Source organism: Phoenix dactylifera, chromosome 7 (assembly GCF_051530095.1).
Source record: "Phoenix dactylifera cultivar Ajwa chromosome 7, Ajwa_hap1_PhDact_Kaust_v1.1, whole genome shotgun sequence".
Lineage (NCBI taxonomy): Eukaryota > Viridiplantae > Streptophyta > Magnoliopsida > Arecales > Arecaceae > Phoenix > Phoenix dactylifera.
Window position 1 is genome coordinate 2,360,892 of NC_143196.1, and position 60,948 is coordinate 2,421,839.

General features: G+C 38.4%; 6 protein-coding genes and 1 pseudogene across 16 annotated transcripts in view; 2 read left to right on the forward strand and 5 right to left on the reverse strand.

Moving 5' to 3' along the window:
- The window catches only part of LOC120111107 (pentatricopeptide repeat-containing protein At4g16390, chloroplastic-like), a 6,958-nt gene extending 2,521 nt beyond the window's left edge, over nt 1-4,437 (forward strand). Inside the window, exons 1-2 of one of the 3 annotated variants that reach the window (XM_088700934.2) lie at nt 1-119; nt 2,008-4,437. The exon at nt 1-119 is cut by the window's left edge and continues 2,521 nt beyond it. In XM_088700934.2, the coding sequence (XP_088557060.2) occupies nt 1-89 (89 nt within the window). In that variant the 3' untranslated portion in view covers nt 90-119; nt 2,008-4,437. The remainder of the gene's footprint in view (nt 120-2,007) is intronic. The other 2 variants (XM_039127585.3, XM_039127584.3) reach the window with 2 other exon arrangements.
- A 255-nt stretch (nt 4,438-4,692) lies between these two features.
- LOC103707570 (microtubule-associated protein 70-4-like) lies at nt 4,693-12,014 on the reverse strand. 4 transcript variants are annotated; one of them, XM_088700936.2, is made up of 11 exons: nt 11,785-12,014; nt 11,394-11,687; nt 9,081-9,166; nt 8,925-8,990; nt 8,662-8,832; nt 8,404-8,574; nt 8,159-8,314; nt 7,921-8,067; nt 7,548-7,619; nt 6,768-7,454; nt 4,693-6,672 (listed from the first exon to the last, which is right to left on the reverse strand). In XM_088700936.2, exons 2-11 carry the CDS (start codon nt 11,488-11,490, stop codon nt 6,457-6,459), a joined length of 1,869 nt encoding a protein of 622 aa, XP_088557062.2. In that variant the 5' UTR covers nt 11,491-11,687; nt 11,785-12,014; the 3' UTR covers nt 4,693-6,456. The 4 variants fall into 4 exon arrangements, with proteins under 4 accessions (XP_088557062.2, XP_038983562.3, XP_038983561.3 ...); XM_039127634.3 differs by having other exon boundaries at nt 4,693-5,073; nt 6,533-6,672; nt 11,394-12,013; XM_039127633.3 differs by having other exon boundaries at nt 4,693-5,904; nt 6,533-6,672; nt 11,394-12,013.
- A 2,766-nt stretch (nt 12,015-14,780) lies between these two features.
- LOC120111124 (protein transport protein Sec61 subunit alpha-like) lies at nt 14,781-22,833 on the reverse strand. 4 transcript variants are annotated; one of them, XM_088700939.2, is made up of 9 exons: nt 22,521-22,833; nt 22,031-22,108; nt 21,271-21,334; nt 20,987-21,187; nt 19,390-19,617; nt 18,945-19,299; nt 18,754-18,870; nt 18,426-18,561; nt 14,781-15,378 (listed from the first exon to the last, which is right to left on the reverse strand). In XM_088700939.2, the coding sequence occupies exons 4-8, from the start codon at nt 21,130-21,132 to the stop codon at nt 18,436-18,438; spliced, it is 972 nt and encodes a 323-aa protein (XP_088557065.1). In that variant the 5' UTR covers nt 21,133-21,187; nt 21,271-21,334; nt 22,031-22,108; nt 22,521-22,833; the 3' UTR covers nt 14,781-15,378; nt 18,426-18,435. The 4 variants fall into 4 exon arrangements, with proteins under 4 accessions (XP_088557065.1, XP_088557064.1, XP_088557063.1 ...); XM_088700938.2 differs by having other exon boundaries at nt 18,754-18,881; nt 22,521-22,677; XM_088700937.2 differs by having other exon boundaries at nt 20,987-21,334; nt 22,521-22,678.
- A 15,894-nt stretch (nt 22,834-38,727) lies between these two features.
- On the reverse strand, nt 38,728-39,576 carry LOC148702848 (uncharacterized). The gene has a single exon (XM_088700940.2). It carries the CDS (start codon nt 39,509-39,511, stop codon nt 38,879-38,881), a length of 633 nt encoding a protein of 210 aa, XP_088557066.2. The 5' UTR covers nt 39,512-39,576; the 3' UTR covers nt 38,728-38,878.
- Nucleotides 39,577-44,064: 4,488 nt separating this feature from the next.
- Nucleotides 44,065-45,197, forward strand: LOC103707568 (tapetum determinant protein). Its single transcript, XM_017842939.4, has 3 exons — nt 44,065-44,290; nt 44,560-44,646; nt 44,734-45,197. Exons 1-3 carry the CDS (start codon nt 44,206-44,208, stop codon nt 45,060-45,062), a joined length of 501 nt encoding a protein of 166 aa, XP_017698428.4. The 5' UTR covers nt 44,065-44,205; the 3' UTR covers nt 45,063-45,197.
- Nucleotides 45,198-46,857: 1,660 nt separating this feature from the next.
- LOC148702849 (omega-hydroxypalmitate O-feruloyl transferase-like) lies at nt 46,858-48,596 on the reverse strand (annotated as a pseudogene).
- Nucleotides 48,597-51,239: 2,643 nt separating this feature from the next.
- Nucleotides 51,240-59,850, reverse strand: LOC103707567 (SNF1-related protein kinase regulatory subunit beta-2-like). 3 transcript variants are annotated; one of them, XM_008792102.6, is made up of 5 exons: nt 59,598-59,841; nt 59,252-59,511; nt 53,891-54,069; nt 53,607-53,769; nt 51,240-51,921 (listed from the first exon to the last, which is right to left on the reverse strand). In XM_008792102.6, exons 2-5 carry the CDS (start codon nt 59,420-59,422, stop codon nt 51,598-51,600), a joined length of 837 nt encoding a protein of 278 aa, XP_008790324.2. In that variant the 5' UTR covers nt 59,423-59,511; nt 59,598-59,841; the 3' UTR covers nt 51,240-51,597. The 3 variants fall into 3 exon arrangements, with proteins under 3 accessions (XP_008790324.2, XP_089780280.1, XP_089780281.1); XM_089924154.1 differs by having other exon boundaries at nt 59,252-59,850; XM_089924155.1 differs by lacking the exon at nt 51,240-51,921 and adding an exon at nt 53,077-53,404 and having other exon boundaries at nt 59,252-59,848.
- Between the last annotated feature and the right edge of the window lie 1,098 nt (nt 59,851-60,948).

Consider the following 60,948-nt stretch of genomic DNA (forward strand, 5'->3'; position numbering starts at 1 on the left):
CAGATAAGGTTGGATGGTTTCTGACCACAAAAGTTGCTGCTAAATCATGGTTGGAGTCGAGGAATTTGTCAGAGTCGGTTGCTGCTTAGTTTGCATCATTAGATACAAGAATCTTGTCTGTAAGCAACATTTTTCTCTATTGCAATTGAAATATCATTTTGATTTTCTGGCATATATTCAGAATATCATTTTAGTGCTTTAAATGTTTGCTTTAGCACATGTTGCTTGCTTACAATCAGAGGTGCATATCGCTTGATTCTTGTTCTTTTCTTCTGTTCATCCCTTATCTGTTCCTTTGTTTTCTGTGTCTCAGCATTTCCATAACATTTCATTTTTGTAATCATGAACTCTGGTTATTAATATTTTCAATATATATGGTGTGATGTGACAATGAAAAAGTTGACCCCCTCCACCCACTGTGCCCCTCTGGAAGAATATGTTTCAGATCGTCTGACTATATGCAGAGTTTTCTTTGTAATAAATTTGCCATTCTATTGCAGTAAGCTCAATCTTTGCAGCTCCATCTAGAAACTAGTAAATTTTGTTTTCAATTTTCATGGATTTGTCATTGATTATTCATTAACTGTTTCTATTCCTCCTTGTTGTAGAAGTTGAAAGTCAGGAAGCACACATTGTAACATGCATGAAGTTGGGGACGGATGTGTTTATCTTCATTTGATTAAGAAAATTCATAATACTTACATTACATCCTTGGAAATAAAAAATAATAAATTGAGTTACCCCACACGTCATAAATTTTCTTGCAATTACCAGGTTGACAGATAAATACCACTGTTACTAGTAAGAAACATTGCCAGTGATCACATTACTGCAAATGCTTCAATAAAAAATGTGTGCGTGTATATGCTTGTTTTGTCCTGTCAAACAAAGTAATAAACAAAAAAAAATAATAAAGGACATTTTCATTATAAATCAATTAGTATTGAAGTAACCATATCAATATGTTTTTGACCTGTTGTCTGACAGCTGGAGCCTGGAGTCATTGAATGTGCTTATCAAATCAAATAAACGCACTTATCTGTAGGATTTTTTCTTTGTTTGCCAAAATTTCATTTTGGCCGGTATGACTTGTCTTATAGGTAACAACTGATAAGTTGGCTGGTATTAATTGACACTCTCCAAGCAACAAGTAAAAAACATTCTTGTCTCTTATTCATGCATCACATATGCATTTATATAGCTTGATATTATACACTTGATTATACATAGAACAATTACACAAGTAACATTAACAGATTCCAAGGATTAAGCCTCTTAAACTACTATTTTTAGATAATGTGTTGAGTAAAGTTTTTATGGGGGTGAATGCTAACCTAGAATCATGATGGAACACCTTGGAAAATGGAAGCAGGAAAAAATGTATTTCGTGTATGGATTTTAATTTAGTAGTTTTATTGAGACTATGGTCAAATTTAGTAGCAAGAAGATGAATAGAATAACATTAGTGGTCCAACTTTATAAGGCTAATGGATGAGGTTGATCATAGCAATGTTATTGCATGATGCCTTTTGCAGAAACATTTTGCCTGAATCTCCTTCACGTACTAATTATGCCCGATCAAAAAAATTCAAAATATAAGAGGGATGATTTTGTACAGCTAAACTGAGTTGTACAAATAATGAGCTCGTTATAGATGCAAAATTCAGATGGAGATTGAAATAAGACATTCTAGGGTGACATCAGAAACCAGAGTGGTGTGTGCTATTTGTGACCGTAGATGTCTAGTGCTGCAAAGGCATAATTAGCCTTATTCTAGAGGAACTTGATGCTGTTTAGAGGCTGAAAAAGTGATGAGAAATTTTAATGAAACTTATGAGAAACAATTTGGAGATGCATTTAGTATGACATCATTTTATTTTAGATAGGAGCAGATCATAGTATGTGTATCATGAAGCCTGCAAAATACTGTTTCTAGGTTTTAAGCTACGGTTAGCACTTTACCATGTGTATCAAGTTTCCTCAGTCCTGTTAACCCTTTCTTCGTAGGGCCAGTTTTTGCCGTGGCTGAAAGCAATGTTGCATGGAGATAAACATGAGAACCAGATCCGAACAAGTGTCCAAGCGTCTGACTTGGCAAGAGGAGAAAAGAAAAGGGACATATTGGAATACATAGAAAAAGATTATTTTAAATTAAAATATATATATCTTTTAATCATACAAAAGTATTAAAAGTTGATATATCTCAAGTTTTTCTAATATACATGTTTCTCATCTAAACTTTGTAATTAGTATAAGGATTTTTGAGAAATAGTATTTTACAAAGTTATTTTGAAATATATATTTTTGACCAATTTCTAGAAAGAATGAAAGTGTAATTAATTTTTTTTTATAAGTATCCAAATGTCTAATGTGTATGTGATTTAAATATGTATTCGACATAGATTCTAGGACATGGACATGAGTGACTAGGTAACACAAGTTGAAAGCTATCATAATCATCTTACTACAGCTTTGCTATGCAAACTTTTCGTTAAAACTTTATTAACAACTGATATTTAGGCATATTATTATCAGAAAAAAGTTCTATAGATTTATTGTCACCATTTTCCATGTAGATTTAGTTTTAGTCTCTTTGTATGAGCTATGGTTTTGTTCACCTTCATCTGAAACTCTTATACTGTGCTTGACTGAATCATCAACAAGTCACAATTCAAATTCATCAAAATAAATAGTTTATTTAGCAAAAAGCTGTCTAGAAGAAAGAAGTAGAGTACATTATATTGCAGAACATCTTGGAAAAAAATTTGAATGATTTTTGAAATTTTCATGATAGTTGTGAATTCCTTGCACTAGTTGTTAATGTCTCATTAAGATACATTTGTAAAAAAATCTTCTAGTGAGATAAACTGACAAGAACTTTATAATGGATTAGGGAATTCTCTCTGAGTCATTTTACAGTTGTTCCAGGTACATGTATATGTTCAATGTAGTTTCAGAACTTCTTACAATGTTTGGCTTGGCATATCATCGATGTAGTCGTTGTCTGCTCCCTCCCTCCTCCCCCTGCCTCTCTCTCTCTCTCTCTCTCTCTCTCTCTCTCTCTCTCTCTCTCTCTCTCTCTCTCTGTGTCTGTGTGCGTGTGTGCTGTGCGCGAATGTGCATGTGTGCATGTCTTTTTTTCTTTCCTTTCCTTTTCTTTCCCCTTTTTGGTTCCAGGGGACAGGGAGTGGGTGTGAGTGAGGTGGATGGGTAGCGGGGTTACCATAATTTGGACCGTCACAAATACTGGAAAGGTCGAGTTTAATCACCTGCTGTGTATTGTGCTGTGGTATCTGATTGGACAGGGTCAGGACTGCCTTGTGTAACACATGGGCATGGGTAAGGTGGAATTGGGGCTCTCCAGTTCAACCGTGAACTAGAAAGGGGCTCTCCAATTCATGCAGCACCAATTCCATTATGCCATATAGCAAGGCAGCTGTGTAGGGAAAATTTTCTATAGATTGGGATACCTTGGCATTTCTCTAAACAAAGTGAGGATATGAAACTTGATTTTGATGAGTAAGTAGAATTATGCTATGTTATTAATGTAATCTTATTTGTAAATAATGTATCTATCGGCTCCAAGCTTTGTGCTGGATCAACAAGGCTGAAATATTATGTACTGTAAGAGGAATGCAGGGAATTACAATAATGAATCCCAAAAATAAACTAGAAAATGTAGCTTCTACATGGAATTTGTCCTCCTATTCCTTGTGTTCTGAGTGCTTTAGAACCATAGGATTCAACTTTCTTGGTCAAAAGGTATCTGATTGTAAAGACAAAGTATCCACATATGGTTGCATTGTTTGGTACAGTCTCTTAGAACTAAAGCATTCTGTATCTTTTGAATTTTCATCATATTGGAATTCTTTTTTCTCAGCGCATTTACGCGATGTTCATTTCAATCTAGTGAAAGCCATTTGCAGGATTGTCTCATTCGACTCAGAAGTCTACAATGACTTGGTTTTAGAAGATGTTCCAGCACGGTCGAGGTTTTTGGAGGACACATTATCATTAGGCAGAGATTGTCTTTTGGTGCTCTCTTTGAGCTTCCCTTGGTCCACGAGCTTGCTGCTTCAGTTCCCCTTGGTCATGTGTAGTTGTGCACAAGAGGCTTTCCATAGCTTATCTAGGCTAATTTATCCATCATAAAATGCTACACGCATCCGGGCATGGTCAAAAGCCAGTGATGCATCTGAATGTGAAATTAAATCCAGACATCTTTAGCCAGGTGGATTGCAAGTATAGAAATGTTTGGCACTTGGAGGTCGGGGAGTAGCAGTATGATCCGAAGTTGGCTTTTTAGTGTATCTTAATACCAAACGTGTGCGTTGTTTTATCTCTAATAAACAATAGAAGGGCGTATGATTGTACACTTTCATTCTCAAATTCCATGATTAGTGAACTTGCTGAATGTAGCAACACCTTTTTCCATTATGATCTTATTGCAGTGGTAGTACGTACCTAAGAGTCGGCCAAACATGTGCCATTTCTAATTATCTGATATCCAGCAGCTCTATTAGCTCGATTTATCCAGAGAATGCAATAGAGAAGAGCAGTATGACTGTTAGTTTTTTTTTTTCTTTTTTCTTTTTTCTTTTGACAGAATAGTATGACTGCTAGATGAGTTCCAAGACAACTGCTTTTTAAAGTACTAGGGGGGGCCAGGAGAACACTCACAAACACATGATATGGACAAGAATCAGGAATCTTTAATGATTTAATCATGACAATAACACTTTCACAATATCTCTCATGCTCACATTTTACAAAGTTGAGGGCTCTATATACATGCCCAAGATCCTGTAGAAGACTGGCTCTGTCTTTTTTTTTCACATAGTAGTATAATAATCAGAAGCCTACCTGTGGAACCATTCATACCATACATGCATGATAAAGAAGTTGTATCCTCCTTCCATTTTTCGCAGCACCTGTTGTTGGATTCTCTATATGCCAAAAACTGCGAGACGACCTCTATCCCAGTGCACATGCTTTTTTTCTGGGAAAACCATATACCTTTACATCTTCATATATCATATACTTTATGCTTGTCTGAAACATCAAGCCATGCACCTGCAAGTTGGATAAATTCAGACTATGAAATGCAAATAGCTCCGGATGCCGATAAGAGAAATCTATCAAATGTAAGCATTCGTTGGTAGAGGTTATAGAGGCTGACAAGAATTAGTACTAAAAACCCCAGGAAGCTGTGCTGAAGCACCAATACGCAGTACTGAGAAGTGAGAGCAAGGAGCATCTGACCTCCAATGGTGCATCTAATTGGTTTCAGCACCCTTCTTTAACTTTTTGCTATGAAGAGACACAGTTTTGATCGGCCTTCTGTAAGTACACTCTTCAAAATGCATTGAACAAAGAAATTTGATACTAAACTTTATTCTCTCTTTTTTTTGTTCTTGGTTTGCTTCTAGCATTCCCCCAAGCAAGATATGTCTCAGTTTGAACAAGATCAAGAAAGGCATATTCAAACTGTTCGCTTCTAACCAGAATACAGAAGAACTACTCGGTTAGTGAAGACAAAGGATATTCTTTCTCAAACAAGAAAAATAGTGCTTTGCAGGCGCGACATAAAAGTCCTAACCATTTCACCAAGCAATCAGCAGCATTTGCAGCTTGCAGTGCTTTTGGACACCAACTCAAAAGGTTATTTATAGAAAACTGAATTTACTTTCATTGCATAATGTGAATATAATTTACGATATGCATGTTTAAGGTTTTACATAATTGCACCCTACCTCCCTCTATAAACACAAATTTCTTTAACTAGGAACAATCATGTTCTCCCAAGCTGTACATAAGCACCTCACTGGATGCAAATGATGAGACGAGGATTGAAGCAAATTTTAAGCTCTTGAGCTTTTCGAGGCTTCCTGATGATTCACAGCTCTGTAAAACCAAATGGCCATATCATAATTAAAGGAAGCAAAGAGACATCTAAATGTAAAGTTCGGTTGCTTAGTAGTATTATGAAGTCATAAGAATTCAATAAAAGTAAACAGTTCAGGAAACTGGAATAATGAAGGGCAGAGTTTCTGCAACTTTGTGTGGTTTTCAAAAGACTAATTTAAAACTGTGAATATAAAGGAACACCAACTTATCCCTATGCAGAAACGAAGAGGAGTTGCCTTAATTTCTGATCTTAGAAGCAAACATAGTAGATTCAATTACACTAAAATTACAAAAAAAGGATTAAGAACTGCAAAAAAAAAAAAAAAAAAAAAAAAAAAAAAAAAAAACAGAGCTTGAAGATAGGAGAGGTTGACTACTCCTAATTCCAGATTGATATTTCTGCCATTTTATGAAAACAGAATGTGAACTTACTGTTTAGAGGGACCCTACATATATTTCCTCTATGAAACACTTAAGACAGTCTCTCTCTCTATCTCTCTTTTGAGGGGAACTTAAGACACTCTTTCTCCAGTACAGGTAACATTTTAGTCAAAAGGAGAAGCAAATCATGATAAAATTTAGTTTAACACACTCCAAGAGGCAAAATGGCGAAACAAGTATATACCTTCTTGAGATGATTGGGGTTTTGCTTCTTGGTTTAGTATCCTCTGACTTCACCAACACTTCCTTTTCTCTAGACGCCGCTACTCTCCTCATCTTCTTTTCTCTAGACGCCGCTACTGCATCAACTTTTTTCTGGAGCAACTGCATAGGAATACAGGCATATGTCACAAAAAACATAAAGGAAGAATTAAAGAAACTGAGGAATGCTTTTAATTATCTAAAAGTTCGTTGTTCACATTGATTTCATCATCCTTAGCACTCAACATATGATCCTTCTCCTCATGTGATTTTCTTAAGTTGATGACTTCCTTTTGCAGTCTGTCATACAGAAAACCTGATACCATATCTTCATAGGCATCTTCTGAACCACGCTTATTTTTTGACTTGATGTCACCAACTCCTTTGACTGTAACTTCTTGTGGAACCACTTTTTTTCTTTGCACAGTAACATCACAGTCATCTTCTGAACCACCCTTGTTTTGCAACTCAATGTCACCACAACCTTTGGCTTTAACTTCTTGTGAAGGCTCCGTATTTCCTTCAATAGAATCACTTATATTACCATTAGCGTTAGCAATTCTTTCTGCATTATCCTTCCCATCATCATCAAAAACTTTGCTTTTTGGAGCCCAGAAATTCTTTCTAACCAGATTTTCTCCAATAGCAAACTTGTTTTTCAAGCTATTTGTTGGCTTGATATTTCTGTTGGTGATAACACCTTCTGATGCGGAATTAGGCTGTTGTAAAACTGAGAGTCTAGAGGCAGAAACAGAAGCCCTTGAATGAAATGTTGGTCTCTTTTCTGGTTCCTCATTTGAAGAGCACCCAAATTTTTTCTTGGAGTTCTCAACTTGCTTTGGTGATAAGCTTGGTGCTTGCTTTAGACCTTCTTCCAATGTCTTCAGCCTCAAATTTAGTTTATCCTGTACGTTAAATTCACATGAAAAGCCAAGGAATAAATGTAAAATATAGTACAAAAAGACTTACCCAAAAAAGTGAGCTGTAAGATTTCATACCTTAAGCTGGGCTTCTGCCTTGGCAGTCCTTTCTGCTACAGCTACCTTATCCCGCAACCGTTGCATCTCTCCCTACAAATGCATCACCATTTAAGTCAAGACATTAAATGTAACTAATGTTATCCATCAGTTTATCAAGACAGACAGAATTTAAAATGATAATGCATGTATGATCTATGGCTATGCTATTTGCTATCTTTTCAGACCATGTTTAAATAGCATCAGTAATTTCTTATGCTTTTGGAAAATAGAAAGGCTTCCTCTTTCCCTTCAAATAACATCAAGAGCATTGGAATTTCATGAAAATGAGGTAAAATACAAACAGTCAGGAAAACCATTGAAAATTCTTGCATTTTGTTCAAATCAAAAGTACCTGCAAAAATCTTCGCTCTTCCAGCCATTGCTTGACAGGCATGACTTTGCCATTGCCATCCTTCCACTCATTTGCGACCACAGTTGCCACCCGATTTGCTGAAACTTTAGCTCTTGCTAGCTCTCTCTCAAGAGTTTTTTTCTCTTCCTAGAAAATAGATGATGATAAATTAATGCCCCAAATTAACCTCTGGAGAAAGAATCATAGAGGAACAGATGATGACAAACTAAAACCTTACATATAATTCAGCAACCTGCCGCTGATAGTCACGCACAGCATTAGCAGCTGCACCGCCTGCAAGAATATATTCTTCAAGTTCATGAATAGTTTGAGTAAGCTTTTCCACTTCTACAATCTTCTGACGATTTGTTTTCTCCAAAAGCTTATTTTCTTCCTGCACCATGATAAAGGAATCCAGAAAGGTTAGTGATCTAACTTCCCACAGCTTGTGCACAAACAAAAAGGATACATCTATGGTTATGCCTGGCATATCTCTATTTGCCTCCTCAATTCAATGTTCTTGTTTTGCACAGTCTCTACTATCAGTGCCCGTTCAAGAGCAATACACAATATATTTTTTGCTTCAATCAAAGCCGCCTCTTTAGACTTTATGAGCCGTTCCAGAGCCTTTTTATCCTCTTGAAGTTTCGTAATCTGCAGTATAAGTCCACAAAATCAAAAAACACCAACACTACAGATGTTTTTTGTTATAATGGTATCAGAAGAACCTATGCCTCATACCTTATTCTTGTACTTTTTTATATCAGACTCAAGTGGGGCAATCACAGCCTCAACTGGAAGGTATTCCTCATCCTTTTGACATGCATGAACTCTTCTCAAAGCTGCCTCTGCAGCAAACAGTGCAGCCAAGGCTTCTTTTTTCTCATTGATTAGCCTCTTGATCTCAAGATTCTGTTTAGCAATATATCTAAGTTGTAAAAAGGCTATCCATCTAAAGTGAACTATATTCACAGATTCCAAATCTAAAGAAACAAACAGAACACCTTCTGTTCTAGTTGCTTCTCGGCAGCTCTGAGTTTGTCATCAACTTTCTTCAATTCATTATTAAGCTGGAAAGAATAGGACATAGAATGACTTTAAAATAAACACCCACGATATCCAAATAATTACATTTCAGAGGAATTCAGTACATTCATTACCTCCACTACAGCTTTATCTTTCATAAGTTCCGTCGCTTTCAAAGCCTTGATTTCATAGTTGGCAAGTCCCAACTCCCTCTCCTTGTCTGCAGATCAAAATAAGGACTTAAGCAAGCAAATGAATTGGAGGTGTGTATTGCTACATTTAACTAAGAACTCACTCCAATTAAATAGGCAAATTAGTAGTCTAACTCATAATTCATAATTCAAATAACTATTGGCTCTCTTGACGGGTAACCAACAACTCTTACTAATATTCATAGTAAGAAGGAGGTGTTCTTAAACTGCAAGACATAAACACAACCAATAAGCTTTATTGGGAAATCCGGATCTCTAATTGCCTCTTGCACTAATCTGAACATGAACTCACATCGGTCATGTTATCCCCTCAGTGATTAAAGCCAGTACCACATTATAAAAGGATGACTAGTGCCTCTGTCTCAATATTAACCTTGCTTTTAAATACCACTCATCCTACATCCACACATTTCATATTAAGATCATTTGACATATAAAGCAGCTCATAAATTAGAAATTTTACTAAATGATATTTAGCTTTCAAGTGGTTCTAAAAATTGTATCAGAATCAGGCCACATGGATATATGGGAGAAAAAAAGCAGGCAAGTCATGAGATTTGTGAATATTAGGTATCATTACTAATAAATTTATATTTAGGTCTTGGTATAAACACAGTATAGACACCTCTGACATTCAAAAGTTTCATATGCACAAATCGCATATCTAATTCACAACAAAAACTCGGACCGAAAAAAAAAAACCACTTTTTTTTACAAAAAAGGTGGAGACAAAGCGTATCCATTTCTTCATCTCAGATATTAAATGAAAATTCTGTAGAGTCAATAGGATATATTAGATGAAGAATCTCAAACTCATATGTGCTAATCTAGAACTAATCCAATATATCGTCTCTCTACTGATTAGGCTGCCCATCTCCAATGATATCCCATAAAATGGCAAAGGAGCAAAACCCTATGGTAAAATTATAGAAACAAAGAAGTCTGGCTAAAGAATTTTGCAGCTAAAAACAATAATAAGAGGGCCAAGAACGAATGCAGCACCAAACTGCAGAGAAAAATAAGAATAGGCAGTAGGAGTTAAAAAAAATTTTCCTCTCAAATTTCTTATGCCATAAATTTTTGTCCATGTTGTTTAAAATGGAAGAACAGTAACTTTGGCTTTCTGCTATGCATAATGCCCAAGTAATTGCACCAGTATTTCTGTCATACCTTCATGTTAATAACAAGGGTCAAGCTTTAGGTTATGACATATTACAATTTTCAGATTCTTTTCAGGCTTACTTGGAAGAAATGAACCAGAAGTAAGGGAGAAATAGTTATCTAATGTCAAGAAGAACATGATTAATATTAAAAGTGATAAAAAATAAGTATATACAGCAGGGTTTTTTTTCTATTTTTTTAAGTCTAGTTTGTTTTGTGATAAATTATGGCTTTCTAGTATACTACATATTGGTATACATCATTTTCATGGGTAAGTTATATATCAAAAAGAAAACTCAGTGACTTGGTTCTTAACTAACAATACAAATCAAGTCATGTTACACCATCAATGACCTGAGACCAATGTTCCAGAAAAGGGGTCGGTTTTATGCAGGCAAACATAAGCTTTATTTTACTTGTTAGTAGCATCAAGTAGCCATATGGTCTCCAACAGTAAAATTTGTTTCCTTATGACCTCAAACTGTTCTCAGAAGACCACAAGCAGCCATCAAGTATCAACTAATTCTGAATGAATTTTCCTTCAGTCATTATCTATACTGTAAAATAAACCACCTACATGACTCCACAGTAATCTCGATCCAGTCATCAAAAAAAAAAAAAGAAGAAGAAAGAAAGAAAGAAAGAAAAGCCACAAATTCCAGCAGAGTCAGAAGTACAAGTCAATCAGAAAAAAGGTGCTAAGCTCCCCTATTCTTTTGTACGAATTATTTCTACTCCTCCATGGAAATAGAACGTTAAACTAGAACAATGTTTAACCATAGAATCTCCGGGACATAAGAACTAAATAAAGAGCAAGCCAATCAGAAATTACAAACAGAATACTGTCGATTAGAAGAACAGACGAAATGAAATGGAAACCGAAGTTCACCTCCTCAAGGAAACCTTAAAAAGAAAAAAAAAAATCCTCCAAGGACAAATTTTTGATAAGAATTAACGATGTCCATTAAACTTCGTTATAAAAGGAACGACCTTTCCTTCATGCAAGACAATAAACACTTGAAGCAGAACACCCAGTACAAAACAAGAGCAAAGGAGTCTTGTACATAAACATACCTCTAAGCTGGTCCTCCAATCGATTGAGTTCGATCATAACAGGATCTGGAGGGCTTGGAAACATCTCCTTTTCACCAGCTTCGCCCAGGCTACCCATCTCCCTCGCAGTCCTCTATTCCAGACTCCCCTGTTTCCCCTGCTTCCCCTACTTCCCCTGTTCGAACTTCGTAAGAGAGAAGCCCAGCAGACAAAGGAGGCTGTTTGGGGTATTTATAGTATGGATTATGTGTAGAAGAAGCCATTTTATCAATGGAATTAGATTCCACAGACAGAGAGAGAAGGCGCGTTTCGTCGCTGAGAAGAAGGGAGAAGATTTTTAGAAAAAAAGAAAGAAAGAAAAACTCGACGTAGACTGAAGAGAAAGCCGGCTGTTTTATTGGTAAATAGGTACCAATTTGTTGGTGCAAGTGGTTAATAAGATTTCTGTCTGAAGTTTTAGATATGGGAATCAGGGCAATAAACCCCACAGGACCAGAGAAAAGATGGGCTAGGTCTATTTTCCAACGGTTTCATATATGATTTGGAGGATTGGTGATGATGGCTAGCTTTAACTCTCGTTCGAGGGAAGATTCTCCCAGGGGACCAAGGAACAAGAAGTCCCAAGCCAAATTTCTATTTACATCCTATATATATATATATATATACATACAAGAGAAGGAAAAAAAAAGAAAGAGAGAGAGAAAACGCGTATAAGAAATGGTGTGCAGTTTATTTTCAATTAGTACTTTGTGTTTGCACATTTTCTTGTGTCGGCCGTCGTTAATAATAATAAAAAAAAGATAGAGATGGGTTTTTAAATTATTCAATTTAACTAGATAAAAGCTCTAGAATTTATTCTGAAAGATGGAGCTCAGGAGCTCCAACTCTTGTAAAAAAAGTTCAATCATATGATATATGCAAGGCCTCCATGTCTTACAGATTTGTCATCATAACTTCTAGTCAATCTACAATGATACATAAATCCTAGAGCATCTCAATGGAAAACAAAACGGGAGCCTCCTCCAAATGGAGAAGGCTGATCATAATTTGAGCTATGACCTTGTTTGTGTCAAAAATATCAATGTGAAATGGTTTTTCTTCTTTAATTAGCTGGACTTGTAAGATATACCCTCAGTCTGCTGACATAATGGATTCAATTACTGAGATCACTTTTGATTTGCAAATTTGTAATTTAATTCAAGCCCAGGATTATAGTTTTATATATATATATACTTTTAGAAAACAAAATGATATCAGATTCTATGAATATTATCAGACAGCAGTAACCAACACAGCAAGAGCAGGACAATATAATTCCGACAAAAAACCAAGCTTTGAGTTCTTGTCTCCTGGCAGCTGCTGTTTTAGAATACCTTGTTTCTAGACCCGTTCATTGTTTATTTTGAGAAACCAACATTTGACAAAAAAAAAACACTTCCAAGCTCACATCTGTTTGCAGTCATGCAAAGATCATCCGGACGTTTGTTTTTTGAAGGCTGAAGTAGCTTGAAAGATATCACTAAAAACTAGACCAAGCTCCCTTCCTTTGCTTGAAGGACTGTCCCGTAACACCAGGGTTGCTCTCCCTGGGACACCTTGCCATATGGCCTTTGTTGTTTTGTTCTATTTTATTTGTCTTGTTGAGAAGACAAAGGAAAGGGTCTATCATTCACCAACACCATGATAAAGTCAGAAGCCATCACAAACATTTCCACAAACATCACTGAATATCGCAATCTTCCTTTACAGCATGGAGAGTTTTGGAACAAACAATTGGTGCGAATCGATGAGAACACAGTATTATACTTTGTTTGACATCTCAAGAAGTGGGGTTTCCACTGACACGTTTTCTTACTTTAGCTAAGACAATGATATGAAGATTATCTAAGTTCTTGGCAGTGGTAGGTGGTCTCGGGCTACGCCACAGATACTAAAACCTTCAATATACTTCTTGGAAAAGATTCATATCCATCATAACATCATGGAACAATATCAAGAACAAATGAACTGTTTTTTTTCCTCATTTTTTTTCTTCCATGAGAAGATAATTTTCTTAATGGTGATTCTTTGATGACAAGAACATGCATCCTACAACCTGCAAGTTTTCAATGATGGCATGAGATAAGGATCTAGTGTACCGATGTCGGTGAGAAATCATGTGGCCCAAAGAAGATTGGGTTTAAACTTGTACACACTGAGGTAGGTGAGGAGAGTGACATTTTGTGTGGCAAGGGAAGGGTAGCTTAGGTGGTTCTGGATTTAGAAGCTGTGGAGATAACACAGAGAAATGGCATGATCATCGCGGTGCTGTCGACAATGAACATCATGAACTGGTAAAATTGGCGTCGACAGGCTTAAAACGCAGGCATGCATCATGACCAGTTACTACTGATTTATCATAGTCCATGGAAATTTCAGCATGGAACAATTCAGTGTTTATTTCTTCATCAAAAAGTATTAAAAAAGATATTTAGATTTTGAAGAAATAAACAATATAGAAACGATACTTAATGGAACAAAATGTAATTTAAGGGGAAGCTTTTCATGAGATTTTCTACAACATAGAATCTGGAGGAATGTGTTTTAGGGACCTTTAACACTTCTGTGAGAAAAATTTGGGGGGCCTTAATGTTGAATTCCAGCATGAGCTTTTATCCGTGGTTTGTGATGGACTGCCTTCATCAGCAATTTCTGAAGGACAATTTTTAAGCTGTTGAATTTTATCTGACATTTATTACCAATTTTCACTACCCACCGCAATAAATCGGCCAGAAGAATTGCAATGAAATATAAAGGATGGGCGCTTTAAAAATATATCCTCGACATCCATCAAGATTCATCGACGTTTGATATCCTCCCGGGACTTCAACATCTTTGATTCTTTCTTGGCTATTTCCTCTTTTCCTTTCAAGTTTAGTCCTTGTCAAGGCAAGCCTTTCCTCTTTAATTGTTTTTCAAGCAAGTTTAAGAGAAAGCGATTGTAGCATGTTCCATTATGTAAATCTTTGACCACTTTTTCATTAATGAGAATGATGATGTCGATAGGATCTTTTTAAAATTGGAGACTTCAAACTGGTTAATCACAAGAAGAAAAACATTACCAACCACAAATATGGTGTGTACTCTGATCCTCTTAAATCATGAACAGCATGGCCACATAATATCCTTCCTCTCTTCATAAATAATCTACTTTCTGCTGATCTTATTAAGGATTCTGTCAGAACTCCAATGCAGAACAAAAATTGTCAAATAATATCTTTTGCACATATTTTGCATTAGAGATTCCATGAAGCATCCCGACGTTCAGTATAAATTGCATGACTGTAAATGTCAAAATCTGTTTTGAATTCTAGTCAAGCAGTAAAAGAGTGGAGTTTCTGAAGCATGGAGAAGCACAGATTAACAAGCTAAAAACATTAAGCGGTAACAATTCATTGTACAAAGATAATTAGAGATCAACATTTATCTGTTAGCTTCTTAAAAGATCAAACGAAATTAAACTGAATTGAAATACTAACAATATGTTGTCTACTTTGGCTGGACACAACACATCTTCCTTTCAACTTGGTCTATCCAGCATCAGAATAGTCTGTGTGAACAAAAAAAACTACACTGGTGAAAGCTAAACTTCTTGTACTCCTACACCTGATGTTAAAAAGGCCTTGTATAGTTGTATCTGTCCCACATTCATGTTTCCCCAAAACTGCAAGAAATGGCTCTCTTTTTAGCCTTCATCTAGATTGTCCTCCGTGCGACTTTCCAGGAATCAAAATCCGAAGAACCCAATCTCAGTTGCTCTCTCCTTTTCAAACATCTCAAAATATTGATATATGATAGTCACAGAAAGTAGTATCCCCGTTCCAGAACCAATTGCTCCCATGAAATCTGCAAGAACCGTCAAGGCACCGATGCACATGCCCCCAAATGCTGCAGCAGTTGGAATGTAGCGGTTCAACTCCTTCTGTAGATTGGACTCCCTATGACCAGGCATCACCATTTGTTGTTCCTAAAACAAAACAATAAAAGTTAAAATAAAATGTCATTGTCAAATGATCAGCATAGATAAGGTGAAAATTTCCAAATAAAAGAGTAGAAGTTAAGAAAACACCTATGCAGTAATAGATTTTCAGGTGAACAAGAATTACTTTGTGACTCATAAACTGGTTCTTGTATGATGCAACTAGGGGGAATAAAGAGCATAATTGTTCTATTTATCCTCACGACATGATCTGGACTATGGGGCTATGTACTGGTCATGGACCTTATCTAGCTTCAAGAATGAAATTCACAGTGAGACCATAAGAGTTTTGTATGAATGCACCGAACAGGTCAGAATTGCATATGCAAGGTATAAAATTATAATTATAGGATTGAACCTGCTGTCTCATTACATGCTTATGAAGAGAAAAAAAGAAAGACCACTTGTGAGCCGAAGGTCTATTGCAAGACCCACACAGACCACCACCAAACTATGAACAGATAAGCAAGTTTAAGGGCTCAAAGAGGAAGCACGAGATTCCAGCCTTGTTATGGGCATGTCTATGGTGAACTTGAGGTGCAAGGCATGCCCATCTACAACCCAAGTTCCTTGCCTACCACAAGAGAATGTAACTCATCCAGCTACTCCAGATGCGTATCTTATGAGCACCTCAGAAAGGTGCCTAGGCCAAAAAGCACGCCTTCAAGATTGTTTATGTGGTTTGCATGCGTATGTGTCTCTATGAGTGTGTTTTAAGTGAGTGTATTTAGGGTGTATGTGTGTGTTGAAGAGGGGGGGGGGTGTGGAGGAACAATAAATTATTACTTTTTTGCATTGTATTTCTATTATTTTTGACATCAAATATATTTACTTGATGAATTTATTACTTATATGAGTGAGAATAGACAATAAATGTTAAATATTTGATAAAATATCTAACAATTCTAAAAATAACAATACTCAAATTGAAGATCCCCACCATTGAGTTTGATCTACACCTTCAAGAATTGGTGGACATTAGAAAATCATATATTTTTAGGGATCTTTAACATACATATCAAGTAAAAATAAAAATAGCATTAATTGCATTAATGGGCTAAAATCGATCCAGTAGGATCACCCTACTAGATGTGGACCACTATAGCCACTATAGGTAGGTCTAGGCAAAATCTAGGAGCGAGATCTGCTATATTGTAAAGCTAAGTTGCATGTCAAACTTCTAAAGATCCTAACTTGCTCATATGATATCTGAACGATATGCTCTTTTTTCTAAATCAGAAAACTCTTCAAGATCTACAATATGACGTTAAAGATATTGGAATAGCTAGTATTCAAGTGCCAAATTCCATCATTTGGGCCTTGAAACAGGTCAATCAAAGTGAAAATTTTTCATTATGGGAGAAACTTTATCCAAACATATCTCTCAATCCAGAAAGAATTAAGCAAGGTAGCTAAAGACAAAATTGATGTGGAAGTTGATATAGGATTTTAGATTTTCTATGGTCATTTCCATTAATCATGTCTATTTTGGAAAAGTTGTAATCTCTTTTAACTGAAAAAGGAATTCAACCTGGACTATTAAAGGGCAGATCTCACTAGTATAAATAAAGATTTTGTCGTTTAATTTTATCATCACTGGTGAAAAAAAGGAACCTAGACCCTACTTTGCCTATTTTCCTATTATATAATATGCTTTTAAGAGATTTGAGAGCAAATTCCTTCTTTTTCCCGAATCAGATCAAAAATATATTATAGACCATATTAATTGATTGCCCACTTCATTAATCATGATTTCATTAATGCATTTTGATGACCCAATCATAGCAAAATGTGGTACCATGCTATTAAAATCGTTCATTGTTCTTAGGTTAAAGGCTACAAAGCACATGAATTTTGATTTCTAGGCATTTTTTCATAATATAGATCATTTTAAGGGTGCACTTGTCTAAAATGTTTTTATATATGTATATGAACACACACAGATACATATGTATATATACATATATATACATATATACATACATATATATATATATATATATGTATATATATATTGCACCATACTTTGCTAAGGTTCTCCTCACTTAGAGCCTTGTACCTAGATCTGAGATATCTTAATGTTTTGCACCTTGTGCATCTAAGTTGTCAAGCTGCCTCTTGAATATTGATATGATGGTTCCCAACCACCCGTGTTGAGTAGTCTACTCTGAGGTCTTGCACAGGTAGTGCATACCAGAACTAGAGCAAGAAATCCAGTTGATAATAAAGGCATTCAGGCATCTCAACTCGGAGCTTCAAGACAAGTTTTATGATCATTTCAAGCTTAACGCCAACATGGCAGATTATCAGGACCCCAAGGTGGAGTTTGGTGTTTATAGCGTGTTTTGAAACTAGTGCAAGCTCTTACTGCTCTTTAACAAACAAGGTAGGTGCCGTACTGCTCTTCAAAATTAAGCTTAGAGTACACACCTTAAAGCAAGATAGTTATCATAGAAAAGAACAAAGACTCCCAAACACTTGCATTGCTTGGGTCTTGGATTCCCTAACTTAGAACTTGAATGGCTACAAATGAGAAAATCTTTACCTAGTATAGACTTGCTGACTACACAAAGACATTAGGACATAGTAGAAAGCTTTCATCAGTTAGACCACAGATCTCTAGAAACTTCTAAACTGTTCTATATTTCTGTTATATTAACCTTATAAATGAGGAGTCTGAAGTATCTAAAATCCCCAACAAAACCTCCGACCATCTAATAACATACAGTCACAAGTTGTAGTGAACGAAAGATGAAGCAAGTCAACCCAGATATAAAACAACACCCTTTTTTTTGAGTTGGCAGATGTAGCTAACGCTATGAAAATCTTATGATATGCCCTGAAGAATTAGTAAAAAGAAAGACCAATACTGTTTAATAATTTCAGAAGACATAAGTGTTCTGAAAACAGTATTATTTGCAAAAAAAGAAGACAAAAACTGAACATTTGTCATTACATTAGGCATGACCGTATCCATACACTTTTTATAAAGAAAAATTAACACAAATATAAATGACAAAAGAGATAAGATGAACCTTGAGCTGTTTAGCCACATCTCATGCTGATGATCCAGAAACCTCTATCCACGTCTTTGAGAAAAGCGCACAAGATAACAGCATAAAAACTATATAGAAGAGAGCATGGAATGGATTGGCAGCCATATCTGCCAGGCTATAGAGCACAATTTTCAGCCAAGAAGGTAATAATTAGTGAAGGATTAAAAAAAACTGACCAACAAATGTTGATGAATACAGAATAGTTTAGTGAAAGTAAGCTAACAAGACCTAATCAAACAAGAGCTTAGGTCGGTACACCAACATGAACAGAAATAACACTGGAATAATAGACAAACTGCATAATCACCTTGATGGTGCTGTCACGTAGTAAGCAAGACCACCTACAGGGATGGATTGACCTCCTGAATATTCTGATTGCTGCCACTTTCCCAGCAGATTTACAAAAAAATTTCCACTGTACCTCCTGTACAGCAACTGCAGTGAAAGAGTTAAAACCTTTTGGAGGTAAAGAAAATTTGAAAGTGCCATATCTCATACCTGGGAAATGAAGTAGAGATTGGAAACAAGTGCCAATTGTAAGATGATGGGCATGTTAGAGGTGTAAAATAGCTTGATAGGGTAGGAGCCCTGTTGACCCCGGGCATTCTTCGATCTCACAGGTAGAACAATACGAAAACCTTGGAAAAAGATTACAATAAGAAAGACCAAAACTGTAGCAAGCAGGTTTGTCACATTTGGAAGATTCTGATGGTAGAAAGCCTCATGAAGAGCTCGGACCTTGTCTGTTCGAGTTATCAATAAATGGAACAAAGCAATAACAGCACCTTCAAATTCAGCACCTCTTCCACTGTTAATAGTAGTGGGGCTGAATGCCTTCCAGATAATGTTTTCACTACAAAGACAATGTGAATTGGTTTATCAACATCTAAGCTTGTGTATTAATTTAAGGCAAAAAATAGAGATAGAAAAGCAATTAACTCACCAGATGTTGGTTGCTATAAATAAAGAAATACCAGATCCAAGACCATATCCTTTCTGAAGAAGTTCATCTAAGCAAATGACAATGATGCCAGCAAAGCAAAGTTGTAGGATTATGAGTATAGCATTTCCTGCACCAAGTTGACTGACACTGCCATACATCCCAGACAGAACATATGCAACTGCCTCACCAACGGCGATTAAGATGCCCAGTAAATTCTGTGCGCCATTTCTGTGAAAACGACAATACATAAATACCAGCCTTTGGGGAGGAGGAAGACATTTATTGCTCTAGAGTAAATTTAACAACCTTTTACACAATAATGAATGCAGAAGGCATGCATTCGTGGCTAATCTCGGTCTCCTGTATTTTAGGTCCCTTTTCAAGCAAAGGTAGGACAATTAATGGTGAAAAGACATGGAACAGCATATCTCCACCAAACAACATGCCAGATTGCTGGTCTAATCCTAACGGGAATCAAAGCGATGACCACATCATCTATGTTCCCTCTTGTTATCTAATGAACATCACATTTATACAAGGTTTTAAGTAACAGTGGCATGGCGGGGCATCCCACCATCCCGAGTTTGAGACAAGACGAGTTGGGAAATGGATTTGAGATGGTATGGGATATCTCCCATCTTTATTATTATTATACAAGACTTCCCAATCCATGGAAAAATCAAGACAGCCCTGTCCCATGGTACTTAAAACCTTGCCTTTGTATAAGCCTTGTGCCCGTCCTTCCTCAAAGATCTGAATATAAGATGCAATAATCCACACTAACTTGTCAATACATAATCTTAATAACATATTCTTCTACAATAGAGTTGTTTTACCACCTCTTCAGCAACACATGTAAATGACTGGAAGTAAAACATCGAATACAAATACTTTATTTCCATAAGGTCAAATCATAATTCCTCAACTATACACCGAATATTCTTTGAACCTGAAGCTTGCATAAACATAATTTTATTCATATATGTTGATAAACTTCCATAAAAACAATAACATGATAAGAAAGTATTTATCAAGCCATCTCATATGACCATCAACTATTCAAAAATGAATCCAGATACTAATATGAGATTCAATGACATTTTCATAATTGAAGAGCAGCACATCTCATGTTTATATAGGTATACTAGGAAAAGTTGGTATTTGTGTAGCTTTCAGCTTGCCATATTACTTAAGTTGTCCATGTGTTAACACTCCATATTATACGTCCTTGTACATAAATGCAGGATGTCTCTATAGAGCTCACATTACAGTCTACATAACATGAGCAGAAAAAATAACAAATTAGTTATCAGTTTTTTTGTCATAAGGGAAAAGGATCATGATAGCAGAATACCGCATTATTGAAAACATACTATGCAAGCAACATTCATCCCTCATTGCAAAAGCAAATAAAATAAATGGAAAGACATCAACCTTCACACAAGAAAAAAGTTACACAGGATAGTAAATAATTTTCTTCAAAGGCATCATCTTTTATACAAGTAAAAAGTTTTAGAGGATAGTGAATAATTTTCCTCAAATGATGTTAACCCAGCATCATTAAGTGTGTGTTCCAGTTTGAGCAAGCAGTACTTACAGTAGAACACGATCCTCTCTTACGCTGTTGTCAACTTCAATAATCTTTGATCCTGTCAACAGTTGCATCACCAATCCTGAAGTAACAATAGGAGTAATTCCCAGCTCCATAACTGTCCCCCTATTCGATGCAAGGATAACACGCATCCAGTAGAAGGGGTCGGCACCTGTTGTTGAGTGAATGCCATAAAGTGGCAGCTGACTGCAGACCAGAAAGATGAAAAGAGATATTACAGTGTAGATCACTTTCTCCCGAAATGGAATTCTCCGATCAGCATTCTGTACCTCGGGCAAAATCGCCAAAAATGGTCTGACAAGATGCAGCACTCTGAACCCTCCCGTCATTTTCCTGCTTCCAGATCAGAGTAGCCAACTATTTAATTCACCACTCTTTGAATTTAGATAAATTTTGCATTCATCATTTAACAAGGGGTAGAGGAATTAGCCTTAAAACAGATTAGAATCCACATTCTCATTTTTCATTTGATATGAATTCGGATACCTATATTAAATGAATGCTGTAATTTGTGTCTATATTTATTTTAAACAGATGGAGACATGAACCAGAAATAAACAATATGGATATAAATTGGGTAGTTGAACTTTACAGGTAAAATATTGTTTCACTTTATGTTTTCTTATTTCCGAAAAAAGTATACAAGCTTTCCAATAAAAAGCAGCATCTATTTAATTACATGACTATTGTAGTGATCCCGATAATTTTGCTTAAATACACATTTTGAGTTAAAAAGTTGACTGTCAAGGATGCAATCCACCAAATTAAAGATGTCCCGTATGGAAAGAAAATTAACTTGAAAATATGTTGATGCTATAACCTCTTTCATTTTGGAGTTTAGAAGAGTTGCATGAGAACACATACGGTTGAAAATGGATTTGGAAGTTTACATAGATATTGGGTATCTGTCTAATGTCCCTATCCTATTTTCTTTGATGGATCCAACTATGAATACAGATTTAGTTGGATGCTAAAATTTGCATGTGTATCCAGATAACTTCAGATAAGAAAACTGATCCAGAAGGTTACCATTCAATCCTTCACCCCTCGATGAACTGCAATAAAGTTCCATTCAGCAGAATTTCATGGTTTGAAATTGTTTTGTACCTACAAGAACGAAAATTGCAATGTTGCATTGGTATAACTTGAACTTTCTACGAACCCCATTCCATAAACTCATCTATTTCATATTAAGATGGCATATAGTTCCGATCTAGAAGCACCTCAACACTACATGATGAAGAGATATAATCAAAAGGAAGAAATTTGATTGAAAGAAGAAGAGAAACAGCAAGATTTCTCAAGCAGAAGACAAGCACGGGAAACACATTTTTCCACAAAACCACGAGGAATCAAGAACCGGACCAATTCAGATCTAGGGCTACCCCGCGAAGCTATCAGACCGCGGATTTAAGATAAAATATAAGAAGAATCAATCAAAATATTCCATGCACAAAAAAAAAAAAAAACTTTTTTTAACGTCAAAATTCGACTTTTTGTTTGGAAAAGGCTGTCATACCTCCAGATACGATTAGATCCGAAGATCGAATAGCAGGAGAGGATCCCGCGAAGAACCTTAGCGGAACCGAGAGCGAATTCTTCCCTCTCTCCACTTCCTTGGCCTCAAAGGGTTCGAAATGAGAGAATGCGAAGAGAGGGAGGGAGTCGAGATGGACCCGGCCGGCTCGCGCTTTCCGGTGTCTTCCACGACGCTTCAGCCAGTAAATAAGAAACACGTGGCTCAAAGTAGCCAGCCAATCTCGTCGGACTATGATAACCCGGTGAATCCGGTGGCCCATCCAGTCTCATACTTTATGCGTGCCCGTTGGGTTGGACTTCCCGGCCAGTTTAGGAGAAGATGAGATAAACAAACGTTGTTGTTGTTGTTTCCTTTTCTTTTTCTTTTTTTTTTTTCATCAGCACTGCCATACAAATCGAAGGACAAAATACTAGAGGTAAAAAAACAGATACAGAGCAGATCCATAGAATATCTCTAGAATAAACAAACGTTTTTAGAATGCAAGAATAACCATGCAATGCGTTAGTAACTCTACTCACTCTAGATATGCTGAGACTAGACTTGAGCTTATGGGGCTGTTCACTGCTAATCTAGGATAGCCAGACCTTAACTCATAGGATTTTCTGATATTTTCTGATCTTGTTTTCTCAAATTAAAAATGATTTATTGATTATTTTCATTCAACTTAAATAATAATAGATAAGGTAGCATTGAAATGTTCCAAATCGCCATCTACTGTGACAACAATAGTCGAGTTAACATTAGGTTGGGAGTTGGGGATATGTTTTGATGCCCTAGGTAATGTTGCTGTTTTCTAGGGTAACATCCCCAACCAAAGAAAAAAAAAAGCTTATGGATATGTTTGGTTATCATAAGTGGGTAGCAAAAATTATCTCAGAAATTCTATAAATGTCTTAATTGTTGCATGTTCTTCACAAAAGAAGTGCATATAGTTAAAAGGTAAAATAAATTGAGAAGATTTCAATACAAATTGAGAATGCTTCCCTCTCTTTCTCTCATAGATAGGCAGAAGAAGTTACCTCCATCAAGAAAACAGAAAACTATCGTCCAGACTTTTTTAATGCCAGCAATAGAACATGGAGAATCAAGCCTTGTGACTTTGTAATCATGGATTATGAATTTTTAGGGCATAATATTTTTTTCTCTTTAAAGAAAAAAAAAAGAAGAGTAATTTCTTTCCAAGTAGAACTACGAAGATGGTCGTTCCTAGAACTTTGTGGAGCTTGCATATGGGGAAGGAGAGGGTAGAAGGAAAGCCACCAGAGTAAGATGAAGATGCATGAAACAAATTGTTTTGGTTGCCCAATTGAAAAGAAAAATATTTTATTTATATCAATAGTACATAGCTATCTTTGCATTAGATGATCACATGGTGTGCTATCAAGCATAGAAAACAATGTGCGCCTTCCTAGCTTCCAAACATTATGTTGGACAACGTTTGCCGCCCTCCAAAAAATTACATACAATTTTATGCATAACCATTTCCAATCTTTTTACAATAATAAAATTTTAAAAATAAAATATTTTTATTTTGGCTGCTTGAAGATGGAGAACAATAGGTTTTCTATTAAAAAAATTCTTTCCAAATAGGAATAAGAAAATGTAATCTCCTAGAAGTATTATGAAAATTAAGCAAGTGGAAGGAGTCGATAGAAGAGTCATGGAGGCATGGGGTGAAGATGACGATAAAATTATTTTTCTCTAAATGGTACATTACCTAGTTTACATTGGACGATCCCATGACACGACATCAAGCATGGAAAAGCTAAGCAAAATTTACCAAAAATTCTTTGCGATGCTTACAAAAATTAAATAAAATTTCTATGCACAGCTGCAACTAGTTCAGAAAAACATCATCCTCCAAATAGGTTTTCTTATTTTTCCGGCAAAGAAGTACCATTCTTGGATCACATTTGTGAGGATTAAAGCATTGCTCAAAACCATCACAAATGGTATATTGGAAAGCATTCTCTTTTGGGAAAAAAAAATAAACAGCAAACTCAAACACTTAAGAAATATATATATTATATATTGAAAATAATAACATTGCACAAGGGAGAGGAAGCACTGCCCCTCCCTCCCCAGCCCCAAAAAGGCTAAGAACAGGACAAATTCTTATTATAAAGCACTCGGAATCTCTTTGAATGCGACTGTAAATAAATTAAATTAAATCTCTGTATATATATCTCCTATCGCTTTCATTTCATCAAACCTAAACCTAGGTTTGTGAGCTAGCTGAAAAAAGAGGCTTTTTCTCCAATGGCCATCCCGGAAACCCTTTATGAGTGGCGGTACCACCTCCTCACCGCCGCCCTGGGCATCGCCGCCGCCGTCGGCATACTGCATATCCTCCCCAGTTTCCTAACCATCCTTGGCTTTTTCGCTCCCCTACTGATGTCCACTGCCCTAGTCCTCTGGACCGTTCCGATCATAGCCCGCTACTCGCAGAAGCCGCCAGAAGCCGCCGCCGGCGTGGTAGGCCGCGACATGCTGGACTTCGTGGCCGCCGGCCACGAGGAGCTGCCGCTGCTGATGCCGGAGGAGCTTGCGCCGCCGCCGCTTCTGCTCGACCAAAGGCCGCCGCCACTGATGCCGGTGGAGGAGATTGCGCCGCCGCAGCCCCCGATGAAGGAGAGGCCTCCGCCTCCTCCGGTGAAGGAGACGCCGCCACTGCCGCCTCCGGTGAAGGAGATGCCGCCTCCGCCGTCCGATGAGGCGGCGAAGCACCCGGAATCCCTGTAGAAACTTGTTCCAGCTGCACCGCCTGAGCGTTTTAATGTGACCCGGCCCGTCTCCGTGGCGGGATTGGATTAGATATCATCGGCGGAGCACCGGATCCGACAGGCGTCCCTGGGTGTGTCTTCCGGGGTAGTTAAAATAATCTGTGGCCTTTTGGATGTATTTTCTGTACGGAATAGACAGGGTCACAGGGGTTATTCAGAAAAGATTTAAGAAAAAAAATGTTGTAGATCTCAGACATCGGAATACAAGGATATTTTGGCAAATTGGTCTTTTGAGAACTTATCTCTCTCTTTCTTCTTTTTTTTTTTTTGGTAAAAGAGATCCAGTCTTCAGGGCATAAACTTTTCATAGGTGCAGCTACAGTAGTAGAGCAGTACTGGTGTGATGTGATTATAGGATGTTCCAAATGTGATGATTCAATTGTGACCTATCTAATAGGGACAACAGGTTGGCATCATAGAATAATAATACTCAAATAAGATGATTTTCCTACAAAATCTTAAATAAGATTGCTTAGAATTTAGTTTTGGTTTTTGAGGTATGCATGGTGAGATATTTGGTGTTGTTTTTAAGCATGTGATGATTTGATTGTCACCTCTCTAACACTTGCAGCAGAGCCAGCACAATTATTTTTGTACAGGAGAGAAGCAATGTTCCAGTAACTAGTCAGGTACAACTTTCTCCCAAGAGAAAATGCTCAATATGATTACTGAAGCTCTAACTTTGGTTTTTCAGGCATGTATGGTAAGATAGTAGGAGTTGGTTTTTTAAGGCATATGATGATTCCAGTGTCACTTCTCTAGAGATTGTTAGGTTGGTATTACAAAAGAGCAATGCTTAAATGAGGGATGAATCCCTCTCTATCTCCAAAAAAAGAAGAAAAATCTTAATCTGATTACTCAGGCTATAAAGTTAATATTTTTGTATCTAGTGAGATACAAAGAGTTGTTATCTGGACATCGGATGGTGGTTGTCACATCTCTAGTATCCACAACAGGTTGGTATGACAGAGTAGCAATGCTCAATTAAATAAAGCATGGTTCTTGTAGAAAAATCTTAAACATGATTGCTTAGAATGTAATTTTAGTTTTTGAGGCATGTATAGTGCAATATTAGAAGTTGTTCCGCAAGCATGTGATGATTCGATTGTCACTTCTCTAACACTTGCAAAAATCAGGTAGTATGAAGAGGGTCAATGCTCCGAAAAGTTACAAGTCTCCTAAGAAAATCTTAAAAATGATTAGTTAAGCTCTAACTTTGGTTTTTCAGGCATTTATGGTAAGATAGTAGGGATTGCTTTTAGGTATATGATGATTCCATTATCACTTTTGTAACACTTGCAAAGAGCAATCTAAGATATATATCTCTTAGAAAAGTTTTAATGTGATTATGTAGGTTCTATATAGAATTCATATTTTATGTGTGGTGAGATACCAAGATTTCTTTTTGAGACATGTAATGATGCTTTCACATCTCTAATTTTCACAACATGTTGGCATAGTAGAATAACAATACTCAAGTAGGTTGGTATGGCAGAATAACCATGCTCGAATAAGCTGTGGCTCTTCCAGAAAAATCTTGAATATGATTACTTAGAAACTAATTTGGGTTTTTGAGGCATATAAAGTGAGATATTAGGAGTTATTTTTGAGCATGCGATGATTCGATCATCACTGTTCCAACACTCATAGCACAATCAAGCTAGCATGAAAGAAGAGCAATGCTTAAGTTTTTTTTGGAAAAAAAATCTCGAATGTGATGTTACTTAACCGCTAACTTTGGTTTTTCAAGCATATATAGGGAGATAGTAGGTGTTGTTTTCAGGCACATGATGATTTCATTCACTTCTCTGATGCTTGCAACATCATCGGGCCGGTACGATAGAAGAGGAATGCTCAAATAAGGTATGACTCTTAGAAAACTCTTAATATGATTGCTTAGGTTCTAAAGCTAATATTTTATGTATTCTGAGATACTAAGATTTGTTTTTCAGACATGTGATGATATAACTATCACTTCTCAAGCATTCACAACATAGTCAGACTGGTGCTGCGCAAATAATTAGGTACAACTCTTACAAACATAATCTTAAATGTGATTACTCAGAATCTAATTTTAATTTTCTAGGCATTTAGAGCAAGGTTATAGGAGTTGTTTTCTAGACGTGCTGATTCTTGGTAGCCATATCTCTAATACTCTCAAAATTATCAGGCTAGCATGACAAAAGAGAAATGTTCAGATAAGGTACAACTCATCCAGAGTATTCTTGAATGTGATTATGTTGAATCTAATTTTTGTTTTTGAGGCAAGGAATGTGAGAAGGTAAGAGTAGCTTTTTTTTAGGGATATGATGACTTGAATTTTTGCTTCTAGAGCATGCAACATGGCAAGGCTAGTACAACAAAAAAGCAATGCTTAGTTGATCACTCGAGGGGAGCTCTCTCAGTTGGTGAGAGGGAGCTGCCTAGAGCACTCCGAGACTTGTTACTTTTTGACTTTTTTGGATGTATTCACACTAGAAGTATATGAGTCATCCGTTATAGCAGCAAAAAAAAAAAAAAAAGCAATGCTTAAATGAGGTAAGACTCTTTATAAAAAATAATAGTAAACTTGACTATTTAGAATCTAACTATGTTTTTTAAGACATGTATGGCAAAATAGCAACAGTTGTTTTTCCTTAAGCATGTGATGATACAGTTGTCACTACTCTAATACTTGCAGCATAGTCATGATGTTGGTTTGATAAAAGAGAAATGCTCAAATGAGAGACAACTGATCTAGAAAATTCTTAAACATGATTGCTTAGAATCTCATGTTGGTCTCTTTGCAATGTCTTTCGAGAAAGTATAAGAATTTTCTTTTAGACGTGATGATTCAACTATAAATTATCTAACTCTTGCAACTCGATGAGGCTGGTACAATAAAAGAGCTATGCTCAAATAAGGTATGACTCCAACAAAAATATCTTAAATCATGATTACTTGAATCTAACTTTGTTTATTTAAGGCATGTATGGCGAAATAGTAGGAAATGTACTTGGTTATGTCATTACTCGTTATAGAATGACTACTACTTAGTCAAAAGAATTTGCTCATATGATCTGTGGGAGTTGTTTTTCATTACATCATTATTCATGACAGTGTATATTTTTTTGGAAGAAGAAACAGAAAGGAAAAGAAAGGCCATAGTATATAAGATGGTGTTCTTTTCTGGAAGCCAAAACCTCTGATAAGGTCCGAACCCTAGTTCGGATGGTAACATCTCTTACCCTCTTAGTAAAAGATTGGGGTTTGATTCTGGGTGGCCTCGGCCCTTCCCTTTCAACCCCCAATTAACTAATTTCCTCGATTCCATTAAACATAACACTGATGTAGTAGATTTTGATTCCAAGCATGCTGCCAAGCCTTTCTTGAGTTCGAGTTCCAATTATAAAACTAGATAGTGTCAAGTATTAGAGTCCAAGATAACATCTATAAATAGTTACCTATTTTGTAATATTTTATTATTTTAGTTCTAGAAAGGTTCCACTGTTAGTATGTTTTATGTAGCAATATGAGAGCCAGAGTTCAACTTTTGTTCATTTCTTCCTAAGCTAGTCTTTCCATAGTTCTAAATTGAATCTATCAAATTTAAAGAAAAAAGTTATGTAGATAAGCAGTCCAAACAAAACTCCGAAGGCCGAAGATATGGTCGTGGCTGTGAACGGAGAGGTGGAGACAATTCTGATGGCTCCAGTAAGAGGGATGAAGGGGTCAGATGGTCAAAATCAAAGAAATTAGAAAGGTAATGATCGAGCTCAATCCAAAAAAAATATTCAGTACCATTATTGCTAGAGATTTGGCTATATTAAAAAGTTTTGTTAATAACAGTATGCTAAATTGATTGAAAGAAAACAAGAGTTAGAAAAATCTGAAAAATTACCTTTTGCTTATAGTGCTATGAAAGAAAATTCTAACAGTGTTTGGTACGAAAAAAGTGGTTATGGCAACCATATGATAGGGAATCAGACCTATTTGTTGATCTACACAAGTCTGTGAAGAGCTCTGTGAAGATAGGAAATGGCTTTGAGAGAGAGATATATAGAAAATGACATAGTTGTTGTAAAAATCTCTAATATTAACGAAATTCATAATGTGCTTTATGTTCCTAGATTGGATTCAAAATTGTCTAGTGCAGGCCAATTTTTGAGTGAAGGATGCTATCTTATTTTTGAACATTCAAAGTGTCTTATTTATGAGAAATAAGTAGAAAGCATCTTTTGCTTAAAGTTTCTGTGGTTAAAAATAATGCTTTCCCATCATTTATTGTGATGAAAGTATTTTTGGAAGATGATTAGTTATGACACTTTATATGTGGATATGTTAGTTTTAAAGGGCTCAATTATCTCTTGCATCAAAAAGATATGGTAGAAGGATTTCCTTTAATCTAACATGATGATATGATTTGTGATGGATGTATGCTAAGGAAGCATCATTAATTGAATGCTTTTCTAAAGAAAATTAATTGGAGGGCTCAAGGTTCACTTGCTTTATTTGTGGATGATTGCAGTTGGATGACTTGGGCTTATTTTTTCAGAAGAAAATCTAAAGTATTTTATGTGTTTTGAAAATTTAAAAATCTTAGTAGAGAATGAAAGTTTCTATGTGATTAAAACTCTTTTAATCAATAAAAGAGGAGAATTTGTATCTAATGAGTTTGAAGAATTTTGTGAAGCTAATAGTACATGCTGACAATTGACAACCAGCTATTCATCTCAATAGAATGATGTAGCAGAGAGCAAAACAAGGAGTTCAGTGAAGATGACAAAAAAATATACTGAAAGCTAAAGGACTTCATAACAAATTTTGGGCCGAGGCAGCATCTACAGCAGATTATATTTTTTGAACATGTGCCTCACATCATCTTTAGAAGATATTCCCATGTATGAAGCATGGACAAGATGGAAAAAAAGGTAAGCACTTCAAAATCTTTGGTTTTCTTATTTATATTCACTTTTCCTCTTAAAAAAAAGATAGAAAGCACTTTATAAGCTAAAGCAAGCATCAAGCACATGGTATGATAGGATTGATGCAGACTTTATTCGTAACGGATTTCAACGTGGTAAAAGTGAGTCCCCACTCTACATCAGTTTGAAGGCACAAAAATTTTGATTATTTGTTTACATGTGGATGATTTGAATGATATTCGGAATAACAAAAAAATTGATGAATTTAAGTCTTTTATGATTAATGAGCTTGAGATGACAAATCTTGGGTTGATGAATTATTGGTTTGAATTTGAAGTGAAATAGTGTGATAGTGGATTTTTTTTATTTGTTAGAACAAGTACATACTTATTTGTTTGATAGATTTAAAATGAAAGATTTGTATATCCAGTGCTGTTAGTGCTAAGTTTCTCTCACACCATATAAAAGGACAAACATGGTAGAAAATTTGTTGGCACAAGTTAGATGGTTGGATAGATAAATATCTGAATGTGCCACTGGCATTAAAGTAGCTGGAAAGATGGTGATAGGAGAGATATGAGAGTAGTGTGGATCTAAATGCCTTGACCTTTAAGAACTTACTCCACTGTCACATTACCATTTGAAAGAGATAAATTTTGATAGGAATAGAGATGTAGCCTGGGCTATGACAATAGAGAACTAAGTTAAATTAATACTACTTCGAAGTTAAAGCTACTGATAAGCTAAGATATAATATATTGATTGGATTATCGAAGGTTCCCTTCAGAGTATAAATTCTATTTATTTATGCTAAACATGATAACCACCCATTTTGATAATTACTACCCACATTTGACTTTTACTCTTGGCTATTTCGATAACTGATGCCATTTATTCTCAACTACACTTATTTATTAACACAATTGTTTTGTACCGATCTGATCTACTCTGAAATGTGGTGAATCTTTCAGAACAAAAAGAAATTTAATGAACTTCATCTTCTGGCAAACTAAAAGATGCAACATTGTTAACCTTAATGTTTCCACACAAACAAAGCAAAAGAAGTTGTTAAACTCCATAGTAGTTGCAAGACTTCCTCTGGAGAAGACAGGCTACAAATTCAAATCATTCACCAATTTACTCCATGACTTCCTTAGGTATTTGTTAATCTCAACGGTCACTTGGATTTCTATCTTATAGATGAATTAAACATAAAGGTTAATACTTCCTTTTGCTGAGCATTTTCTACACAACACTAATAAGGGATGAGCCTAAGTTTCTTCACTATCCAACAACTGAAGAAGCCCAATTGGAGTTGGTGACAATCTCTTCTTCCGTATTCTGGAGGAATGTTAGAAATTATTTCAAGGAAAACTGTGAACATCTGCGGTGATGTTAGCCAAGCTTGTAAATGGTTGTAATTAAGTTCTACAACCAACTGTTGTGACCTAAGGTTGGCCCAAATCTTTGTTTGAAGCTTAACCATGTTCATGTTCGTGAAATCTGTCAAGATTGGCAAAGCATGAAAAACTTAAATCAACCTTTAATTCAAGCCATGAAGGTGGAGATTATACAGTGATAAGGTACCATGACATTATATCATCCATATGTTGTTATTCTAATAGGACAAGTGAAAAAGCTTTGGGGATTATTGTAGCAATTGCATGCACTACTTGAACACAATCAACAAAAATGTAACCGGAGATGCATGCGCAAAGTATCACGATCCAAGTTAGTCATTGACAGTTAAAAATTAAGCTGAATTATGCTGCATGAAAACTGGAAAAACCCTATACGTAGCCGTATACTTAAACTGTAGAATGCTAATACATTTTCTATGCTTCAATCTGGGAGGTGGCATGTGGATTGGAGTTGTCACGCCCCGGACCCGGATCCGTGACACGGCCGTACTATTGCCGACTACCGCCCACAATAGCACGCAGCCTCATACCTGGGTAACAGGGTAGTCAAACCAACCAAATCTTTTCATATGAAAGCATTCTTAGTACAACCTGCTGGTCAGTACCCAAATACAGAGCTTCTATGTAGTTTATGTACACAATAGTATACTTGCTTCACCCCAAAAGAAAGAAGCCCTGATACCAGATTAACGTGTCTCTGGCAGCTATCAGTGGTAAGGATCTGAAAGAAAAAGTAAATGAACGGATATGAGCTACACGGCTCAGTAAGTAATCCTGCATAATCCTACCGGATCAATCAGTAGGCTAAACATGTAAATCAGGGTTTGAGAAGCTGACATGCATGTTTATCTAATAATCATCATGGCATAACATGTATGCAATTTAAACAAAGCAGTAGTGCAAATCACAAAAATTTTCATAAAATTATGCATATGAAACCGTGCCCCCGGCATGCCGTGGTCTTTTTTTCTCTCGGATGCTACTGCGAAGTCAGACTCGACCACTGGCGGGGCCAGCTCAGTTACTATTCAGCCACTGGCGGGGCAGGCTCAGTTACTATTCAGCCACTGGCGGGGCAAGCTCAGTTACTATTCAGCCACTGGCGGGGCAGGCCCAATTCCAATTCAGCCACTGGCGGGGCAGGCTCAGTTACTATTCAGCCACTGGCGGGGCAGCTCAGTTACTATTCAGCCACTGGCGGGGCAAGCTCAGTTACTATTCAGCCACTGGCGGCTCAGTCATTCTCAGTAGCATCTTTGAGCCCATTATAGTGCCTCTGGGCTAGCTAAGACTTTATAAACTTACATGCATGATTAAAATATCAGTATCATCATGTTGCATACATAGCCATAGCTTCTGGGATCATGCAAGTTACTTATGCATTGTAACATATCATGCATGAAACATATATACTTAAAATAAATGCGTAGGAAACATTAATGACATGATCCATAACAGGATTAGGACAGGTTACTTACATTCTTCACTAATCATGCATACAATTCAAATTGTATAAAAAAACACTGGTTCATCTTATAAAACGTAATACAAGATCTATGATAGGATTAAGACAGATTACTTACTTCAATTCGCTTTCCAAATTTCTCAAGTCCAGGTGACAAATCCTTAATCACCTAAAACAACATCATAGGGATTACATTATTCCCCATTTATTTATTATAAAATTTCTTAGTCCATCATATTATGAACTTACTTGCTTGGATCCCATCCAAGGATCTAGCCAAGTCCAATTTACCCAATTTAGAGCCTTTGGGGCTCAGTTTAAATCCAGATTGGGTTCAACCTTTTCTAGCCAATTGGGTCCTCTGATTTGGTCAATGTGCTTAATCCCAAGTTTAATTGGGTTCAATTTTGGGTTTAGGGTCAGTACGGCTTGTTTGGGCTGGAGTTAGGGTCAGCCCGAGGTCAATTTGACCTACTTTCTGTTAAGTCGGGGTTTGAACTGGGCTTTCTTTATAATTAATTGGGCCTACTGAGACCCACATACTTAATTGGGTTTGGACCTGGTTTAAATTGGGCTCGTCCAGACTTAGCCCAATTTGATTGGGCTCGGGTTCAGCTTCAATTGGCTAAACCAATTCCTTATTATTGGGCTTAATGGGTTTCGGATCCGAACCCGATTCCGGCCCGTTAACCCACTCTTTTCTTTTCTCTTCTCTTTTTCTTTCTTTTCTTTTCTTTACCGTTTCTTTTTTTTTTTCTTCTTCTCCTTTCCGAAGCTTCCTTTCATCCCGATCTCCCATTCCTCCTCTCCTCTCCTCTCCGGCGAAGGGAGGTCGATGGTCTCCTCCTCACGGGGAGGGGGTCGGACCGCGATCGGCGACGCCCGCAGCCGAGCTCTCGGCTTCCTCGATCGAGCCCGCGGCCGAGCTTTCGGCTTCCCCGGCCGAGCCCGCGGCCGAGCTCTCGGCTTCCCCGGCCGAGCCCGCGGCTGAGCTCTCGGCTTCCCCGGCCGAGCCCGCACCGGCGACGCTCACGGCCGTACACGGGCAAGTCCCCTCCTCCTCTCCTTTTTCTCTCTCTCCTTGGTTCCGATCGGAAGCCCTAGCCATTTCGGCCGGTCCTCCGGCCTTCTTCTTCTCCTCCGGCCGGATCTACGGCCTCTTCCTCCTCTCTCTTTCTTTCTTTCTTTCTTTCTTCTTCCCTTCTTCCTTTTCTTTTCTTTGATCCTTCCCTCCGGCACCACCGCCTCTTGCCGGAGAGGAGGCAGTGGTCCGGCCGGGGCTGGCGGCCTTGTGGCCACGCCGATTGCCGGCTCAACCTGACCGGCGGCCCGGGGCTGCCCCCCGAGCCCTAGAGTAGCAGCGGCCGGGGACTGTCACCCCGTAGGCCGAGTCCGGTTGGGCTCGGCCCGGGTGGCAGCCAGGCCTGGGCTTGGGTTTCCTTGGTCCGGCCCGCGGCCCGTGGGTCCGGCCCGCGGCCCGTGGGTCCGGCCTAGGGTTTTGTTGTTGTCTTCTCCTTGCCCGATCTTTCTCCTTGTGCTGGTGTGCTCCCCTCTGTTCCATGGATGGAACAGAGAGGAGAACACCCCCACCGAGGGGGTTCCTCCCCTCTTCTCTTGCTTTAGTCTAATGGCAGTGTGCTTACCTTGACTTGGCTGAGTGGAGTTGGGCAGTGACCCTTTCTCGGCAAGTTCCCTCCTTCCTCCCTTGGGGCTGCGGGGCACCTTCCACCTCCAGCTCCGGGATCTAGCTCTCTGGTACCGAATATCAGAGGGTTAGAAGCTTAGGAGGGTATATCCAAGATTAGGGTTAGCAGGGCTTAGGTCTATAAAAACTAAGCTTGTGATTTGACCCCAAGGAGAGGTGGCATCCTCTCCTTGCTCAGGGCTTCGGGAGCCACCAGCTACCCCCCCCTCTTCAGGCCAGCTCGAGGCCCAGCTGCCGAGGAGGAGGGAGGTGGCGGGCTCCGGTTGTGCATGCCTGTGGGGGTCTCTCCGTTGGCCATCTGTGATCCTGTCTTTTCAGCCCTCGGGGAAGATGGGAGCCTATTCTTTCTGGACCTGCTAACCCTGCATCCTGGCCCAATACCCTCAAACTGGGCCCTACAGTATTGGGCCTAGTCTGTATTGGGCCCGGACATTACAGGAGTTGTTCAATTGCCAAAGCTTCTCCCTAAGTATAAACTATTGCAAAGCATCTAATTTCATAGGCGTCTAACATGTTCATTAATGACAAAACAATGAGTACCGTATAGAGTTTTCCTATTCAACCAAACAAAAAGAAGACTTACCATTATTGGATGGTAATGCTTAACCATTTAACTTGTTCAACTTGTTTCAATCTTTTTTATATATCATTCATTTGATTTGGCGTGTATCTTGTCCGACCCGATCCGATTGCCACTCCTAAATTTATTCGTACATCAAAAGCGAGTAGATTAGAAATAGGGGTGGGTCGATCATGGACAGGAAAAAGTTGTGATGGACTCTCACATGAATGAAGAAAAACTAAAGACTATAGTAAAGGCGAATGGGGCTCCCAGGCTGGGATGTCTGGCAGAATGCTTGGCCTCCTGCACGAGAAGCGACACCTGAAGGGTGAGCTTCTGCTGGTTAGCTTAACGTCAGTAAGTATTCTAGGCTGAAAGGAGGCAAGCAAATGAACGGAGGCATGGGGACTCGAAAGCAAAATGGATGGTGATCATAAGAATATAATACAATATGTCTATGTGTTTTTTTTTAACTTTCTTTTTTTTAAGAAAGCACTAACTAAGTTACTTACGAAATGAGTCAAAAAACTGAGGACGTTTCCAATACCGACAACAGCTCTGGCTGAAGAGATGTGGGACATCAGTGGGTGGCCGGGATGGGGAAGAAGCAGTGAAAGCTCGGGCAAATATGGTGCACAAAAGGGTGGTGAAGTGGACTAGAGAAGAAACAAATAAGTAGCAACAATGAATTGAAGAAAGGAATGAATATATCCTCGGCTAGACTAGCTGATGACAGAACTCTTGTAACCCATAATAAAAAGCCAAGTGCATCACCTGTGGCCTGGTCCTTGCAGCAGCCTTATATGAGCGAAACATGCGCGTGCGGGAGTACATTAATAAAACAATAAATCTAAATTTATTCTACAAGCTCTTAGTCAGCCTTAGATCTTTCTAAATATGGTCCAGAGTTTCTATGTCTTGATAAGGCAAGCCAAAAAATTTCTGACGGTGCTTGGAGCTGGTGCTCTAGGCTCTCCTATGTGCCAAGTTGGATAGAATTGGAAGTTTGTAGTACTTTCAAATAAATGAGGGTTAGCTTAGCTAGTTGGTGCCTATCTCTCTAAGTAAAGGGCTTTCATGTTCAAATCTAAGGCCCCATCTAACATTACTGTTAATAACAGAGTTTTTGTATACAGAGTTTTGGACAATAGGTTTTTGCTAGTAGGACTTTTAATAAAATATTGTTTACTATTTCATAACAGTATTTCAAATGTACTGTGAAACTTTAACATTGTTTGATGGCCAAAATAAGAAAATATGCTTAATATTAAAAAATAAAAAAATATTATATAGTACTTTCAATTATCTAATTATTTTGTACTATCAAATTTTTTATGATAAAATATTTGTAATTTATAAATTATTTATTTTGATATTAACCTAAATAATATAATAAATAATAAATTTTAAATTTATTATAAAAATATAATAATAATTTTATAATATAACATAGCAAAATCAAAAAGAAAAAAAAGATGAATTCGCTCATGAACTATATTGTTTTGACTTCTTCCGCCACTCTGAAATCTATCAAAAATTGTTATTAGAAACTATTGTATTGTTGGTCTGTAAGCTATTTTTAAATTATTTTTTTTTAAAAATCAATCATGGAGGCTTGAATTCGGATCTTATAAAAAGAACAGCTTTTAAAACTTTTGCCAGAAACCTTGGAGCTTTTCCCTAGCAAACCTTTTCAGCTATTGGAAGAGCCAAAAAGCTATTTCAAAACTGTCATCAAACACCTGAATATCACCAAGAAAAAAGTTTCTCAGCCTCCAAGAAACTTTTGGGTCCTCTAAAAGCAATTCCAGATGGGGCCTGTGGAATAACCACTGCATTCTTTTTGAAAAAGAAAAAGAAAAAGATGATACATACAAAACATTGGGAAATAATGGTGTACCTATGGAATGTTAGGATTATGATTATCTACCGAATATAACGACAAATCAATTAAATTTACTTTGTATCCCTATTACAGCCCAAAATTGTAAACTATTAAATCTACAAACTTAAGCATGACAATGGGTAAGTGAATGAGAATTGAGAGGCTAGGGATTTCAAAGATACGGGTTTCTAGGTTAGATCAAATCTTGGGAGATCGAGCCAAGTTGGTCCAGGCTATATCATGTTTGACACGTTCGAGGCCCGATTAGTATATGGGTCTATAGAGGTCTAGTTTGGTAGGACAAAATATGATATGTATCTAACCTAATTTTCCAAACATTTTTATCCAAATACAAAATAAGGTTACAAAAAATCAGTTTGGGTCAAGTCTAACAAGGTCGAGACTAAAATAAGTCACAAGCGAACCAACCAAAAATAAGAAACCTAATCAATGCCAACTACCTTGGAAGATATACATTTGGATAGTCCAAATTATTGGTTGGTGCAAGCAACACAACCATATTCCAGGGGACAACCATATATTAAACCAAGGGAATTTGATGCAACGCAACTTACCAAGTTTATCTAGATTCAACTACCATGTGCCAAGAGAAGTTTATAGACACAAGAAATTTGAAAACCAGAATGGAGGCCTCATAGCATCATCTTTATACAGGGGAAATAATAGCGAGGAAGCATGACTTTGACTCAGCTCATGGTACGCTACACCCTTGGAGCACTGCAAATTTCCATGTTTAGTGTTTTCACAAGATCAGAAGGGCTTTGGATTACAATAAGGTCTTTTATACTTGACCCTGGCACAGTGTGTTGCCTCCGGGATAGAACAGAGCAGAGAAAGGAAGTGTTGGAAGTTGACGGGAACTTGCGACGCGCCTAGTTGCCGAGCTACGGTCACCTTGCAAGGAATAATCTTTACGGAGAATTACATTATATAATACAATATATTATCAGTTTTGTTTTTAAAATCTATGAAAACTTAAATGATTTAAAGTTGGCAATATCTAATTGGCTTTCAAATTATGGAATAGGGCCTGTGGCACAACTTGTTGGTACCAAGTGATTCTGGTTCAAAACGTATAAGGAAGCTATTTGGTTTGGATTTTTTTTTTGTTTGTTTTTGATGAACATTTGGTTGGGATGTTTGATGCCAACATATGAAGAACTTGTTGGTTAACTACTCTGTTTAACAAATGCAGCAGATTACTCTCTGAGAAAAGGTTCAAATTTGGTTTTCTGAAACCAATTCTCTCTGCTGCCAAAAGCTTTAAACAAAAGGAGGTTTCAGAAACAATATAGAAAACAGAAGGTCTCGTTTTTTCTGTCCTTGTCAAAGCTAATTCAATCTTCTCCCGGGATTTTTGGAAACAAAGAATATAAATGCAATATCAAACGGGCATAAGTAATAGAAAGTAGAAACCCACAGTGGGTGCAGTGGATCGGATCGGTGCAAGCACACTTCAACTACTCATATTTCTGCTGGCAATCACAATAATCTAAAAAGTACCAACTCATGATTCTTGATGTTGGTAAATTCCCAGCGCATCAAGTCATAAACATTAGTAGCCTTACAAGGAATCATTCACCCATTTATATTACACCCTAACTAGCTGCAGAGCCTCCATCCTCCTTTCTCTCTTCACACTCTCAATAAATTCCTCTATCTTTCTATTCAGTTCATCAATTCCTACGTTCTTCATTTCATCCACACCCACAAGTTCCTTTCCTTCATCATCTCCTCCTCCAATCACAGCCAACTCCAAAGACCTGCCACTATCCTCTATAGCCTTCTCCACAGCACGCGCTTCTATCTCCATAGCAGCGATTCCCTCTTCATCTTCTCTTCCTTCTATCATGACTAAATCTAAAGACTTACGACTCTCCACTGTTGCCATGGAAACATCTGCTTCAGTCTCCACGTGAGCTTCAACCTTCGGCTGCTGATGGTCTTTCCTCACAAGGAATTCATCGCCAAGTTTGTTAACCGGCTCGCTGCAAGGACTGAGCAAGCCGGAGTCTTTGACCAGGAATAATAGAATGGCATTGAAAAAGAGGAAAATGGCCTTCCTATTGATGCAGTGGTCAAGGTTGTTGAGAAGAGTTGCGGTGGAGGAGAGGTTGATGGAGTGGAGGCAAGAAGAGTAATAAGAGAGCAGGACGATGGAGAGCAGGAGGAGGACTCGGAGGGCTCTCTTCCATGGGTTTGGCTCCCTTGCTTTGGTCCCCATCTCCTTCTCAATCTCTTTGTATTGCGAAGAGAAGTGAATAAGATGATTGCAGGGGAGGAGGGACATCCTATATATCTAAACTCGTGGTTGGTGGGAAATGTCCGACCATGACCTTCAGTATGGGGATAGATCAGTTGTTGGACTCTGAACAGCTTTCGGAATTATAAGCTAACCTCTTGTTGACGAGTATTTCCTCAATGAAGGGGCCCAAACCTGATTTTTGGTATCAATACATGAGAGATGGAAGCTGCTAAGGGCCTACAAAAGTCCTGTATAATTGAAGGGAGTAGAAGTTGTTTCTAATCTATGTGAGTCATAGATCGGATTCCCCCCACTTGTCATAATCAAAAATCTTATCCAAAAAAAATCTAGCCAAAAATATAAAAATTAAAATTTAATTAATATATAGTTGATGTGGGACTAAACATATCTCGCAAGGTCCTACAAAATATGATAAGTCTCTCTAAACTTTTGGTCAAAGTAGTTGTCGGGCATGTTCCAAAACATGGGGCGGCGTCCGTCAAGATCATCCGGATTCTTCCCCATGTGTTCATGGACGCTGCTTTTCCATGAAAGACCGCGACCCAGACTTCAAACTTGGGCTTGTCCGCGTTAATGGACCCAGTCTCTCGCCTTGTTGGGGTCCACCTCCTCATCCTTCCAAAGACTTCATGTTGACTCGTTCCTCGCACGTCATGCCTCTCCCCATCTTGCACTATAGAAGATGACTCAGTTCCATGTCCTCATCTTATTTTCTTAGATATCCTCTTGCACTCCCTATCTTTCCTCATCTATTCAAATTATAGGAAGACACCAAGAACTAGAAACAACTTCTTACGTCTGTCTTCCCCCTTCCACCACCCAACCAAGCTGCTATGAATATATATCTCCAATTAAATCAAATGAATTTGGTGGGATTCAAATTCATCCTTATCTCCTAATCTCGTTTGGAGAATTTAAAGAGAAATCATGATGATAAAGCTTCTACCCCACCCAAGACTGGTATAAAAGAGACTATACTATGGAGTCTGGACTCGGGACTCATGTAAATCTGGGTCCACAGACTATACTACATAAATATATATGAAGTATATAAATATATAGAGAGAGAGAAAGAGAGAGAGGAATCATAAAGGTCTTCAGAAGCGTGGGGCACAGATTTGCATCACTTTGCTTCCAATCATGCCAACCACTCCCCATCCAATTGGCATCTCTGTGCCTTGACTCTGTAAGACAATGGATTGATCCTTTGCAGCAATAACTCTAAGCAGTTCTTTCAATTAAGATACATCATTACTTTTTTTTTGTTATTTAGCTCTGCAACTCTTGACCTGCAGCCAGTTCACATTATGCCAACAGCTAAAAAAATTACAGTGATCTAAGCTGTTGGACTCTGATCACCAGTTGTTCTTTTGGCACTAGCCATCATACAGACAACGAAGAAAATCTAAAAGAACGCTGACTAGGTAAGCACTCTCCTATAAATAAAGGATGGGGTGTAGTGAGATGGTGGTGAACAAAGAGAAAAAAATTCATTCAATGCAAACAAGTTCTGGCAAATTACATCATAATTCTTATCATCGGGAAAAGATTTCGTTTGCTCCAATTGAACGTTTTTGAATGCTGCATTTGCAGAGTACCTTCGCCCAAGCAAAACTTTGGAAGGTTTTGCTTTGAAGAAAGAAAAAGACGATCGAGCAAATCTCAGAATGGGGTTAAGAGTGAATTCAAGCTTGAGCTTGAAACCGCCCGTCTTCAAAAATGACAAAAGATTGTTAAGAACATTGCAGTCTACTTGGATGTTAAATGCACCTAATTAATGATTTTGCATCTCAGAGTGTGAGGACTACTCATAAGTTGATTCATAGCTTTTACAAGGACCACATAGTCCATGCATCAACACCATGGAACATATGAATCTCATATACCTTTCTCCTTAAAATCTTAAGGAAAATAATTAGAAGAAATTGGAGAGAATGCTGTCCAATTCAGGACCCATCCATTCTAGCATACACCATTACCATGATAATTTTTCCTACGTAAATGAAAATAATGATCCCATCGTGCTTCTTGGCTAACCATTGCAATGGTTCACATTATCCTTCGTGGACATAATTTACATTTTCTTGAGAGCATGTTTGGAAAATTCAATAGGTTCGGGCTGGATTTTTTTATAAAAATCGGACCTTTGGCCTTTCCAGCTCATGTTTTTCCAAAGACCCATCTTGATAGCCTAAATCCCATTTGGAGGTCTGTTGGACTACAGCAATTAAAAAAAAAAAAATCCAAGAAGGTCTTTTTCTTCATCCAATATGATTTGGGCTGAGAGGGGTGTGTGTTTATATGAGCGTTATTCAAGTAAACGGCCCATTTCCTGCATCCAATAAGGAATTCAACCCAATCCTACGGGATTTTCCAAACCGGCCTTAAGAGTTTTAGAGATCCTCTCCTTTCCTTTACCCCACACAAATAAACAAGTGCACACAAAAAAAAAAGGATAAAAAATTGTCAAAAATGCAATTTTACTAGTATTATTAAGTTGTCTTGAGTAATGCGCTCTATATATTCATTTAACTGGCAGCTTAGGACATGTTACTAGTATGGAATTTACAAACTCTCGCGTATGCTTTTCTTTGAGAAATCTCTAAAAAAGGGATTGTTAGAAATAGAGTGGAGGTAACAAGAAGCAAATGTTATAGTTTTTAAGGCGCAAGGTGTTAATTGCCCCCATATGATATTTTGAGTTTGCTAACGGGTTCTTACAATGCACCATCAATATACAAAGAACCTTATTGGGCTTTGCAGGTAACAATCTTTAAAAATCTCACAAACCTTTTGTTGAAACTTGCAACTCTCAAGTAAAAAAACAAAAAGAAGAAAATTTATGGAATTTATGTATCAAAAGCAATCACCAGGTTCTTGTTGCAGTATTCTCACAATCCCAGGACTTTGCTTTATTTTTAAAGAGATATTTTTGGTTATTTGCAAGCCACAAAGTACGTCACTGGGATTTGTTGAAACAAGGGCTATTGGCCCAATTTGTACTGGGCTAGGCTCTTGCTGGGTTCAATGTTCAAAATAAATACGGGTCCAACTTGGGCCCTGCACGGCTCAAAGTATCACATTAGGCTTAATTCAAGCCCAGTTTTCTCAAGGCCCACTTTGCTCAAACGTGAGCTTCAAAACATTTGATTGGTTCGGGCCTAGGCCCATTTTCAGCCCAATAAAAAACTCTCTTTCTTCTATCTAATTAAATTATTTATTTATATCAAATCCAAATCCTCCGCCGCATTGGCGAGTGGGCCCGTGAGCGGCCGATCCCTGATCTTTCTGATCGCTTCACGTGCAAGCCTCTGCCCTGGTGGCTCGTGCGGTGGGCCGCGGCCCACGCGTGGCATTCCCTGCCCCCCCCAAGGGCTCTCCCTCCTCCTCGTATACCGTTTCATGGGGACAACTTCCCAGAGCTCGTTAAATGCGACGCTGTCATCGTTGGGACCTAACGCTTAATTAACGCCGCTCGTACCCCAAAAGCCTACACCAGCTTTTATTATCCCTCTCTCTCTCTCTCTCTCTCTCTCTCCCCCCCCCCCCCCCCAACCCTCTGCACTTTTTGGCGGCTTAAATTACTTTTCCTCGTTTCCTTTTCCAATGCACCACCCACCTCTCAACTTGTCCTCCTCCTCCTAAATCATAGCATAGCATCTCATTAACTAACTCTCTCTGCCCCCTTGACATTTATTCTCCCTGCTTCCCGTCCTTTTTGAGTCACTGGGGCGTTCGTTCTGGCTCCGACATAACGCCCGTTATAACAGAATTAACGGCCATTCTCCCACGATAGACCTATCTATACGCCATACCCTGGTTTCGACCTTCGTTATTAGAGGAAACGGCGTTATTGGAACGTAACTGGCCACAGCTGTTGGCCATGAGGGACCGGGCTCCAATATAAATCGCTGCCGTCAAATCCAGATCACAGTGGACCCGTGACGCGATCTATGATGCGACGTCCCATCAGGGATCACACGGGGGTGAGATGTCACCGGTCGGTCAAAGATCTCCCTAGCGTTTCCCCCCGATCGAGGGCCGTATTTATTTTGATCGGCATCAAAAATGGACGGATGGATGTTTATCTCAGTCCAGCATCTGACGCCCTTCATTCGATGCTCCGCTGGGGAATGTTCTCTTCCGATGGACCCCCACCCCCTCCCTCCCTTTTCTCCTCGGTCACGTCATCCGATGTGACCCCACCCACCCCCTACCGCCATTTAATATTAAATCTCCGTTTCATCCCAAACGGCACGCGACTTTTGAAGCCCATCCGCGGCCTTCTGATCCTTCCGTCATAAACGGGAAAATGTAACGGAAACGGAATTATATCGGGGAGGCCGTCGTAAGTCATAAATGCTCGCACCTGGCGTGGAGAGAGCACGACGACGACGGGGGATTTCCCAACTTCTGAGCCCGGTGGTAGATCCGCAATTTTGGAACGAAGGCGAGGCCATTTTGGTACCAGAGACACGGGGGAATACCGGTATAAAACGACGAGCGATCCCTTTCTCAACCAACCGTTTCGGGTAAAGACGGTAAGCGGATTTCCCTTTCGTCTCTACTTCGGACTTCCCTCCTCAGTCCTCCCCTCCCTTTGTACTCCGTACAGTCGTCTCCTAAGATCCGACGGCCGAGATCTACCCCTCATGGGCTGGTTTCCGCGGTTCCCTGAAGTCCGCTTGCTTTCAGCCATCATGAGCTTGGTTTTGCTCTTCTCCATTCTCTACTTCGGTAAGTCGTCGACTTTCATTCCGTCCCTTAACCTTAAACCCTTTCCATCCGACCGTTTGGATCATCGAACCTTCTCGTAGATGCCAATTTAGATAACCTGGATCACCAATCAGACGGTCCAAATTCAAATTATAACAGAATCTATCTGCTATCCCTAGAATCTAGCTATCTGAAGGTCTTAAATTCGTAATTGACTCTTCGAATGGTGGTCGTTCGGAAAATTCCATCAAAGCGAGGGGCAATTACTAATTAACCATGCTAACCTGCAGTGGATGGAAACGACGCGGGAGGAGCCATGGCCCTTGTTCCCGAGAAGAATCGGAGCGCCGGCAGCACTCGGAAGCTCTTCCGCATCGGTAAGATCAAACGGCCCTGATCGGCTTCATTGCATGTGTGTTTCTAAGTTGAACCGGCGACTGACGGCGTTAAAAACGATGTTATAGTGGGGGAGAGGATGGGGGTAGAGTCGTGCTCGAAGGACGACGTGGTGGTGTACCAGGGGCCGACGGCGCCGCTGCCGAACGGGATACCGACGTACACGGTGCAGGTACTGAACGTGTGCTCGACGGGGTGCGCGGTGGCGGACATCCATGTGAGCTGCGGGTGGTTCAGCTCGGCACGTCTTATCAACCCCCGGGTGTTCCGCCGGATCGGCTACGACAACTGCCTGGTCAACGACGGCGCCGTGCTCGGCCCCGGCCAGTCCCTCTCTTTCCAGTACGCCAACACCTACCCCTACCCGCTCTACGTCTCCTCCGTCTCCTGCACTTGATCCTGCTGTTTACCATGCATCATGCATGCCCTTCCTTCTTCCTTCTCCTCCCTTGGAGCTTGCTATATATATATATATATATGTGTCTATGTAGTTACTATAAAGATTGTGATGTGGTTAATTTATGGTTGCTGCGTTCCTGTCTTGTTAGCAGTGGTGCTAGTAGTAATAACCGAGCTGGAAGCGGATGTGCTTTGGTGGAGCAGTTCTTACTCTATGAACCAAGTATGGTATGATATGTATATGCATGCTAATGTCGTATAGCAACTAGTTTTATTTTCTGGATCGTTGTATGAAATAGTAATATATTTTTGGGCTTGTATTTGCATCGGAGATCTGGTTTGTGGTCGGAAGAGTGATGTGAATGATGTAGGTGTGAGTTACCGTGTGGAATTGGTGAGTATGGAGGGATGGTGTCTCCCTTCCCCCATCCCCCGGGGTGCTCTTTCTCAGTCTCGTTTCCTTTATTTTTGTCTTCCAGGAGATCTCTTGGCTGGGCTGAGTGCAACGTCTTATTGTTCGAAGGCACAATCGTATGGTATGGTTTTTGAAATTTTGGTTCAACACTTTAAGAACGATGTGGGCTGAGGTCTGCGCGAGCAAAGAGTCGTTGTGGTTTGGTTCGAGGGTTGTAAAAAAAAAAAAACGTGCTTTGTTGTTCTAAATCTTCCTAGTGTAGATTTGGTGTTGCTACTTCTGGTTATAAAGGTAATGATAATGATTCTGCTGCCATGTCAAGATCAGGGTTTATTCAGATTTGAGAGAGTACCTTGTACACTTGCGAATTATTCTGCCCAACGCCCTTATTAACTATCCTCTCGTTTCCTGGTACGAGACTCAACTTCTTTTTACAAGAGAGCTGGTATATATGCAATGTTAGCTCTCATTCTATTAAACAAGCAAAAACTACATGATTGAATAACTAACAAAATGTCATAAGTTCGAAATATGCTATTATCTACCTGACCAAGCAAATTTGATTAATCATAATTCATACATAGTCACGGAGCAAGCTGATAGCTCTCAGCTGGGTAGTATCATGTTATCCAAGGGGGAGATTTCATGTTCAAACCTGAATGTGTTGTATAATATTCTCTATATTTTCAGAAAAAGAATGGCCCTCTATGTTTCTAGAACCTTAGGTTTCACTGTTTTGCAATGAGCATCTTTTCTTTTTTTAATTTTAAAAAAAAAAGAAAAAACGTGGAAGTATGACATGTCTGCATCGCCATATTTACATGCAGTTAGGTTTTCTAGTCAACAGGTGTAGAACAACAATCTGTAATATTTTTGACAGCTGCCTAACTCATCACCCCATCCTTTTATTGCAGTTGCAGACAATAAAACGCCGCTTCATATTTCCTTAAACAACACTTCGCTTCGAACATTGCAAGTCCATTATTTTTCTGGTTATACTTAACACCATCGTAAACTTGATCGATGCTTAATATGTACTTGGAAAAGGCTATATATAAATCCATCATCTCTTGGAAGACCTCCATGAAAGAAGCCGGCAGTCCCAGTGCCAGCAAGATGCCCTTTCCGTCCTCCCATGGGGAAGAAACAAGGCCACCTCCTCTTCGGGCAGATCAGCCAAACCGGACTGAACCGCTCCACCCCGCCTGAAGTGCGTGCTCCTGAACTCTAGCTGGCTCCATTCCGTCACCTGAAGCCCGGTCGGCTCGTAGTAATCGATAGCGGACCGGATGAACCTGTCGGTCGTATTTCGAATCGCGGTTTGGACCAGCTGGATCGCGAAGGAAATCGGCTGGTCCAGCAGCTCTACGGCCCGGCACAAGCAGCAAACTAGCACAATCCGGTTCCCAAAAAAGCCGGCCGAGAGGGGCGGCTCGAACTGTGTCCGTCCATCCACCGCCAACAAGAGTGGTCTTCTGATGGGGGCTCATGTTTAAGGCCCGGGTCATGGCCTGCCCATTGCCATTTGTTTCAGCCGGCCCAACTTGCTGGTGTCGTAGGTGAAGGATCGGTCTCGTCAAACTCGTAGTGGGGGATTTTGGGCTTGGCGGGCTATCGGGGCCCGTTGAATTGTCCGATGCAAGGGCGGCATGGAGAGCAGCATGCCGCGCGCGGTCTCAGCCCATGAGTGGAGGAATTCCACGGCTGAGAGCCCATCGACAAACCCACCACGCTCAAACCTTGTCACCTGAAATGACTCAAAAAAAGAGAGGATATGTATGATATGAATGCTTATCTGATAAAAACATGGGATAGCTGATGGGGCACTCATTTTCATCAACATGAGAACAACAGAATTTCCAAAAAAAATGAATAAATGAGCGACGAGTATAGTATTTTGGAATGGGTCTTCAAAGCATTTTCCTTGCTCTTATTCATCAGCTATTGCAGTGCTAAATAGAGTAGCATAATGTCATTATTTTTTTCCATCACTTGGATAAAATCTTGCATATAATAGGAACAAGAAAGAAGATACTGAGTTGTAACATCTCTTTCGAAGATTTTAATGTTTATCAATGTCAAACCATGACTTACTAAGAGTTGTATAAATATTTCTTTAGAATCTAATAGATTGAATGTGATTTAAGATGAAGAGTGGATAGTCGGTGTACGTGAGGTCAAAATAAAGGTAGAGGTTTTATGTCTGCCGTGTCTCAACTTCTCAGAAGGTTAGCTCAAGAGTTGCACGAAACATCTCTTTTCTCGTAGGTTAGGTCAGAAAACTTATGAACTAAAGCTAAGAAACAAGCCCGTTCTCCGACGTGATGGCTTTTATTAAATGAATGCTCTTTGTTTGGACGAGGTACGAGACTCCAGCTTCCTACGTTTTTCTTGGGCTGTTCATTTGCCAATTTATGTAACCCACATGGATAGGTAACCAGCCTCTTCTTCTGTGGAGAGAGAGAGAGAGAGAGTACCCACAACCACAAGCCTATACGTACGTAGTATTATTATGACAATAAAGTTCTTTGTGCGGATACCTGAACCGTAAGGAGAGGTGTCTCCAAGAGGTTCTTAGCTCGAGGATCGATATAAACTAGCTTTCCGAGCTTCACAGTATCGGGAATGGAGATATTCCCCAAGACTTTCATCTCAAAGTCAGCCACCGCTTCAACAAACGGCACGCCATGACCATGTCCATCACACTTAACGATCAGCTTCCTGCAAAGGCGTAGAAATGGACCAGCACCTTAGCAAGAGCCTCCTCTATAATAACTTGGCCTGCATCGTCGCTGCTCCTCCTCTCCTTCGCCTTGAATAGGTGCACCGTCTTCATGATAACTGTAATGTTTTGGTCTAGGTTCGATAGGAAGTAGTACTCGTCTCAGGTTACCTCCATTATTGGCTTAATTAATACTGGCTCCGATCTCACTACAGTGATGGCGACTTCACCAGTCATTTACCTTGGCCATTTGTCTGTAGTTTGGAACATGTAGAAAGAAAGGAAGTAAGAAGCTTATATGTAACTCTTTGAAGTTGACGGATAGAAGAAGTGGATATAGGTCAAGGTTTCCATGGTTTTAGATGGCAACTTTTATAAGGCCATACGAGTTATGCATTTCAAGGGTCCTCAACTACGTACCTATCAATTAGTCTGCGAACGTCGCAGAATTTTTGGATGGTGACGAAAGTATTTAAATGTGGCAAGATTTGGTTGAGGGCTGCAAAATAATTGCACGGCCGCTAAAAATTTGGCATGTTTTCAGATTATAGGAATTTCCTACAACTGGGATTAACTCCTGGCAATTCAAAGTGGCAACAGGATACACACGGAAGCAATTAAGATGGTGTAATAGTATTGTAACGCTATGACCTATCTAGGTTGCTCCTAGGCCTCAACTCTTATAAATTTAACCAATTATGTCATGCATGTAATTTCAAAGTACTAGAATTTCTAGTTCTCTAAATTTACTCATGCAGTTCAAAACATTATGGATTGTCACAAGAGAGAAGAGTGCTTGTTCTTCTCTTTAAGAAGAAACAGTTGAAGCACACCACATTAGAATTCCAAGAGAAGAACACTTGGAAGGCAACGCCAACAATGTTCAAATCCAGAACCTTCTTTTACATGGAGGGTGCAGGAGATAACATTATGAACACGTTTGACACCATAATCGAGTAATACTTGGCAATGAGGATCTCCACAGGGAAAAGCTGAAATATGATACAGAAACGCGCGAGAGTTCCTCCATGCCTGTAATCATGCAAAAGAGTAGATACGAAGAATTGAAGAAATAATCTTCTTACTTCCCAATAGAAACAAGATAATTCCCTCAATCAATCAGAATTCGTAAGCCCTCTCTAGTCTTCGTCCCTTGCAAAGCCTTCTCGAGTCTTGGCTTCCAATGTGGCTCTGTTGCTTATAAAGTAGTGTTTGTGGAGTTGGTGAAGAGTCACCATTCCAAATTAAAGAAAGGCTTGGAGTGATATCGGAAGCAATCTATATCAATTTGAGACATTGCCGACGCTTTTTAATGGATATACCGACGCTTATAAGTGTCGGTAATTTTATTCCCGACGCTTTTTAAAGCATCACAAAAGCGTCGACTATGTAGGTATTGAAAATCAAATTAGGCGTCGTAAATTCTTCTTTTAACGATGCTTTAAAGCACCGTAAGAGTTTATTTTTTAAAAAAATATTTAATATAAATTTAAAACTATGTTTACATTTTTCAAACACAAAACACAACAAAAGTCATATTGTCACAATCAAACAGAGTTTCGAACTATTTGTATTATCAAATATGATCAAATTTATGTTGTTAATTTACATTACAATATGCTTCGAGAAATATAAAAAAATATACATATAAAACTCCTAAATAAATAGTCTAAAAGCGATCAGGGGTCGATGGCATTATCATCATCATCATCTCTACGAGTAAAAGAAGTATTAGGAACCTACAAGAAAAAGATAGAAACTTTAAAGTTAAAATATGAAAATCATTAAGCTCATATAAAAATACATGATAATTATGCAAAATATTCAAATAGATGTAGTTATTTATCCAAAGAGGGACAAATCTATGCAAAATAGATGCAATCTGATCAAGTTGAGCCCTCAAAGATTATATCTTTGTTTAATAACTCTGTCTCATCTTCTCCATCTCTGTATAATAGCTCTGTATCCCTTAATAATTGAAGTAGCATAGTGAAAGACTTGCTAGATCATTCATTCAAATATTTCAAATGGAATAAATGCACAAGAAAAAAAATCTTTGAAAAATTTTTACAACTCAAATGTAGTTCTTGATCATAATCTTTCACCTCTTGTGTTATCTTGTGCAAAATAGTCACAATTTATAAGAAACACAACTATGACAAAAGAGAAACTGTTTGTTACTCTTTGAATATAGAAATACATAAAAACCTATACAGCTCTAAGTTTAAGGGGCCTCTCAAACAACCATCAATTGGATCGCCATCCTTCAAGGTATCTTCATTTGTCTTCAGAATTTTCGTTGATTAAGATCTTATTTACATATATTAATTGGTTACGTAAAGAGGATATCAAACTTTCTAGTCAGCGCTCGTGGAGTTAGCGAGGCAAATCGATGATTGGAGAGGCTAATGAATCAAAGGCAAAATAACATTTTAAGGAACCAGAGCATGCCGTGTGAGTTGGACCAGAAAAGGAAGGAGAGTCATTATAATATGAAGTACATGAAGAATCTCTATACAGCCAACTTCACAACCAAATCTAATGGCACCCTGGGTAGGTCGTAGGTGAGTAGGCTGGAGGGAGGAAACCTCTAAGGCAGCTTCTTTCCTCGCTAAAAAGTTCTAAAAGGTGCAAGGACACCATTAATGGCTTAGACTACGATCTGAAATCAAAGCCTCGACTGTTGACTGTAGTTTTAACTAAGAAACCTGTCAATTAAGGTTCGGCAGTTCCATTAAGGTCCTTCCAATCTATCATTTCTATTGTGAATAACATTCCAGCGGTGGTAGTAGTAATAATAAGAATAATAAAATTGTTTTAACAATAATAAAATACTTGTGCCAACTTTTATATATCAAATTATTTTCTGTTTTCATGTTGATAAGAATCATAAAATTGTTTTAATGATTATTGCTCTTAATGTTAGAGGATATGAAAGATATCAACATGAAAATAGAAAATAATTTGATATATAAAAGTTGGCACAAGAATTTTTGGTAGTCCATTAGAAAGCTAGAATATAAACATCTGGAAAATCCTGCCTACAATCTTTTTATGCATCATCTCATCACTTAAAAATTTTCGTAGTGTTCAGACATGAGGTTTTCATTTCTTTTTTCAACTTTTCAATTTACAAGCAACTTGTCACATAACTCAAAGCCAATGCTCATGAAAGTGAAACTTGAAGAATATTCTACTCCAAACATTTAACCAACATCACTATAATTATCTGATGTTTGATCTCTGCCTTGAGTAGAGATATCAGCCTTGTTTATATTTCTTTCTTTTCTCCACTGTAGTTGGAAGTCTTTGGCATAATTCATTATGCTTATATGAGCACACTCTACATCAATCTCTCCCAAGTCCTTACATCTATGCGATCCACTCTATCAGTAATTACCGCTGCAAGGACTTGTAGAGCACCACAGTGACGTACTTAGACAGAAACCTGCGTGTTGCACCAAGTGCCACCATGGGTTGACCACTCCTCCCTTTCTGAATGTAAAGGTGATTCAGCACTACATGCGGAGGTCTCGACAGAGAGGAGGGGCTCTCTATGTCGGCTGGTGCATTCAGAAGGGTAAGGTGCAGCTGTGGAGGGACAATTGGTGGTTCTTTGGCAAAATCCTCTGAACCAAGTGGCCAGTTGTTATAACTTGAGTCAGGTGACTGAGGTGGCTCAAAACCAGCAATACTTTCTATGTCCTCAGCGACAAATTCCTGCACCACAAGTTTGCAGTTTCTATGTAACTTCTGATGATGAAATCTTAACTTCTGTAACAGAAAGTGATGAGATATTGTTTAACAACGTTGTCATAGAGAAGAAAAGATGTTACTTTATATAACTAAAATATGCAATATATGATGCATGTTGTATGGAGATGGATCAACTACTGTGCAGAGCTTCAAAGTTGATCGAGAATGGTAACATTTATCAAATCTATTGCCGGTTGTCCACAAAGGTGAGTAGTTGGTTCATAAGCAAAGTTTCAATGTTGTCTAAACAAAATTTCAGCAAACCAAAAGAAATAACATTTAATAGAATAAAACTGCATAGATGCATTGGAGCATCATATAACATTTACCTCTTTCATATCCCCATTTCATCTCAAGCCCCCATGGCTCAAGCATCCCTAGCCAATGCATCTACAATAAAGGAGTGACCTATAGAACAATGGCTCATCTGACTAAAAAATGTTCAACTCATCCAGCCAAATAAGTAGGAACTTTTATTTTTTTTTTGTGCTAACAAAGTGCAGCGACATGGAAAGAATACAGATTAGTTTACTGTATACTCGATAACAAGCATAACAACATGGTGGCCTCAATGCTCTATCAATGAAAGGCCTGCTCGGAAGCTGAAAGTGAAGAGATGGATCAGTTAATCCTTTGTAATCTTATTTAGATTTCTCCTGGTTCTGAAGGACCTTCAGAGAATAAATGACCCTGAAAGGGAGACCTTAGTTGATGGACTTGATGCTATGGCTTATACCATAACAGTTTATATTGACTAGCTTGTTTCAAGTTATGAACAGATATTTGAGCTACGCTCTATCGAGGGATTGAGAGATTTTTATTTATTGTGATCAGAATAGTGGTGACAGTATCAATCTTGATGTGGCTGGTTAAAGGATACTTGATCTTAATCAATAATTGTTTAACATGTTTTGAGATCAGCAAATCTGATGTTGCAGTCCACATATATAATCTGCAGATTCTGTATTACACTCCAATAACTACTCGAGCAAAGGAGGACAAGGAATTAGCAAAAAACACAAAATAGGTCATGTTTGATCCATACATTTACATCTATTAGGTCAAGCAAAATCTTCGCTATTTGTGAAGAATGAAGTACGAAGTCTACTACAGGTGGCATTACCAAGAAAGAATATCATTTCTCCTGAACCAATTAAACCTTTTTCAGTTTTCAGTCCAAGAAAGCAACTATCAAGAGGAGCATATTGCACCCAAGCTAATTCCATGGGAGAATTGCTTGGAAAAAAGACAACAGAAACACAATACTACATCGGAGGTTCCGTATGAGTGATGATGAAAACCTCTCTCTCTCATACACACGCACGCTCGCGCATGCATGTGCACACACAGATTTATCGAAAGGATTACAAGAGTCATGTTGGAACCTGTCCCTTTGTAAGACAGCAAGCATAACCCAGAGACATATCAGTGACATGCATAAACCCACCTGCACATGCGTTAAAGAGAGACTGGTTGATATGCGAGAATATGGCTAGGATTCTATATTCCATAAAATTCATTTTAACAGCATAAAATCAGAATAAAATACACTAAAGTAATGGATAGCAGCATGGTGTAATATATATGATGGAGCACCTTAACAAGGTCAATTAAGAAGAATTGATAAAATACTAGGCTAAAGTAGTTACCTTCAAGTCTAAGATGTTATAAGCATTCCCTATATCATCATGCATCCAGGGAATGTCAGGTGCATACCTCCATTCTCCATCAACGATGAATCTGTACTGGTAGAAACCTGATGGAAGTACTTTCATGATCGTGAAGTCCTTGCCCGACTTTTGCAATGGTTTCCTGCAATAGCAAAATCCATCCGTACATGAGTTGCTTTGTCCCTTAAAACATCTACATATTTTGAAATAAAGAACAGTTGATGTTGCATATATAAGACAAAACTGTCTCTAGGCCCTGATACTTTGTCTTCCAGTTATCCCAGGATCCTTCCACAAAGACTTCCTTGCCACCATGGCTCCAGGTTATCATTGTTGGAATTCCTTGGTCATAGATGACATTCTCGTACTCGGTTAAACCTTGCATCCATGAATCACTTGCTGAATGCATCTCTTCAAGTCTCTGCAGTGGAACCGCGGGGTTCTGGGAAAATCAAAGCGACAACATAACTTTTTTTGTAGATTTTAGAACATGAGGAGGCTTTGTTAGAGCCAGAATAAGTGATTCTGGTAGCAGATTGGAAAAAAAGATGTCTACAATTAATATCTAGTTCAAGCAAGAACAATGGCAATACATCTAAATTGATGAACCTACTCGGTTAGTAGTTTCTTGATAAATGACAGAGCAAAAAGCTACTTTTCAGTGAAGCTACATGATGTGATTTATCCTGGAAAGTGAAGATACAGCTTGTGCTGTTATACTGATGACAAAAGGCTAAACAAGACCTAGATCACATGAAGATATTACATCCCTCTTCCTCCGAAGGGTGGTATATTGTCACCAAGTCACTTGTAACAAAGAGAGCGCCTATCCTATAACACTATAAAAATGTCAAAGTCCTTGATGTATTTAATAATTTGCCCCGTCATGAAAAAGACCTATCTCATAATAATGTAAAAGTACCTTTTCCTGCTGAATCTAAATGTATCCTTTAAAAATATGAACACATCTGGGACCAGAAAAAATGTCAAAGACTTCAATGTCGCATTTCTGCTTTCACTACAGCTGGGCTCTCCTCAGAACCCAACACAAATAGGAACTGCCACTTCAATGAGCAGAAACAGAAAAGCTTCACTGTATGCATTGAGAGTTCCATAGTCCACACATCCAAGATAGGTCCCCAAGTCTTGTAAATATAGAAACAAAAATTTGGTTTAATCGTCCATTCATCAAAAGAAAAAATATCTTGTTCACAGTAGGCCTGAGGAAGAACCCACAAAATTTTCAAATGTAACAAACCAAATAAAGATTAGAAGCACTGGATATTCATAATATAGCAAATAGAGGAAGTTAAAGAAATGGAACAAGTACCACTCAAAATTAAAAGAAAAAAAGGAAAGAAATGAGAAAAAATTCTGGCTGAAGTACAGCAGATATGAAATTAAAATGAATGTTTTAATATGCTTGCCATGCCTCCTAGTCTCAGTATACTACTAAGTATACAAATAAATCCTTCAAAAATATACCAACAATTCATTAACTATGTTTTCCTCCTTAACAAAATGGACAAAAAGTGCCTAAATAAAGGGGAACAACAGCTTGAACACTACATAAAACCCAAAAACAAGGGGAAGAAAAAGAACAATAGAAAAACATTGCATAGCAAGGAGATATACGCTGTGATATAACATGACAGAAGCACGACTTCCCCAAAAAAATAAAAACAGAAAAATAGTAATGTAAATTTTGAGCGCAAAATAAAGATATTATAAGCAACATGCAGTTTTTATAAGTAGCACTAATTATTACACTGCAAAAGGATAAAAACAACATAATGGACTAAACCCCTAATCAAGAAAGGAGCACATAAGAGAGATATGCATTCACTTGGAGGGCACTGAAATAGAAGTCTCACTCTCAGTCACAAGATCCACTTCCCACAACCACAGGCACATATTACATCGCCAACAAGAAACCTTGCCATAGTAAGAAGCCTTCTACTGAAGGTGCAGTAACCTTTGTTATGACCTCCATTTCGTAGCATGTAGGATCACAGCAAACGTTGCTTTAACCATCAACATATTTGATGAAACTATGACATAGGAAACCTCTAGTAACGGGACATTGATGTGAACCAACTCTTCAGAGACAAAAAGACATCTAGTAAAGGACAGTGAAGAGGCATACAGCAAATTATCTGGCCTGTAAAGACACGCAGTCACCTTGTCCATCTTCTCATGGCAAAAAAATTGTCAGAGGTCAGAATCGTTTTCCTACATAAGTATCCAAATATATGTGTAAAGCTTCCTGGGAACCTTAATATACCAAACAAGCTTATTACAAATCTGACTACCCACTCCTATTAAACTTGTTTTCCAAATTTCTCATTTCACTATCAAGAAATTGTAGGTAGAGTACTTTATCAAAAGAACTATCCACCTAAGAAAAATGTATTAGGAGATACAGTGCCATTTTCAACATATATCCTTAGGAAACCTAATTAACAAATAATCCATAAAAGCAAATTAGAACTTCTTATACAACTTCATACCATAGGGCATAACTGCTACGGATGAAGGTGAATTTGACCAGGTACCCAAAATTAACCAAAAAGCACTCATTCTCCTGTGACACATTTATAATCAGCATGTCCTATGATTAATTAAGGATGAATTTTACCATAATTAATTTAATTAACAAGTCATATCTCATTTATAAGGTGACCCTGTACTAGTAAGAGAAGGCCTGGTGGTTAAAGTTGAGATTAAGGATACAGATGTCATCACAAACATTCTCAAATATGCAAAGCACATCTTAGGACATAGGTTATAAGCATTTAAGACAAATTATAATTAATTATGAAAACCACAAGTAAGATAGATTTATAGGTCTTGGTATTTAAGGTAAAATGAAGAACCAGTTATGTTATCACTGAGTTGCAAAAACAGATGCATTAAACATAACAAGATGCTGAATGCCTCATGAAGATGGGGAAAAAATCATTTGGAGACTTTTGCATACAGGACAAAGTGAAACTTTACGGCTGGAAAGGCATTTATCAATCAAGTAAAAGTATGATAACCTCAAACAACCAAATCATGCTTCATAACTATGAAAACAGAAATCCATGATCGAGATTAGCAATCTTAATATTTAGCTCTTCCATATAACCAGAAGATTACAACAATGAACAATGCAATGTGGTTTGGGTTTATGTTTCATGTAAGTGTCTGAACAGGTCTCGGTTTGTTCGTACTGGATTGGGTCTCTCGGTCAAGTCGTCCTTTCATTTCATCAATGAAATGTGGGGTGGGTATCGCCCACCATTTTGCTCAGGAAAAAAGGTAGTGCAAACCTCTAAATGCACATCCACCTGAAGTTGTGCAACTTGAAAAATATTTAGAAGAAATTGTATTTGGGAAATAAAAAATATGGACCCACCCAACCAGAACTAGGCATCAAAAAGGCACAAATTTACACACCAGTTTTAAAGAAATGCATCAATATAAACAGGCTTAAGGCTCCACGGTGTAAGAGACTATCATCAGAACATTAGGCATTCTATTAAATGAAAGTAATGCAAGTGATGAAAACAAAGTTGTATAGTTCTTTACTTCTTATAGTATTAGAATCAAAGTTGGCGGAACTGTTCCGAACCGTCCGGTTCAGGACGTCTCGAGCCGTACCAGCGGTTTACCAGGATGGTACAGGCAAAGAATCCGAAACGCCGCATTAGAGGAGGAGAAGAAGAAGGAAAGAGAAGAAAAGAGAGAGGGAGCGGGGGAGGGAGAGAGAGTGAGAGAGAGGGAGGCCGGCGGAGGCCACGACTAAACCCCTGTAGAACGAAATAGAGATCTCGCCGTAAAAAAATTTGCGATTTTTAAGTGAAGTCGCTCTGCCATAAAAAAATCATGATTTTTAAATGAAGTCGAACTTCACTTAAAAATCGCGAAATTTTTTACGGTCGGACCCTGTTTCGTTCTACAGAGGTTCGGCCACGGCCTCCGCCACGCGCACCAGCGCCGGCCTCCCCCACCCGTACCAGCGCCGGCCCTCCATCAGCCTCTGCCACCCTCCGCCGGCCTCCCTCCCTCTCTCCGCCTTCTCTCTCTTTTTTTCTCTCTCATTCTCCCTCTCCCCCGTCTCTTCTACTGTGTCGCTACGAGCCCGGCACGGCCCAGCACGGGCCCGTACCAACTCGTCCCATCGGGCAATCGGTATGGTGCCCGATACCGGTTCCGTCGATGCTAATTAGAACTAAATCAAATAGTCAAGAGATCAGAATGGGATCAGATATATGAATGGATTTCCTAAATCAGAATCTTATTATAGAAACAAGCTAAAATAATCTCTTCCTTACAGAAAGAGGAAAAAGAATGTTCGGATAAGTCTATCTCCATCCTTCTAAAGAGGCAAAATGGCCAAATTGAATCTGGACCTACTCTAAAAAATTTATGAGACTAACAGATCATATATTTGAAACTTTAAGAGAGGGAAAGATAGGGGTGGGGAGAGGGAGAGAGATCATTTTCTGCTTTCACAACCCTACTCTTTGAATGATCTAATATATTTTTTTCATCTTTGTCATCTATGTTCTTTGAGTTTCTATAATGTGTACATAGATCTGAATGATACACATTAGTTGAATCTAGATTATCAAAGTTTTGTTTCCAAATACCAGATTCATTCAACTATCCTATCAATATCCTCTTGAAACTACAGGAATCGAATGGAACCAACGTTAAGAAGCCCAGACACAACTAACTGGCCTAAGGAGGTTCGCCATACCATGACGTACCGCCCCATACTAGGCGCACCATATTATACCATACTGAACCGAGACTCAATACACTAAACTGACCTCATACCGAACATACCGACACTATGCCAGTATGGTACTGGTACAAATTTCAGTACCAATGAACCCTGGAAGATATACTTATTCCACTAAAATAGACATCTCATATCCCAATCCCTGAAATCACTTCAGCACAAATACTCATTTAAAACTGCACCAACCCAAATTTTAAACAAAATACCAACTCTCAAATCACTTCTTAGAAGACTGACACAAACCTAGTAAAAACTAGCATAAGTAAAAAAACTGGGAAACACTAATGCACAGCCAACCAATAATATCATTTATGTCAACATGTAACACCATGTTCATGAGAAAATAAAAAGAAACAGAATTCTAGATAGTAAATGTAAGAAAATTTCCAAATTGAAAAAGCAATATTACTTGATACAAAACAGAATTCTAGATAGTAGATGGGGGACAAACAACAGCCCGTTAATTCAAATATATTGAAACTATGGAAAGAATTAACTAAAAACCAGGTAACAATCAACTATAGGGAAAAAAAGGATTCACGAGAACTTACAAGCAAATTCTACTGAGAAAAAATAATATCCAGAACATATATGTAGGTGGCATTTTCTAAAATCATAGAGAGGAAAACTTGAAAAGAAAAAAAATCACACCATGGATTAACACACACACACATCTCTTTCAGTTCATAACTATTAACTAACATTCATCAACATAGAAGATAGCCACAAAAGAGCAAGTAATACATAAGGAATGTGAGTTCTTTTCTTTCCTTCTTTTCCAAGAGATGAAATTGAGAGAAAGGAAGAGAGAAACGGAGGTATGAGAAATGACCTGAGGAGTGAAGAGCAGAGGAGACCTTGCTGCACGTCTGGGGCTCTGTGGAGGGCTCTGCCCCATCAAATCTTCTGACTTTCCTCGAGACTGAGAGCTAAGAGCCTGCCCCTCCCCCTCCTGCTGCCGCCCCTCCTCCTCTCCTTCCCGGATACTACTAACATTACCCATTTGGAAGACAGATTTTCTGATCTAAAGATCAAATTTTGATGATCAAAACCTCCTCTTTCCCTCAATATCACCTTATTCCCATATAGAACCTTAAGCAAAAAATCAATCCATAAGCTAAAAACCAAAGATAAAAGTGACTGAAAGGCTAAAAAACACTGCTTGGAATGAAGACTACTTCTCGCAAAATCTGGACTCTGGAATGGATTCCATTTTTTATCAATAGGAAAATCGAAATCGAAAGAGAGAGAGAGGATTCCAACACCTCCCTCCGTCTCCAGCTGCCCCTCAAAAGAGAGAAGGCTATAGAAAAGTTTGGAGAAAGAGGAGGGGTGGGGTAGCGGACGCTGGACCGGAACAGGGAAAACAGGCAGCCATATGTCTCTAGAAACAGAGCAAGAAAGGATAGCCCACGTCCACCCCCGAAAGAAGCACCAGCCCACTTGGTGGCCATCTAATTTTTATTATTAGCAACAACAGTAATAATAATAAAATTATATTTTTAAATAAAAAATATTTTTATATTAATAATTATATTTTTTTACTATAATAGATATTTCATACATTACAAATACGGATACATCTAAAAAAACAAGAAAACAATAAATCACATAGTATCCTAAACAATCCCTTCCTCAGTGCAGGGTGCCTCGGTGTGGCTAGCCACATAAGAAACTACTTAGTACGCGACTTCATTAGTTTCTCTGAATACATGCTTAGCCTAAAAAATCACTCTATCTCCCACCACCCGATCAAATATCCTGAAGTAAGGTTTTATTATTTCTTTTTCTTGTTATTTTTTTTATATAAATAGATATTGAATATTTAACCCTTCTTCTTTTTTTAACTTTTGCTTCTTTCCCCTCCTCCAATGAGTTCGGAAGACCATTCAGAGGCATCATTGCCGCTCGGAAACGGCAAAATAAAATATAACAACAGTTGTTATAATTAAATTCTACTACTCGCTGGATCAGGTGTTTGTCTTCCTCTAGCTTTACAATAAAAGGTGCCTGCCCACGTGACAGGTGCAAGTAAAAAGAAAAAAGAAAAAGTCCCACCAGAAAATACGGTCATCCACGTGGGTATTTTCCCGGATGGGATCCCGGGACGGGGAGCAAATGAAAGTGGTGGGCCCATGAAAAGGAAACCTGAAGACTAATTAAATGGTGGGGCCCAAAAAAAGTGGTAATTATCTGTGGATGAATCACTCTACGGGGTTCCTTTTTGGGTGTTTCCTTTCGTGCTATGATAAAAAAAAAAATGTGAAACACGATATTTTACGGCGACACCCAGCTCTTGTGTGAGTGCGACATCTTGACGGTACAATTTCCAATCAGAATAAAAAACCCGGGACCACCTACGACGTACGGCTTGATGTGGGGGACCCGGAAGGTGGACCCTCCCAGGCCAATCGTGTGGTGGTAGTTGCACCAGATGGCAGCGAGGCATCGCGTCGATCCTATCTCCAGGTGTACCTTCAGTTCTGTGATAGCAACAGTGTGACGGTTGATGAGGCGGGGACCACCGCT

Excerpts from the sequence above, each read along its gene's own strand:
- LOC103707570 (XM_088700936.2), bottom strand. The coding sequence starts at position 11,490 with ATGGGTAGCCTGGGCGAAGCTGGTGAAAAGGAGATGTTTCCAAGCCCT. Across the intron at positions 9,167-11,393 it reads ATTGGAGGACCAGCTTAGAG|ACAAGGAGAGGGAGTTGGGA; the intron begins GTATGTTTATGT and ends TTTGATCTGCAG. Across the intron at positions 7,620-7,920 it reads AAGAGCGAAGATTTTTGCAG|GGAGAGATGCAACGGTTGCG; the intron begins GTACTTTTGATT and ends ATGCATTTGTAG.
- LOC120111124 (XM_088700937.2), bottom strand. The coding sequence starts at position 21,330 with ATGACGGGAGGGTTCAGAGTGCTGCATCTTGTCAGACCATTTTTGGCG. Across the intron at positions 19,300-19,389 it reads TTTATAGCAACCAACATCTG|TGAAAACATTATCTGGAAGG; the intron begins GTGAGTTAATTG and ends TTGTCTTTGTAG. Across the intron at positions 18,562-18,753 it reads TACGTGACAGCACCATCAAG|CCTGGCAGATATGGCTGCCA; the intron begins GTGATTATGCAG and ends TGTGCTCTATAG.
- LOC148702848 (XM_088700940.2), bottom strand. The coding sequence starts at position 39,511 with ATGGGGACCAAAGCAAGGGAGCCAAACCCATGGAAGAGAGCCCTCCGA.
- LOC103707568 (XM_017842939.4), top strand. The coding sequence starts at position 44,206 with ATGGGCTGGTTTCCGCGGTTCCCTGAAGTCCGCTTGCTTTCAGCCATC. Across the intron at positions 44,291-44,559 it reads CTTCTCCATTCTCTACTTCG|TGGATGGAAACGACGCGGGA; the intron begins GTAAGTCGTCGA and ends GCTAACCTGCAG. Across the intron at positions 44,647-44,733 it reads TCGGAAGCTCTTCCGCATCG|TGGGGGAGAGGATGGGGGTA; the intron begins GTAAGATCAAAC and ends ACGATGTTATAG.
- LOC103707567 (XM_089924154.1), bottom strand. The coding sequence starts at position 59,422 with ATGGGTAATGTTAGTAGTATCCGGGAAGGAGAGGAGGAGGGGCGGCAG. Across the intron at positions 53,770-53,890 it reads TGGGATAACTGGAAGACAAA|GAAACCATTGCAAAAGTCGG; the intron begins GTATCAGGGCCT and ends TTGCTATTGCAG. Across the intron at positions 51,922-53,606 it reads ATAACATCTTAGACTTGAAG|GAATTTGTCGCTGAGGACAT; the intron begins GTAACTACTTTA and ends CTTGTGGTGCAG.